Source organism: Amblyomma mixtum, chromosome 2, assembly GCF_055824585.1.
Source record: "Amblyomma mixtum isolate Tamu chromosome 2, ASM5582458v1, whole genome shotgun sequence".
Lineage (NCBI taxonomy): Eukaryota > Metazoa > Arthropoda > Arachnida > Ixodida > Ixodidae > Amblyomma > Amblyomma mixtum.
In genome coordinates, this window is record NC_143013.1 from 110,725,446 (window position 1) to 110,778,772 (window position 53,327).

At 45.5% G+C, this 53,327-nt stretch overlaps 1 protein-coding gene and 1 long non-coding RNA gene across 2 annotated transcripts; both read right to left on the bottom strand.

Moving 5' to 3' along the window:
• Positions 1 to 2,032: 2,032 nt before the first annotated feature.
• Positions 2,033 to 4,172, bottom strand: LOC149360566 (uncharacterized). The gene is made up of 2 exons (XR_016288332.1): positions 4,027 to 4,172; positions 2,033 to 2,270 (listed from the first exon to the last, which is right to left on the bottom strand). It is a non-coding gene; the product is annotated as an uncharacterized LOC149360566 (long non-coding RNA).
• Positions 4,173 to 10,539: 6,367 nt separating this feature from the next.
• LOC149360567 (uncharacterized) lies at positions 10,540 to 52,997 on the bottom strand. The gene is made up of 5 exons (XM_089569325.1): positions 52,859 to 52,997; positions 18,487 to 18,638; positions 15,011 to 15,084; positions 13,433 to 13,519; positions 10,540 to 10,699 (listed from the first exon to the last, which is right to left on the bottom strand). The coding sequence occupies exons 2-5, from the start codon at positions 18,606 to 18,608 to the stop codon at positions 10,578 to 10,580; spliced, it is 405 nt and encodes a 134-aa protein (XP_089425451.1). The 5' UTR covers positions 18,609 to 18,638; positions 52,859 to 52,997; the 3' UTR covers positions 10,540 to 10,577.
• Between the last annotated feature and the right edge of the window lie 330 nt (positions 52,998 to 53,327).

Consider the following 53,327-nt stretch of genomic DNA (forward strand, 5'->3'; position numbering starts at 1 on the left):
GAAATTTCAACGACGTGGGGTTCTTTAACGTGCAGTGACATCGCACAGCACACGGGCCTCTAGAATTTCGCCCCCATCGAAATTCGACGACCACGCGGCCGGGAGAGAACCCGCGTCTTTCGGGTCAGCAGCCAAGCACCATATTCCAGAGCCACCGCTCGATAAAAAATTCGGAGGACACACTTAAGCTCCGCCTTAAGATTATGACACGATAGCGTTGTTGGATTAATGCCCATATATGCGGAATTGGCCATTCACTGAACCAGATGCTGCTGATGATACGTACAGTGAAACGGACGCGCGGAGCGGCAAATCATGTAAAAGCGCTGCCAGGCGCCTTACCGAAACTCCCAGGACTCAGGTTGCAGTCGTAGTTCGTTGACACAGCCTTCTCGACAAACCCGATGGCACAAACGCCAGCATAGCTTCCGCGCCGAAGAAACGGTCATCAAGCCGCAAGCTTGGTGGTGAACGCGCCTTGGAAGTGCGGTGCGTTGTTCGCGGTTCACCGCGTGATTCCTGCGTCCCCGCACGGCCGCACTGCGCCCGAACAAGACGAGCGGGAGGCGCTGCCGTCACGCGCTATCTGCTGAGGTAGTGGTGTACATTGGGAGGCGGAGGTGGAGGAAGTGATTTCAGTGGGCGCCGCCTGATGGCGCTAGGGGCGCGCCAAGGAAAGGGAAAAGTAGCTGAAACGTACTTTGCTACTTGCTTAACATCGACCTCTGTAATTTCCATGCTCATAATTATTAATATACACCACAGTACATGCCTCTAAAGCACTCTTCTAAGAAAACACCGTATTCACTAGACGCGCCTTTGTTCATGCCGAACAATCGAGCTGGCGGGGCGTTGTGTTAAGTGTGCCCGTATCGTACTCCGGAGGCCCCGGTTCGATTCCCCAACTTGACCAACTTCCTACTCTGTTGTGTTTATTAATGCTTCTGTGGTTTTTCGTTCACAGCCAATGCCGCCGACGCCGAAGACGACTCCGACTTTTCTGCGACAAAGGGCAATTAGCGCTTCAGCGTTAATATCTGTACAGCAGGCATGAGCTCCTAAGTTCTCCATCTAACATAAAATTTCTTAGATACCATTCTTTAACATTGCCAAAGCTTGAATATGCGTGCGTGGCCTGGGATCAGTGCACTATATCGAAATAGAGAAGTTTGAAAAAGTGCACGGGAAAGCTGTCGCGATTGTGCACTCAAACTTTTTGAAACCGATTCTCCTTCAGAACAAGCTCACGCTATACCGCGCCTAAACTATCGGCACAAAAAACTCTCATTTAGACATTCTTTCCTTGTTACTAAAGAACAAGTTACTAAAGGACCGCTGAGCCACCGCCGCGGTGGCTCAGCGGTTATGGTGCTCGGCTGCTGACCCGAAAGACGCGGGTTCGATCCCGGTCGCGGTGGTTGAATTTCTTTGGAGGAGAAATTCTAGAGGCCCGTGTACTGTGCGATGTCAGTGCACGTTAAAGAACCCCAGGTGGTCGAAATATCCGGAGCCCTCCACTACGCGTCTCTCATAGCCTTAGTCGCTTTGGGACGTTAAACCCCACACTGCAAACCGAAAAACACCCGGATAGGAGTAAATGGCTCATCGCGTAGCGCACTCCCGAAAAGGGGTTTTTATACTCCTCATAATAGGAGTATATCGTCTACTCCTCTGCTTGAAGGGGTACTTTCGGAGTGCTAGAAGGAGTAAAGTGTTACCGCTCTGCAGACGGGAGTTTATTTAGGAGTAAAGTTGTGATCACAAAGGAGTTAGCATGGCAATTAATAGAAGTATTATATACTCCTTTGCAGCTACTTTTATAGTACATTTCAGGAGTACGTGCCTGCTCCTTTTAACTAGTTTTGACAGGAAATTTTTGGAGAAATTTTTCTTACTATAGGGTTACATTTATGATTCCCAGACGAGTATATTACTTCACTTGATGCGGAAGCCGATTTGAAATAAAGTATTCGTATGGAAGGCTCATTTTAGAGCTTGATATTCCAGGATAAATGCGTCGATGAACTTACAGTGATTTATTTCAAACAATATTTTATTGGGTACAAAACATTTGAGACATGTGTTCGGCAGCTTGCTTTCGACGGTTACAGAGAACCAACGTCTTGGCCCCTGTAGAAAAGAAGAGTGCCTTAACCCACGCTGTCTTTGGGTACATAATTTAAATACCCAAAGGAATGAAAATAGAGATGCCACACTTGAAAGCAAGGAGGGAACCTTGAAATGCTTCGCTGTCAACATACAGGCTCCTTCTGAAAGAAAGATTAGAAAAACAAATGCATCAGAGGAATTGCACCTCTAAGCTTGAAGTATGACGTGCTTCAAGTGTAGAAGTCAACGTCCCAAAGCCGTTCAGAGTGCACTTTTCAATAAAGTAGGTATTATTGAAGTTTAAACGTTTTTCATGACAAAAGATTAGCTAGCAGAACATAGTAGGTAATCAACTAGCTAATACATACCTGTACCCTGTCGGATGACAGCGGGTAAACGCGGTTTTCAGGGAATCACAAATTCCAGAGAGCCGCTTTCGTAAACGTTAAGGCAATACGGCGAATGGGAAGCAGCATCGATAGGGAACATTTTTTCCGCAAAGCATAAAACTGAAAAAAATAAAATGATCTTACTGAGGCACTTGCGCATTCGCGCTGCCTTTGGCTGCGTTCCTGCACCGAAAGAGGCCTCGAGATATAATTTTTTTTTACTTGTCAGAGGTTCCTCATACTTTTCAGGCACCATATCAGAACCAATTACTGAAATCAAAACATGCAAACAAAAGACAGCGCTTTGCATACACACAGCGGAAGCTTACATGCAATTTCCTTGATGGGAGAGCCCGCAGCTACGCATTTTCAGGACGTCCTCATTCTGTGTATAGGCCAAAGGCAGGGCATGGGTGACTGACATAGCAGGCATTGTTAGGAATAGAAAGCTACCACCAGACCCACCCTCCCGCCGCCAGCTGTGTTCTGTTAAGCTTTGCCCTCACATTCGTGGCCAGGGTTCAAAAGAAAACATTCTACACAGGTCTATGGCTGGGAAAGGAATATACTTTCGGGAAAGAACGCCAACAAAAAAAAAAACATGTTTGGGAATCTTCTTGGTTCTTTCAGCAGGTGTGACTGCGAGTGAGTCACAGCTTGCCTTTTTTAAGCCTTCGGTTAGTCATCCGCCGGGTCACTGATCGTAGACAGTTGATGCAAGGATAGTTCCCTCGAAGTCAGTCTTGTCAACCCGCGCTTCCTTCCTTGTTCATTTGTTTGGCATCCGCTTTGTGCTGCTTCAGTTTTTCTGGGAAATGCTTGCTTTCGCCAATGTACTACGTCCAGCACGAGCAGGGGATCTCGAACACTGGCGTATGCTTTATTCTTTTTCTTTCGCTGCCTTCCTGGGATCAGCAGTCTGAACCGGAACGCTTGCCTCCACGAGTTTCACATAATGGAATGTGTTCGGAAACTGCACGCGAAGTGGAAACTTCTTTTAACATTTTTCAAATGCGAAGAGCTTACAATATACCACATTTTGGAACTAGACACCTAACCATCAAGAAAAGGCAGCGTTCAGTATGGTTGAAACCTCATGTCCGCTGCCGAAAATCGCTGCAACGTTAAGATGCCACCAACTCGGAAAATGTAACAGTTTAGCTAATCTCCGTGAGCGCTAAGGCGTCGCCATGTCCCGTGCTACGACTGAAAAGAATAAAATCGCTTGCATTGTTTGCATAACAAGGCCCTCTTAAAACACAGGAAAGGAAGCAACCGACTAGGGCAGGGTTCTCAGCACTGTTCGTAATAACGTGACAAAAATTCACAGACCCCAAGGCTGTGCATTTTCACCTGTCATTGCCTGTACAGCTTTTCCATATTCATGGGGCGTGAACGCATGAAGAAAATTTGGTCCCTAGAAGAAATGACCGTACTTCCAGCTGTACATGTTAGCGTAACAGCCATGACTGCAGTGCCACACTCTTTTTTTCAGCCGCATGCAACAACAAATTTCTCAGATACTTACTTCATGCCTGCTGTGTGAGTTGGCTCCACCGGACCACAATGAAGCCTTTGCTGTTTTGCTGTTCTCGTTAAGCCTTTCATCTCGGCGCACCCGTGGTTCACAGCAAGTCAGCGCACACTGAAAAGGGAGCGGCGTTAAGTGCATGCGCGTCTATGGCATCAAAGGAGAGTTTAATACTGCTTACCAGAACACACGACGATGATAATCCGGTCTTTAGTATTCTTGCAATACAGCGAAAGAACGAGGGGCCGACGATGTCGAGAAAACTGGTGCGTCACACACACACCGCCATGTCGGCGCGGCGAAACGGCAGCAGCCAACACTTGTATGCTGCGTAGACAATGAATGACTAGCCGCTGCTTCTGCACATATTGCTGGCTTGAGTGAGACGTTCATTGCAGCACGTTGCTGCTAAGGTCGATGATGTCCAGTCTTACGTCACGACAAGAGCGCGCAAAGGAGCAGGTGGCAAACTGGCGGCTTCGGGGAGGTCGACGCGTCACACACCGCCATGTTGGCTCGGCGGAGCTCGGCTGGCTAAGCCTCTCGCAGACTGTCGTCGCAGGCGATGCAACACCAAACGTTCTCCGAATACACTGGGGGCTTCACAGGCACTGTCTGTGGCGCACATTGGTGCGCGAGGTTGCGGCGATCCGGTGTCTTGTAACATGACAAACGTGCGTGAAGCAGCAAAAGCACAGGCGAGCAGGCAGCGACGACAGAGCCGGCGTCGTCACCTGCAAATGCAGCGAACCGGCAGCTGCCACTAGGCGGCGGGCAGACACTAAGGAGTGCATAAAGGGCCTGAAGGAGTATTGAAGCCGACATACTCCTTCTTGGAAAAGTAGTAAAATCATGTAAATGCTTTATTTTACTCCTCGATTTCGCGACGGCAGTAAAAAAGGAGGATTTCCTCTTTTTTACTACTTAAAGTCGATTGCGCAATTTTCAATAAGGAGTTTAAAAGCGGACACTAGCCATTTATATTCCTATTTGGGCTTATTTTTGTTTACAGTGCATAAACCAACCAAACCAAAACAAGTTAGGACTTGATCCGTCTCAATGCTTAATTCCACAGTCTGCTAGAAGCACTCCACACTACCATACTGGTTTGATATCGCCATTTCTTTCACGAACAAATTTGTGTAAGTTTTCTTCCTAGAGCCATCGCTAATGGCAACTGTTGGCCCAAGCCCAATCATCCCTTATTTGTCTTCTCCTTGAATTTCTGCATCACCGCAGCGGTGGCCTAATAGTTTGAGCATCCGCCTCCCATGCGGATTCGGTCTGCAGTGCCTCCGGCTACCCACCGGCGATACAACGGGCACAATCTTTTCCTTGGCTTGGTGCTATGTCTTGGATCCCACCTTGAGGAGACAAAAACACCTTGTTCCATGGCGCTGTTTTGTCATAGATGCTTTTGCTGCATAAAGATTCGCAATAGTCGTCGTCGTCACAATATTCGAGTTCCTTAATTGTGGGGCACCTCGTAGCTCCTGATGCATCATAACTTTTTTAGAATTGCAGGCTGCTCCTCTGTTTAAAGTGTCTTTTATGTGGGCGGTTGCCCTGTGATATTTTGTTCATTTGTTTGTATTAATCTGAAAGCTCCTCGTAAGTTTCAAGATTTTTATTACGCTGCAAACTCTCTGCATGCTGTAAGTGCCGTATCCCGTATATGTTGTGTAATTGCTCTATATTTTGTGTATTTTATTTACTCTTTCACTACTGTCTAAAGTACCCCTCCTGCTTGGACCTAAGCATGGTCCGCAGTGTGTCCGTGAATAAATAAATATATAACGACAAGCAAGGCTCCAGTCAGGAGTAGATGAAATGATAAGCGAGTGTTCGGAAGCGCTGATGACTGGTATGGCGTTCTAAGTAGCGGCGGAAGAGCAACTCCGATGGGAGTTGGAATGTTCACTATCACTACTTTCAGTTCACCCACCTTGCTCGGAGAACCAGGAGGTTTAATCGATGAGGACGCAGTCTTATCACGCGCCGACAAATAGACTCTACGCTTGACGCCCACTCGCGACTCCTGCGCGGCACGTTTCGCGGATGCGGGTGGCTTATATGGTCCGGCTGCTGTAGTACCAGTGGACCCATTGCTGTCCATCTCTTTAAGGCGAAGCTGCTCGAAACGTTGTGTATAGATGCCCACTGCACCATATGCTGGCCTGCGGCATATACTGCTGGGATTTCGTTTAGAAAATAAGAAGCGTCTTGTTTGTACTGTCTAGTACCTGGATTAGCTCTCTGGTGGTGGTGGCCGCACTCTTCTAGATAGCTGCCGTTCGTCCGCTGCTGTTATTGAGCCGCTGTTACGTGGTCGTCATTGTCATTGCGCCTTACATCGACGCAACAGACGTTTCAGCGAGCGCGTAGTTGCCATTAAACTTCCCTCGAATCGCAGCTTCGAGACTGTGCGCAGTGAACGACAATATATTTTCGCTTTACCCACAGCAGCGTGGCGTGTAGCCACGCATTTTGAAGTAGTGATCGAAAAAAAAACAGCTAAAAAAATTGGTAGTTGTTCAGGTTAGTAAAACCGAGTAAACGTGGAAAGCTTGTGTGAAGCCTGGTGGTGTGGTGGTGGTGTGCACTTTATTAACAGCCTTTACGTTAGGCGTTCAATAGGTCCTGGGGCAAGGTGAAGAGGGCGTGTTGCAGTTTAAGATCCAGGGAGGCAAGCCAGATTGGCCACGGTGGGGGTTGCGCGAAAGGATAGGCGAGGGACTGCAAGGCTACGTGGCACTGTGTAAGACAGTGTTCTATGTCTGCATATGTAAGTGGACAGTTTGCGCACTGAGGTGTGGAACTGTACCGGTACAGATAAAGTTTGGCTGGTGTACGTAGAAGATTAAACTGTGTTCGGCGAAAAATGCGAGCTTCACTGATCGATAAGGATGGGTGTGGTGGTTGTAAATCAGCTCAATTTTTGCTGCGTGTAGTATTCGTCGACAATCTGTCTGTAAGCCCTGACCGCCTACACCGTCGGCGGGCTCGTCCATGGGATCCCCGGCCCCCGGTGTATAGTAACGCAGGCAAGCTGGTGAGCCAACTCATTGCCGGGGATGTCCATGTGACCAGGGATCCACCGAAGGGTCACCGGTCGTGGGCTTAATGCTATGAGGGCGGCATCTAAGGCAGATTGGGTACGGAAAGGGAGGGCTCTTTCATGGAAGGCACGCAGAGCTGCCTGCGAGTCTGTATAGACAACGTAAGCGGGGGCGGGGGGTAGGGAGGCAAACTCTGTGATGGCATCGGCAATGCCGTGTATTTATAGGGTGAGCGTGGAGGGTGGGGAGGTGTATGGACCTGTTGTGTGAGTGCTGGTTGTAAAGAGGCTAGGGTGGAGGAAGAAGGTTGCTGTGGAGCCCGCGGTTTCCGTGAGACAGGCCTCTGTGTAGGCCACCGGATCAGCGTCCAAGGGTGCCTTGTGGTTGTATGGGTATGCTTGGCGGCGGTCTGTGTGTGTGTGGGCGGACCTGTTGCGTGGAATGGGTGCGAGGTGGAGGTTAGTGGGGTGGTTCGGAGACTGCGGTTGGTCTGAGAAAGAGATCGGTGCGTAGGAATTCTGAGATAGTATCCGCCCAGCTGGTGTACTGGACAGGCGGATGATTTGTCTCTCCAGATGCAGGTTAAGGAGGGCTTGAAGAGAGTGGAATAAGCCTGTTCAGTACAGGGTGTCCGTAGAAGCCTCAGGGGGGAGTCCTAGTGTTGCTTTGTTTAGTGTATTGAGGGCCAGGATTAGTTTGCCTTGTTGTGTACTTGTAATGGGGAAGTAAGGGATATAGTGCAGGAATCTGTTCAGGGCCAGCACTTGAGCAAGGCGCTTGGCGTGTCTCGGAGAGGCCGGCATGTTTTAAGGCTACGCGGTGCAGTAAGTGATTTAGTGGCATGTGCGTATGGACTGATTGATGGCAGAGGTGAAAGTGTTGGAGGTCAGTGGCATATACCCAGGATGCGACAAGAGTGGACACGGGGGATGCGCTGTCTGGCTAGGGTGAGGGAGATGGAGGGGTTCATCGTACGTCGATATTTACTGCGTGGTATGAGTAGAAGTTCAGATTTCTCCGGAGCGGGAAATAGTGTTAAGTGCTTGTTGGAGTGTAGTTTGGTCCTCTCCTGGTGAGCCAGTGGTGACCCACAAGGTGAGATTGTCTGCACAGAAGAAGAAATGAAGGTCGGGAATATCGGCTAGGGCCCGGGCGAGCGGGACCATGCCCAGGTTAAAGAGAATGGGAGAGAGGACGGCAGCCTGTGGAGTGCCACAAGTGAGTGGAATGGGGTGAGACAGTTTGTCGAGATTGACTTGTTCGCCCACCCTGCTTGAACTCAGTGTCCGCAGTATTTTGTAAATAAATAAATAAAGAAATTACGTATTACTCCTCCGATGGCAGAGGGGCAAGCCGCCACGGGACTGGGTGAAAGGCACTCCACGCGTTGATCGACTCCGCCCACCATGCGGGGAGAATTAAAAAAAAAGGCGGGAGCCGGGCGTTAATTCGATTTAATTAGGGAAATCGACCACACAGGGCAATACATCGAAGTTTCTAAGAATGCTGGGAACTTGTAGATCGAAATTCAGTAAAACTTGGGTTGGGCCTAGTTGGTACATGATGTTGGTACGTGAGCGCTTGTGTGTGTCTCTGTCTCTTTTCTTCGTGGTTCGTCCCGTGGTTGCGCAACCTACACCTTCACAACATCTTGTAGATCGAGTTCCCGCGGCAAAAAGAGGAGTTCAGATTCCTCATCACTGGACCTCTAAGTAATGCGCGTGCACTAAAATAGAGAACAAAGAACATATTTTGAAACCTAGCTCTTTCACAAAAACATTCGTTCAGAACAGTAGAAATGCAGTGGGCACAGCTGTCACAAAATTCGGCGCATATTCGAAAAAACCAGCGCCGCGCAGAAGCGATCACGCCAGCGCGCGCCGCTGGAACAGTTGAGAAAGAACCCCGGAGAGCACCTAACTTTCTGTGTGTTGCTGCCCTCTCCACCACGCTCGTCGGCGCGGCACTAGAGGAACTGCATCAGCGCGCGTTGTCGATTGTTCCAAGATGTTGGAGTAATTTCTACTCAGCACTGACGGAGAGGGTGTAGCCTTGAGCGTGGTAGGTGACGTCATCTCTCCTTCATTCGTGCGCCGGCGGCGGCGCGCAACGCAAGAGAGATCTCGAAGTTTCTGGGAGCCAGTTCCCCGCGCTTACCAATGGGGACACGCACCCGGCGCGTGAAGGGGAAGGAAATTTCACAGCTAGTACTGTGTGCATGTGCGCACCTGCTTTTGCGCAAAGTACGAACAGAAGCGGAGTGCGCCTACAAATGAAGGATGTTGACCGCTGTCTGTCAGCCCGAACCGCCCTTCAAGCTTCAGAGAAGCGCGCCCGCTCGAATCCCGGGACAACACCATTCGCCCAGCCACGGACCAGCGAGGGAGCTTGCTCCAGTCTGCTGGACGGCTTCGTCATGAACATCTGGTCGTCGGACTATCACAGAGCCCGGTGAAAAAATTGTGTTGATTTGTTTGCCTCTCTCTTGTGTTAGTGCATGTTAGGTCCAATATTTCCTTTTATTGTAATCTCTCTCGAGTGTTACTTTGCACGAGTTGCTTTGTATTGTAAATCTCCTCGTATGTGCTCGTACACGTGAGTGTGAAATCCTCTGTACCGCCTGTTTTATTTGTGAACGCTTGTGAAGCCGACGCATGGTCTATCTTGCGACCGGCGAAAGCTGGGCACCAAACGACTACCCCCCTTGTCGCTTGGTAGCTGGTCTCTATATGAGCTTGCCACGCTGAGTCGAGGGCATCCTCTGTGACCGAGACTGAAGGGTGTCTCGGACCCAGACACCCAGACGCTTTAAGGGTGTCTGGGAACGCGCGGTAAAGTGCGCAAAGTGGTTATAACAGCTAGGTGGGCATATCAGGTGAAGTCGTCGGCGAATAATGGACGAACACGGGCCTATAAAGAGCTCACCTGCGCGCGCAAGCGTTATATACTGGGCATATTTTCTTCTATCGAGCTTTTCTTTACAGTACTTGCTTCTCTGCTCTGGTAACAGAGGGAATTAAGAATACCAGCGATTGTTAGTGTCTACGCCCTCCCCTTTTCGAAGTACCGAAGGGTGGCCTTGTAAGGATGAGACAGATGAAATGGCGAAACGACAAAAGCGTGGAGCTGCCTGCTGCAGTGAGGTTTCTTTGACGCATGTAAGTATTATTCGGTTACGCGGCGATTATCTTTGTCCTACCGGTAAGGAATTTTACGAGAAATAAATGAAAATGAAATAACACTGAAATTACATGTTAAATATGTCACAACTGGGAATTTTATTAGCAGAACAAGGTACATTGCATGCGGCTGAACGCCTCTGGTGCATTTATATAGCGTTAAGCGAGAACATTGCACCTGTCTATGAAGAACATTGTTTTTCAGTGCAGTTTTATTTGAGCGTTCTCATGCATGACTGTCAAAACAGTCACAGTACATTCTTCGTCACGAGCGCATTACACTTGTGCTGCCCAGTGATAATGTCTCATGCTAGAAGCCGCAGAGGTCTTTGCTGTAAAGAGGAAATCCAGCGCCGCAGACGTTCGTGAAAGCGTCGTTACACCGCTGAGGAACTTCGTCTAAGTATTCGACTTCAACCAGCAACATGCACTCTGGAAAGCAATAAGTAACAATGGGCTGTCTATAAGTCGTTATACAAATGCAGGGTGATTACAAGGATTTCCGTTAAAAGCTTGGTAACTGCGTCACTTTTTAGAGACTGGGACAGTTGTGCAAATCTCTTGTCCTGTCTGTATTCTTAGTAGCGTTGTGCCGCTTTACTTCCTGCGGCGAGGATATTTTCGTTGGGCTTTTGCTACCCCTTTCAAACGGCAGTCATGATTACTATGCGACAAATCCTTAGGCTTTTTCAAAGAAATGAAAGCTTCTGAAAGCTTAGCATTTAACAATCGTTTTATTAACTGCATGGATGTGATGTTGTTTTGAGATGTGCTGCAAAGGATGCTAAAGGAGGACGTTGCTTTAAATTCCTACAGTGTGGGTGACATTGTCGCTACTGAAAGTGATTACGAACCCTACGAAATGTTCCTCATTGGACTTCAACCTTGAACCTCTCGTTCATCCAGTGAGAAGGATTTCTCCACGTGGCTGACCGGCAACATTATGACTAGGAGCCTTTTCTGGTTCCTGCACGAAAATATCTTACATGCTTTTTTATGGTACGCATCGAACCGAAGTTATGCCTTTATGACAAGTACGCGAAAAAAAAACATTTTAGCCGATTGATGTTCCAACTCGGGGACCTTTACATTGAAACACACTTTCTATCGGACTAGTTTCCAATCTTGAAACTTTGTCTACTGTTGCCGCCTTTTTATTTGTGTGCGTTATCTCGCAAGCCTAGCACTGCAGCCACTACCAGAGTGCTTTGTAAATAACCTGGAAAAGAAAATTGTCTTTTGGGGAAAGGAAATGGCGCAGTATCTGTTTCACATACCTCGGTGTACACTGAATCACGCCGTAAGGAGAGGGAGGAAGGTGGGAGTGAAAGAAGAAAGCGAGAAAGACAACCGCGCCGTAGGGAAGGGATAAGGAGGGAATGAAAGAAGAAATGAGTCGTGGAGGGCTCCGGAATAATTTCGAGCACCTGGGGATCTTAATCGTGCACTGATATTGCGCAGCACTAGGGCGCCTTTCGCGTTTCGCTTGCTTCGAAATGCGGCCGCAGCGGTATGGTTCGAACTCGGGTACTCCGGCTCAGTAGACGAGCGCCTGCGCAGGTTTGCGTAATAAAGGGGCATAAGCAAGCTGCACCGCGGATCTTGGAACTGAACCACGACGGTGTGAAACGACAGACAGTAATTGAGTTCTAGTGGAGAGGACTCCCCGCTATAGATAAGTACCATAGTCGTACCAGAGCCAGTGTCAGATCAGGGCCTCCCTCTTACGAGATGCTCTACTAACTGTCTCATATGAAGTAAAACTATCTTGTAGATCAGGGGAGTGGACCTTCCTGTTTACCTTGCTCCATGACTGACACTGAGAGTTGCAAACCGCCATCGACATGTTACCACAGGTGGGACATCCCTGGTATAAGGATATCCATCCCTTCGTTAGGCGTTTGTCCAGCTTATTTTTGGCAGCATACTATTCCCGAGGTTTATTGGTGGGTTAATAGAAGGTTTTTGTTTTTTGCCGCAGAAGTTTTGACGGCCGGCTGAGATTAAGAAGTTTGCGGGGATACCGTGGACGCAGCTGGCAAAGGACAGGGTTAATTGAAGAGACATGAGTGAGGCTTTTGCCCTCCATTGATCTTAGTCTAACTAATTATGATGGATATTTCCGATAGTTGGAGACATTTTTCGTCATATCTATGTTGCCGTGACTGCGTACATCAGCTCAACCACCGAAAATTTAAAAAATACATATAAAAATTGTAAAATATCTCTGTCGGCGTGGTGGCTCAGTGGGCATGGTGCTTGGCTGCTGAACCGCAAGACATGGTTTAGATGGAGGCGAAATGGTAAAGTCCCGTGTATTGTGCAATGTAAGTTGATACGAAAGAACAACATGAGGTTGAAATTATCCGGAGCCTTCCACTACAGAGTTCCTCACACTCTGAGTCGCTTCGAGGCGTTAAGCCTCATAAAGCGATGCAACCAAACCAATATCATTTTCAGTGCCCTCATTTGTTTCGCATTGATGTGTGCGTTGGCTACATGAAAAACCCTGTGGGCCGTTGTGCATCCAAAAACCTCCGTTCTTCGGCTGCCAAAGGAGAGTTATCAATGCAGGACAGGTGGCGGTTAACTCCCGTGCCAGTCCTAATGGGAAAGCCACGCGTCATGCAAGGCATGTGGTGGAGGCACGGGGAGCAAAGTGGATATTCCATAATAACCTTGAGAGGAGCGCGAGCGGCTCCGGCCGGTAATTGGTCCCAATCTTAGCGCCTTGCGAGTGCTCAGCGATCATATGTTTTCAGACACTTTACGAACTCGATAATTATTTGTCTTGCGATTGCGCAAGGCTCCCCAATAGTTAATGTAGTGTACAGCATGCGATAAGAACAGTGTCATAGATCTTCTCCTATATATGTGGCTTCCGTTTGAGCGGTCTTGATAACCGAATAAAATGAACAATAAATGCATAAACAAAAGTTGGAAAATAGAAAACACAAGGGATTTCATTAGGGAATGGGACAGGCTTATGTAAATAACTCCATACTAGAAGCCCCACCTCAAGACCCAGACCCCATAAGAAATGGAACGACTCAAAAGAGATGTAGATTAATAAATTTACGCCAAGTCTTATTTCCCTCTGGCGTCATTCTCGAAAACCGTTGGAAAAGTTTCAGTGCTCTGTAATTATATCACAGTTGTCCTTACGATTTTTGTTGCCAAAGGGAAGTATGGCGACAAAACAGGTCTCATAGTCTGTGTAGCCTACTGTGAGGGTGACTGAGTGGTCGTAACCTGGAACGAAACAATAAACGGGGATTAAAGCATTTTCTTACACATTCCTTTAACAACTCTGTAGTAGCTGTCGGCCATTGTGAGACCTTGCAATGACAGTCGTAGTGCCTTGCTAAACACTGACCGGTTGTTGAAAAGAGGGATCTGATACGGATGGATACCGCTACAAGCATCTCCGTAGCTGCACATTAAACGTAGCTGCACGTTTTGAGATGCACACGCATCTCCGTAGCTGCACGTTTTGAGTAACTTACATAGGGCATACAGGTGTGGATGTTATCACTGCGGTTGCTCTCTATTTAACTGCAAAGGGGGGGGGGGGGTAATTGCCTGAGCAAAGTTATCTTAAGGCGACAAGCAGAAGAGGATATTAAAGGAAGGCCGACACAATAGAAGCGCTGACTTCGAACAACATTTTCATCAGGCGAAATGTGATTTGTATGGCCGCCAACCGGTCATCACAGCACTAAATATTCGTCAGAGGTGCTTAAGACTCCTCACGTGGAAGAATGCGAAATCACTGAGGCGCTGAGTGATTCTACGTTGCAGATTGAATACGAGTAATGACATTCACATGTTACGTTTGGTCATTAATCACTATACATGTTCGCTTACATGCGCTGCAACCTCTTACACCAGTGCTCTGACATTATCTAAATTTCGTGTCATGGATGGCGATGGACGCCGGCTTTTGTGCTAAAGAGTTCTATAATGTTTTGTTTAAAACTGGCAAAAGAATCCAAAATGCCGCCAGGGTCATAAGTTCATTGTCAGCCGGTTTGCGCGGATGTAGCTTCTAAAGGCGCCGCATTGCAGCGGTAGTTACAGCCATAGAAGGCCTCCTGACGCAGCCACTTTAAAAGCGAGACATTTAGGCCCCTTTAATCATTTTCTTTACCAGATGATCTGAATGCTTGCACAACACGCGGCTTCGATAAAAAAACAGGCGCACAATTAGGTGGCAATTTGCGTATCAGGCCACGAAGGATCATATTGCTTTTGTCGCTTTTTCATGCATTTAAGCGCTCGAAGTCGGATGAGGAAATCTGGAGGCCTTTGCAGTTATCGAAACGCCTGACTGAGGCATAATAGATAGCGAATTAGGGATTGCCCGTCCATGTTTTCATTCGTATTTGCGCAGATCAGGGTTTACGATGACCACTAAGATTTGTTTAGTTTTAAATGATAATAAAATATATTTACATTGCTTCTTTTTACTTTACAATTGTGTAAGAATTATTTGCTGCAGCCGCTCGGAATTTCTTTTCGTGCAGACGCCTTTTTCGCTTGCTATGTGGACGAATCAGAGACGCATATGTCTTCACAAAAAAATTATGGGTTGAATTTATGTTCCAGAAGGGTGCGAAATTAAATATATAGATATCGAAAGATGAACGAGTTAACGCCTCTCTATGCGTCTCTACGAAGGAAACATTGACGGGTGTCGTGCTTGCGAGCACCTAAAAAGGAGGTTTGCACGTTTTTGGTTACCTTTTCCTATCACGAGGGTAGTCTTGTTCGGAACATCAGGATGAGCCCTTGAGTAATCGTAGGTAACGAACTGCCTGTAAATAAGTAATCAAACAGAGATTAGCCTTTCGCTTCCAATTCAGGGCATCTAGCTAAAGCGCACCAATTCTGATTACTCTAATACCATGTGGCGCATATTTTAGGGTCACCAATGCAAAATGAGTAGGTGTGTGCCAATACCAAAATATTCTTATTCTAATGAAGAAGACGATCAGCACCCGCAGTGGGAGCGCCAACGCCCAGCGCGAGACTAGAGCGCTGACTGTCCGAGCCGGGATGTGCGATTTTGCTTCTCCTCCTGGTCGTCCCGGCCAAGCGCTTTTTGCCAGTAAAGCCCATTACAATATATGTATTGAATTGAAGAACGGAGGTTGTGTGCTTTTATTAAGAATAAAGTTTCTTTTGCATGATACAGTTCTGAGGTTTTTTTTTTATACAGAAGAGTGCGCCTTCGTGACGACAGCTTCGTTTGGACCAATATCAGCAAATGAGAAACCAATATTTTTCGGGAGAACGCCATAAGTGTGATGGTCGGAAAATTGACTTCCGCAATAGCAAAACATTCGAGGTTCAAGCTCCGTGTGTATATTTGAAAAACTAGGAAACTAGCTCGTATTAAGGAAAGAAGACACACAACATGTAGCGCAAGAAAAATCCTGTAGTGCAAAAATTTTTAGCAACGAAAATTCTTCCTGCAGCCACCGTACAGCTGTAGGGGGACGCTACCTTTATCGCGTCCGTGAAGAGCAAAAGGAATGCTTTTGAATGTAGTTTCGAATGATATGTTTGCCTCGAAAATTCTAGTATTTTCATATATCGAGAAGCACAGTACACTGAGGTTTTGAACCGCATATTCAATACGCAACATTCTCTATTCTTCATTACTGTTTGTTCAGACACGCCCCTCTTTGCCCGAAGGCATCTAAGAAGGGGAGAGGGGTTACAACCGGGAAAAAATCAAATCTTCATTAGTAGAGCACACCTGCTTATAAGGCAATAGATTCCTCTTTGTTACGGTTCTCGCAAGATATAAAGGGTCGTTCAAGTACGGTATTCTCGAATGTTTAACTCGTGATCAGTTACTTTACTTATATAGTGCGGTTGTTTAAATTTAATATCTTTGTGAATTCCGGTCTTTCTGTTGTTTATTTGAAATAGCAATTTGAAGCGCAATTTTCCTCGACAAGAGGACAGCGCTTCCCATTCCAGCTCAGTTTTCATTTTAGTGTGGCTCCCCCCTCACTTGCACCACTCCAGAACGAACTTTGCCCCTCTATTCTGTATTGTTTTTATTTTATCAATCGAGGTTTCTTAGTGGGGGGTTTCAAAGAGAACACGCCTAGTCCAGGATAGGTTAATAAAATGAAATACTGGCAGTGTTTTTTCACAGTAAAACGAGCTGTTATCAGGTTTCGCTGAACGAAATTTAGCGCTCTGATCCCCATTGCAACTCTATTATTCACATGGGCGTTCCAGGAACAGCCATTCGAAATAACACCGTTGAGATATTTATGCATAGATTTTTGGCTAATAACATAAGGGTTTAAAAATAACGCCTGTCTATTTTTTCTTCTTTTTCATGCAGGATAGATTAACACATTTCTTGCATTCATTTGCATCTTCCGCTTCTGACAACAAGAAACAACGGAAGTAAGATCAGTCTGCAAATTAATAGAATCCTGTTAAATTTCAACTTTTCACCGACGGCGCAATTGTGAGCGAACAAACGTAAGTGTGAAGATATCCCGGCAGCAATGTCATTAACATAAATTAGAAATTATGAAGTTTCCAAAACAGAGCCCGAGGAACATTTGATGGGTCCTCGAGGCCAAGCGAAGCAGTACCGTTCAGTATTACATATTGTAGACGCTGCGACAGGCAATACGCGATCCAGTTGCGCACTTCCAGATGAATATTTGCCATATGAAGTTTGTGAACCAAGAGTGGGTGACACACCATGTCGAAGGCCTTTCAAAAATCTAAAAAAACGATGTCTGCTCGCCTGTTTCCATTCACCTGGGATACTAAGTCTTGGTAGAACTGAATAAGTTATGTTGTGCAGAGCAGGCCCCTTGCGAAAACCCTGTTGATCGTCAATTAATATTATTCGTTCTGCTAAATGTTTCATTGTATCCTTGTATAAAATTGCTCCAATATTTTGCACGAAATGGATAGTAATGAATAGAGCTATAATTGTTTGCATATTTTTTTGGAACTCCATTGTGAAGTGGAACTATGCGTGCAATTTTCCAGTCATCCGGTAGCAGACAAGTAGAAAGAGATTAAGTGTATATCAGGCAATGGTACGATGCAATAGACCAGGTACAGCGCTTCAAGATTTAAATACTTTAGCAGCCCACTTGTTATCGAAGAATTTCTTCAAGCTTTCTCGATAGTATATTTTACAACGAGCAATGATGCTTCGAACGATGTTCAGACCTGATCAACCTCTCCTCTGCCTCACTTGTGGTCTTGCCGTGGGCACCTACTGGTATTACGGCAACAGCCTTGCCATTCATTTTCGCCGCGACTGAACTTCTGCTCCTCGGGACAAAATTGCATTCCCAAATTAAGCCCCAAGACATGTGGTGCTGTTCCACCTAACCCGGGTTCATACTCAATAGAACTTGACGGGGCACTCAACCCCGTCTTCAGGGTATCGGGATCGGGTTAATGCGTTAATGCCGACATATGTTAGTCATTACATATCTTATATCTATGGATGCCTGGGAGTTTGTGCATCAATCCCGGCTGTTTGTATCTATACAAAGATCTGCAATATGGAATATAAAAAAAATAATGGCAAAATATCTTCCGGAGAAGCGCTTTCTTATCTCTCATAAGTCATAATCCCAACTCCAAGCTGTAGTTACCGCTGACGACTTATCATTGCCCATCGTTCTCACGGGACTGATCACGGCCTAATTGACATTCTTTTCAGGGCGATGAGGTTTTTGACTAACGGACAGAGCTGTCCAAACACTCCAAGACCAACTTGCGACATCTGTCAGCCACCAAGTGTGAACACGGCTGTAATTGTTTGTGGATATCTTTATCTTTAATTCAGAGAAACCTAATGCCTCTCGTTAAGCGGTGCGCGATTGTGGTGACACTGATCGGTAATCCCAACGCACTGCTGCCTGTGACTTATAAAGTGCTTCCTCTGTTCGGGGCATGAAGTTTTGACGGCCATTAAAAATGAAGGGCTATACATAATATTCTTAACTGCTGAGGTAATTTTTGATGCCCAGTGCCCTGAACTACGTGCACCCAAACTCAAAGCGCTTGTACAGATTTTTCGGACTTGGAACGGGGCAGCGTAACAAGTACGCCACGAAGCCTGAAAAACATTCATGCTACGATTACCGCTCTAAATTTATTCGCCTAACATGCATGGTTCGGGGTAGCAATATAGAATATTTTGAAACCCATCTTACTCTTTAGTTCCATTCAGTCCTTTCATGTGGGCCAGGTATGTCGCCGTTTTTTCCGTCAAGTTGAGCTCTGTCCTCTTACCGCTCATACAAATCATAGATGGATCTTCTACAGAGACATTCATTCCGGCAGTGTAAGGCAGGGCTTCTACTACCTGGAAAGTGATCAGAACATTCACTATTGCTTTTGTGTTGCGGTAAAGTACACACCTTTCCAACTTAATTACAAGACTGACATCACAAAAAAAACTAAAGTTTTTGAAGTGGTGTCACGACGAGACAGGCGGCCTTTGAGTGAATGTACACAGACACATGCACGCATACGCTCATACATACACACACACACACACACACACACACACACACACACACACACACACACACACACACACACACACACACACACACACACACACACACACATACATACATACATACATACATACATACATACATGCATACATACATACATACATACATACATACATACATACATACATACATACATACATACATACATACATACATACATACATACATACATACATACATACATACATACATACATACATACATACATACATACATACATACATACATACATACATACATACATACATACATACATACATATACAAGAGGCGAGGTCGATCCCGGCAGTGGCAGTCGAATTGCCATGGAGGTGAAATTCTAACGGCCCGTCTACTGGCGATGTCAGTGCACGTTAAAAAAAATTGAGAAACGCTTCATTTAAGTAAACATTTAATGGGATTCGACGTTTCGGACAGAGCCTGTCCTTTTTCAAGACTGAAGTTACATGGTTCTTGCCTCTCTTCTTAATGGGTCTTCATCTGTTCAGGTGTTCGACACATGAGCCAAAACAAGCAGACGATGCAGGAGGAAGAACGGATCAAGGAAGAGAAAAAAAGGAAAAGTTAACAGAAAATACACAAACGGAACAGGGAGGGGGGAATTTAAATGTCGTCGCCCGCCACCCACGTGTGCGGTCGCGGGGAGAAAAGACGAAAAAAAAGAGAAGAAAAGAGAAAAAAAAGCGGGAGGGGAGAATGGACGGCGAACCTGAGTCCTAACACAGTGAGCAGCTAGTAAAGTGTATGGAGACAGACAGTGGCCGACGCACAGCATAGATCTAAGATGCACTCAAATGTTGTCCAAAATACCACGAAGCAAAGGGGGCAGGGGGAACTTCCGCCATGTGCAACTCCTTTGGCAGGATGAGTCAAGGTGGGCAGAGTGGAATTTAACTAGACACACGCGGAGTGTAGATGCGCTCACATGCAGACACCCACAGAAGCAACAACAAAAAAAGAAACGAAAAAAAATGAAAAGAAAAGGCCAGGAACGGAGGCGTCTTTGGGGAAGAATTGTCGCGTGGGGCCACTAGTGATTGCTGTTGCTGGTAGAGAAAGCAAAAATTGTGTTTGCCGTCGCAGCGTGGTCCGTAAGTCCTTGTAAGTCCCTTATGATGGTCCTTTCGCATCATCAAGTGCAGTGATAAGCTCTACTTTTTAATTTGCAGACATCGTTGAAGACCTACTGTCTCTTGAAGCTCCAAACCACGTCATCCTTCCCGTCTCTGTGACGGGCTCTTCGTCACGCTCTCCGACTCCACCCTCAGCTAGAACCAGCGAACATCCATCTTTATAATTCAGGCTCCTGTCTTTTGAAGCGGTGCTTACTAGCCTGGGGTCTGCAAAGGAGGAATATTGACGTCGGTGCAGTTCCCTTGATTAACGCTTGTTTTCTTTGCTGGCCACATAACAGTCAGTCGCTGCCTGACACCTGTGCTCGCGACGCACTGCTCACGTATTCGCATGACACGCTTATGAGCAATTTCGTAATTTCATGCTGTAGATCTGCATTTTACATGTGTTTCTTATTGCATCACGCAAAACTGGTACCAGCTACATCGACAACCTTGAAGAGGTAGCGAGGAGGAATATAAATGTCGCTTGAGGTTGCGGGCTGTGCCACACCGCTCGTCGTATGCAGTTTCCATTTTAAGTGGGTAGTCGATGTTTAACCGGCGTTCTGCATAACGGTGTTCTTGCGAAGCGTCCGGGCGTTGAAGCCAGCACTCCGTACGAATTTAAGCAGCTCAATATTTTATGTCTATAATTAAAAATTCCGTTTGTCGGAAAGGCGACGAAAAAGCAAGCACTGGATACTATTAACCCATTGTACTAGTTACAACGCCTTAGCCGTATTTTGATGCGCTACACCACTGACAATTTTGCGCCAGAAAAGTGCTGTTCTAACCCAAAAAATCCTATTCTTGAGAATTGCCGAACACCCTAGGTGAAGCATCTCGCGTACGATTTCTCGTACGTTTCAAGAAGACACAGACAAGTCTACCTTGCTGCGTGAATCAGGATATTATTACTTGGCGTCAGGAGAGAACCGCACACAGAAAACATTCCTGCTACGCTCACCCGCCAAAAAGAATACGTTTCGCTGCTTGCAACGCCTCCCGCCAAGAAGATGACCAGCAGCGAAGCCAAGGCTGCTCTACAGTCTGCCGCCAGTGCCATCGCAAGGAGCGGTTCACATTCACTGCTTTAGCCTGTTGTATTGCACTCAATACTGAGGCACCAAATACGCACTACAACGTCATACGCATGGGATGTGCCACGTGGATATCATTAAAAACGGTCCGAGTGGAGCAGGAGCTAACAGCTGTCGCAAAAAAGAATGTGTCCGTCCCGGTTTTGACACGAGAATGATGTGCACTGATGTCTTTCTGCCTGCAGTGCCCAATGGCGAAAAATTTATTTCGACGTTTTTGAACAAGTTGAACTCAAGGACCCTATCGTTCCGACAGCTAGAGGTTACAGACGGAGAACAGATGTGCTGACCCAGTCAGGATCACTTAATGTTGTATTTGTGCTATATATTTCCATTTCATATGCTTGCTGCCTGCCTTAACAGGAATTCAGGCATCTTCCAACCAGTGCCTATAAGCCTATTAAGTTGTGTTTTACTGCCGCTCGTTTATTCTCTTCCTTTCAGACGCAGAGCACAACGTCAGCGAGCTATCTTGTAATGTTTAAAGCCATGTCCCACGTGGTGGCAGCCGAGCAACCAAAAGCGTTTGTCCCGAATTCCGGACGATAGCGTCGAGAGTTTTATAAGGAGTCCCGCGTAGTTTTCTGCACTCTTACCCCCTAGCGCATCTCTGAAAATATAATGACACTCTGTTTGGCACTTTAAACTCGGAGAAAACACCTGATGTTCAAACTAAATGTAGTCTCCACCTGCGCACTGTGTCTTAGTCACACAGACGGCTAATATGCGGTTGGTGATTGCTAATGCACGCATAAAATCTTCTATTTATTGAGCGAGATGGAGTAGTATAAAGAACGGGGCAGGAGTATTATTCGTAGGTTCACAATTCTCTAATAGGGATGACAGACTACTTTCCTTTCCCTGTGTGTAGTCGCCTAAAAAGCTTTTCTTGAAACTGTTTACCACATGGCGCTGGCGACAAGAGATGCGGGACCAATTGCAGGCACTAGTCATACTTTTCCGTGAAACGCAGTGGTGATTCCAATCTAAATTGGTTGCCTAACACAGACAGGGGGAGAATAGTTTTCTTCAGCGGCTATCGTACCACATCGGACATTAGCTACATAGCCTAAAGGTTATTCCAACTATTACGCGCAGAAGACAAATAGTTGCTGAAATATCAAAAGCAGGCACTCACGCCTTCATGTAGATTAGAGTCGGCAAAAAAAATTGAAATGACACGAGCATGTCCCAAAATAGCTCGAAGTATGATTGCGGTACCTTGTGAATTAAAATTTAAATATATACCGCAACAACAAATGTTTGTGTGCGACTAAGCGACCACGAACACTCATTTCAAAACATAAGTCAGTGTAACTCCACCACGCAAAAAGATAAGAGGTACAAAGGAAGATAGATATGTTTGAAGCATAGAGTAAAAAAATACTGAAAAATAGGCACTGTGGAACATCATTGCGGAAACGTAACGCGCAATTCTTTCGACGATTCTTTGGATGAGTAAGTATTCATCTCTTTAAGTATTTTGTTGTGCAGTGTACGCAACATATTTTTTACGTTTGTTTACCGTAGTTTGTTTTGCACTTGGTTACATTCCGGGGTGCTAGATTCCGTAGGAAGACGGGAAAATTTTTTTCACACTAATTATACCGTCATTATTAATGCGAAAAAGTTTCTAGGCTATGTCGGCGGCGTCGTGTCACCAAAAACGTGTCTGCAAAGCGTGTCCGCAGCAGTTTTGACGTTCTCAGAAGAGGCAGTGTCAAACCAGTAGTTGTAATCGAAAGATGATGTGAGGATGCCGGGCAGAAAAAAAATTTTGTCAATATAATGATTGGTTAATTAATTAGAGCCAAAAATGTTTGAAGAAACATCGAAATAGCGTGGACGTCGATATAGTCAGTGGGAGAGAAAACAGCCTTAGACAGCAAAATATTGCAAAAACAGGCAAAGTATTGAAAAAATTTTGAAATGAAATGTATTTGTCGACTGATAATTAATCCAAGAAAAAGTTTATTGATCGCGAATAATTACTTAATTAATTATAAAAAAACATTCGACGTTTGAATAGACTCCACGGGGTACAGTAAGTAGACGGGAAAGCAAACATGACGGCAAGTTTGATAAACCAAAATGGTTGATTGAAATAAAAGAAGCTATAATCAATGTAAATATACCTATCTTTAATTAAACAATACCATAATTACGCTAATTCAGTAGCTGAATTAGCAAACAAAAACATAATGATAAACAGAGGCAAGGAGAGGCAACGAATGCAGAAAGAGGCGTCAATGCTTTCACTTTCTCCCAATGCGGGTCGCAGCAGTGATCTCTAATTTTTTTTAGTGCGTTAGCACTGATGATCTCCATTCCCCGCATTTGGGCGTTGTGTTTGTCCGTTTGTTTGAAGCCGGATTTGTGGCAGACTGCTCATCTGCCCACCATATCAGGCGGCAGCGCGTTCAATGCTGAAAGGCTCCTCCGGAAGAGCAACCTGGGTCGCAATCCAACGCAAGCAACCCAAGTGCCACCGATGGCAGCACCTGCCACAGCACACCTGCCTTGTGCCACTGCTCACCTGCCCACCGGGTGGATTAGTTGCCAAGGTGTAGCCGGTGGTAACCAGGCGAGAACCTGGGGCGCTAATTAGGCGGCACCACCCCTAAGCGCATCGAGCTAAGCGAAATGAGCAGCAGTGGTTAGGAGGAGAACGTGATTCAATTCATGCTTGCACAGTAGCTAAACGGAAGAAGTTAGAGGTGGTAATTAGGTGGTAATTAGGTGGTAGCCTGGTACAATTGACGTTATGCTAGCGCACGTATCCGCATTTGTCCTGATTGCCGAAATCAACTTTCATTTTTATCCAAATTTCGTAGGAGCCATAGTTTGTAATTATTCATTGATTTATTAAGAACAATGTTGCCTTGTTTTGAACACGTATTCAGTATGGGAATGATATGGCGCATAACAGGCCAGGAGGACTCTTTTTTTTTTCAGGAGGGCAAGTTTTTTTTAAGTTTTCCAGCTGTTGTTATGGACATTAGAGGAAAAACATAGTTTAATAAAGACAAAAAAAAAAGAATTGTGTAAGAGTAAGATAGGGGACGCGGGGAAATTATAGCTGTGGCGGCACATAATACTTGTTATACTATAAACAGCTTATTAATTATGTTGAAAACATTATCATTTCGTGTCAGGTTTCCTGAGAAGTACATGCCTGGTGTTTAAAATGCATTTACTATTTAAATTTCGGCGTTAAAATAGGGGCATTTCGACATATTCGCCAAGGAAGTAAGATATAACAGCTTTGCTGTTTCGGTGCGTAGTATAAGGTCGTTTATCTGAACCCATGCATTTATTTCGAATAATGTGCTATTCGCACGAGTAGCGAAATAAATACATCCATGAAGGAAGCCAACACTCACGGAAGCCAAGAAGCACCAGGGATCTTTCTTTTTTTTCAGTTTGTGGTGTTCATAAATGGGGTAGGGGGGAAATAGAGTAATTCGTTTACAGCTTAAATATAGTTGATTAGAAAGCAGAGGAAACAACAACATGCCGCCGGTGCGATCCGAACCCTTGACCTGCGAAGTTCGCGTCCGGTCCATGTGAGCTTCGGTGGCTGCTGTCCAATTTTCTGCTTTCGGGAGCATTTATGTGTAGCGTAACTGAAATTTGAGAGTGTTCACCAGCGCCACCCTCGTTCATAGCAGCGGACGTAGTGCGCCCTCTATTACCGCGTGTTTCACATGAAACGTGATCTAACGTAGAGGTCGGAAACTGTGCGCAAAGCCTCTTATGCGATCTACAGCATCAAGACTGCAGAAAAATAGAAATTATGCAGACAATATTTCCCAGCGCAGCCGTTGCGGCGGGCCCCGCGTTCGCTCTGCTGAAGCCAATCGTCGAGGCAGCCGAACGAGGAGTGACTGGCAGGTAAATTACGGCAGGAACGCGGAAAGTCTGTCTGCTCAGCTGTCCCGGTAGATCCCGGTAGCTTGGGGCCCAGTAGTTCTGGCACGGATATTGTGCACCTGTGCAGCTGTCACCCCTTTCGCGCACTTTAGCGTGCACTCCCAGGCACCCGTAGAGTGTGTGTGTGTGGGGGGGGGGGGGGTACCGGTTTGGGTCTCAGTGGAGATGCTCTCGACTCAGCGTGGCAAGCTCAGCCAGATAACCGCTAGTAAGTGACAAGGGGGTGGTCGTTTGTGGTTCCACAAAGTTCCTGTGACTACGCCCCGTACCACCCCTACCTCCCCGCTTGTGAAACCCACACCTGCAGGCCGTACCTACTCCCTCCGGACGCATTGTCCCTCCAGGTCCTCGCCATTGTGCATGCCCTCCAGTCATTTCCCCTCCTTCCCTCTTTCCCATAGTACACAGTCTATTGAGACTATCAAGCCGCTATCTACCCCACACAGAGCCGCTCCCGAAACCGTTCACTCCAACAGGAGGTTGAACGAGTGGTTTTAAATTATGTAAAGTTAATATTTAAATTGTGTAAATTATTGAAAATTATGGCCGTGTAAAGGTCAACTACTGCTAGTACGAGCCTCAAAGGGACATTTTATGGGTACAAATATCTCCTATGCGTATCTATCACACAATCAAGCGATAAACCACGCTATATTTGTCCATGCGAACATTGCTTACTAAGAGCCCACGGCACGGTTTTTCCATCTAAAACTGGCTTCTAACCTGGAATAAATAACCAATATTCTCTGTTTATCAACGCATAACCGTATATTTCTTAGCCAGTCTGCGTCAAAAGAGAAAAAAGAAAAATTGGAAAAGAAGAAACACGTGAAGACAGTTAAAACCATTCGTAGAAAATCAGTGCCAAAAATGGAAAAGCGATCCCATTAAAAGGTATTCAAGACATGAAAATTGCAGAAAAGATGGCTCGAATTGCCTTCTACAAAAAAGAAGCAGCCTACATGCGTACGTCCAGAAATCGCAGCTCTTTATCAATTAGTTGAACAAAGGGCATGCTGACAGACTTCTCTCACGCTTTAGAAATGAAAAATTAGTGTAAACACTATTGCACGTGGGGGGGGGGGGGGGGGGGGGTATTATAGACAAGTTTGCTCCTACATATTTTGTACTTCGTTACGTGCTTCTGAGACCATGATTCGAGCTTTCCATCACCAAGAACTGCACAGACATTGCTAAGCTTGTACGGGGCAGGATATCCACTTTGATGTGGTATCTCTTTGCCATTTTAATTTTGTGCGACAGCTTGTGAAAGTACGCGATAACCTGGCTCTAAGCTTTGAGCTTCACTTTTCTGTCTCTGTTTATATTTAGTATAGAGCACGCTTTCAAAAATGCCGGAAATAAATGCGCTTGTATAAGCGACGCTAATTAGGCGAGCAACTTTTTCAGCGAAGACTGGACTGAAATGGTGTGGGCAAGATTAATTGAGAGCTGCCTGAAGATTAGTGCTTACTGCAGCCTGTTTTACCAGCTTATAATGAATGATATCGAAAGGTAATGCTCCTTTCTTAGACCAGGGGTCGTACGTCCGGCACATGTGTGTCTCCGAGAACTTTACAAAGCTGCATCGTGTTGACAACAGGAAACTCACAGGTGAACTTGATTCCACCTGTCTATGTGCTGTAGATGGATAGGATTTCACTAGTCGTAGTCATCATGCTGTACGGTGTACCTATTGCAGAAAGGCAAGGTAGGTTATCGTCTGCGCAGCGGTACACCTTTCTCACATGTAGGCGAGTAAGGTTTTCTTGAATTCATTGATCAAACGCTGACAAATATATCTCGGACAGCCCTAGGGGAACTGAGAAATCTCTACATAATCCAAACTTCTGTGCACACAATTGATCACCGAAGCTGATCGCAGGTGGATTCTGGATAAAATTAAAGTTTACCAAGAATTGACCGGAACCAACCGCGGCGCTTGATCGAGGACAAGACACTAGCGTCGTAGGGTTGCGCAACAACGGGCTGGTACGCAAGGTGTTTTTACGGTATAACATCGCCTTACCCTTCAGCGCTTACAGCGAAAGTCTTCAGTGTAGCAGCCAATGTCTTCACTAGAAAACTTCGTAAAATCAGCGACGACAATTTTGAAAATAACTCCTGTTGAAATTTTAGAACGTGCAAAAAATGCAAAGCAAGCCACACTAGTTTATTGTAATTTGCGTGAGTTAGTGCTATGCCAATAAAGTTCAAAGAAATCTGACGCAATATAATAAATTAGTGTTCTGTTTTTTCAGCTATTTTTTGATGTGGTAATTGACAATTGTAATCAGTCGTATTTCAGACGGAGTACTTGTAATTGCTTACTTATTTTGTGTAACATGTAGGAGACTCATAGCTTGTAAACAACGGATAGTACGCTGATTGGTTTGTAAGTTTTTCAACCTTTGTCGTTTCTTCTCTCAAGGATTAAGATAATTTAATAGTTCTCAGAAGCTTACGGTGCGCCCTAGGTCCGAAGGCGCTGCGTATACAGGGAGGCTTGTTTCTCTAACAATCTCCCAGCTCTCCTTCCGCACTTTCTCTTAGGAGGTAAAGAAAAGCCTCTTCCTCCCTTTTATTGTTCCAGGTCTTTTTATCTTCGTTTTCCTTACTGGTACCATGTCCAACTTCTGTGCACTACTACCTCCCTCATTATCATCCTGATTACATTGTTTACTATGTAGATTTATGTAAAACTGCTCCGCGACTTTAATTATCTTATTGATATTGCTAAGGAAATTATCCTCCGGGACTCTTATCACACACATCTGAGTTTTGCCATGCCTATTTTCCTCTTGGCAACTTTCAGGCTACCTCCGCTCTGTAGAGTATGCTGGATGCTCTCCATATTATACTTACGGCAGCTGCTTTGCGCTTTAAATTTATTTTAATGTTGCTTTTAATTACTGAGACTCTTTATTCTGTGTATAGGGTTAGAGGGTTTCAGGCTTGGTGTTTCTTATTGACATCGTCCTGCTTCTGACAGCTTCATGTATCCTTCAGTACTTCACTGCGTTGCTTAAAAGCAAACCCTCTGCCCTGAAGTCTTGACATAAATTGCACATGATTTGGCCTACATTATGCACGAACAGCAAGCGACGTGCATTCACAATTAGCACTGCGCTATTACAACGGTTAGTGCTGGACAAACCTTTCGCCGTGTGCAGCCGCTATTTATTGACATACTGATAGCGTTTAAGCTATACTTTATCTGTGGGTTCACTGACTGTATTCTGGTTTGTTGAGAGAGCCTGAAAAAAAAATTCAGGGGGCACTTTGACTGTCTAAAGTGCGTAGAGGCGAAAGCGTTTTCCGCACCACTTTCGCTGCTTCTGTGGCACTGGTGGCGTCACATATAATTGAGTACTAATTACTAAGTGAAGACAAACCACTAATTAATGGTTAATTACTGATTAATTCCTGAATACTAATTAACTGCTAATTAATGACGCTTAAGCTTCGCCTTTAGGAGTGGAAAGCGACAGCGTGTTGTAGCGCTGCCAGGGAGTCCACGGAGCGCCACCACCCGTTCGGCGCGATGCGTTGCCCTTTGAACGCAACGTTTTTTGAGGCAAGGAAATGGCGCAGTAATTCTCTGTCGTCTCGGTGGGCACCTGAACGGCACCGTAGAGGAAAGGAGGAAGTGGGAGTGAAAGAAGACAAACAGGGCCCGTAATGAAGAAAAGGAAAATTGTTTTTGAGGAAAGGAAATTACATATCTAGGTGGACACTTCTCAAAACTCAGGGGGGGGGGGGGGGGGGACACTTATTGACGTAAAGTGTGGTCAATGATGTGTGGTTAAGAAGTTAAGCTTCGCCTCTAAGAGTGGAACGCGACAGCGTCTTGCAACGCTCCCAGGGAGTCCATAGAACGCCAACGCCCATTCGGTTCTACGCCTCGCTCGTCGGTAAATTGGTTTTTGAGGAAAGGAAATGTATCTGTCTCTCATATCTCGGTGGACACCTAAACTTCGCCAGAAGGGAAGGGAGGAGCATGAGAGTGAGCGAAGACACCGTATTCACTAGACGCGCCTTTGTTCATTCCAAACCATCGAGCTAGCATGGCGGAGAGAGAGAGAGAAAAACTTTATCATAACAAGTGTGTTTAGACCCCCCTTGGGTCCCTGGACCACCGCACGGTCCCACTCTACGTCGTAACGTTCATGCGGTGTTTGTCCATGACGTTGGCACCCCGAAGCACCGCAGCAAGCTGCGATGGCGGGTCCGGAGACGAGAGCACGACCTCCCAGTCCTCCCAACTTGGCCAGTGGATAGCATGCTCGTCTCGCACGCCGAAGACCGGGGTTCGATTCCCGAGCTCGACCGATTTCTTACTCGGTTTTATTTGTTTATATGGCCTGATTAGAAAACTTAGTTAGGCTAATTGGGTAATTAAGCAATTAACTAAGCTCAGTTCCACTTACTTGGAGCATCACTATACGATCGCTTCAATTGGTTCCATGGTCACTAGCCAAAGTACAATTGGCCCCGTTTGAAATTCGCGCACTCGACGTCACGACCGTTTCCACCAATTAAAAAGCGTGACATTTCTGTGGACAACTGCTGCTTAGAACGATGAGACATTAAAGGCTTCCGCCTTAATACTTTTTATCAGAACATTTTTACTACGCTGCTCTAGACTTTATCGAACCTAAACGACCAATGTCATGCATGGAAGAAGTCCATTTTACAACTTTCATTGTACAGACTCCGGAGGCCAGTGAAAAGAGGGTGCAGAGTTTTAACCAAAAAGAAGGCTGTTAAAAATATGCCTAGCGTATGACAATCTATCAGGAACAAAATCACCTATCTCAAGTACAGCAGTGGCACCTTGAGGCCTTGCTTGTCTGACAAGGCGTGAAACAGCTATAAACTTGCATGTGCAGATCGATCGTGTTTTGAGATTTTATTTGAAACATATACCAAACATGATAGAAAGTTATACAGCAGGTTGGCTAGTTTAGACGGCCAGGGCGCCCTTTAGATTTGTGCTGCGGAAAAAAAAAATCAGCATATTGAAAAACTTGGTGCCAGAAGCTGATGGACTCCCCCTTGCGATAAAAGCTGAGATGTATGCGCGCACGTTTCGGGAGGTAACGTGGTTGAGAGCGCGCACCTGGGTGATCGTAAGTTGTTAAGCATGAAATGCCTTTAGCTCCTGTTGTCGGCAGTGTGGTGACGTCTCGCCGTTAACGAGAGCCAACATCCGGGCACTGAATTCCACTCATCCGGGCACTGAATTCCACACATCCGGGAGCTGAAACTAGAGCATCCGAACGCCGTACTAGATTTAACGAGACTCTCTAAGCCCTCCTACAGGACCGGCATACAAGCGCCAGTAGCTCTCCAAACGAGTTACAAAAAAATAACTGCTTCCAATGTCTTCTCAATGTTCATCGAGATATCACTCGACCTGTGCATTTGATAATGCACCGAATTATAATTTTCGATTTTTAATAACGCGTGCAAAAAGCACATACATGCCACGATACACTTCGATATCATACGTGATCTGTTAGGGACTCTAAGAGAGGGCCGCTTAGAGCAAGAGGGGAGCTCCAGGGCGAGAAGAGCTTTGGGCGGAAAAAATGCTTCCGCGCCGTCCCCAAGATGGCGTTGCGGTCCCACACTCACGGATGTAAAATACAGGCCGCTGCTGGTCTTCAGCCTTCAGCTCAAGACGTTTCCCTCTTTGGCAGGCAGATGTATACATGCTCGCGGAGTATTCGAACGCGCTACTTTTACATTCTTGTCAGGCTTGCGTCCCGTTTTGACCACGTACGCTTCTGCATCGTCCTGCATTTCAATGCCGCCACCGTCACAGCTGCTTAAGCCGAGCAATGGAGCCTGATGAAAGGAGAGGTAGGAAGCGTCTTGCGGAAAGCGATCGCTATGCGAGTGATACGCCACAGCAGAAGACGGCTCGCCCCTGCCGACAACGTCATGATTATACAGCCGCTCCCGAAAGCGACAAGGCCGCCACGGTTCGCGGCTGCCATCCTAAGCCCGCACTATTGCAGGCGATCGCATCGACGCAACAAGAAGAAAAACCTGCGAGAGACGCTGAGCTCGCTGCCCTGTTGGAAGAAGAAACGCGGTTCAAGGCGGCGGCACGACAGGTTGAAAAAGACGCCTGAGAGACACGGCGCACTGCCCAGCTAGAGGAACAGCGCCTGAAGGAGGCGCTGTTCAAAGAGACTTGCCTTTACTGGTCTCCGGAGACTTTAATACACACATGGGACACCGCGAAGGCCATTGGTTCATTCGCTTCATGAGTGACGAGTTTGCTCTATCACTGATCTCAAGTGCCAGCAAGGCTGCCTCGCGCAACCAAACTACTATTGATACAGTCTATGGGCGATACTTTGATGACTTTGATTGCATAAACTATGAGTGTTACTTCAGCCACCGCAGGCCAGAGATCGTTCGCCGCCAGATTGATGATAAAGACGACGCGTAATTACTATTGCACAAATAACCGAGGAATGAAAACAACGATTACAAAGATGAAAGGTAAACAGAAAACGGATACAGCTGACGAGGCAGGGCGGAAGAGATTCCCCAGACACGCACAGGATCCGATTGCGTCCACATAGACCAGTGCACAGTATGTGTGGTGTGTTGAACACTAGACCCATTTCAAGATTTTGACTAGCACCATGTACAACCAATGCGTTATGCCCGTAAACACTTCATGCTTACTCAACAGGAAAATGGCGCAAAAGACGTGGACAAAAGAGACAAACACGACAGGACCAGCGCCAACTTACAACTGAATTTTATTTCGCACCAAACCCGCCTTTATGTAGGCCAACACGCCCTAGCATCCGTGTAATCACGCACAGGCAGTAGAAAAGATAACTGTAAGATATCTAGCACATGAAGAGCAATAGCAACCACGTAACATACTATCATGGCTAAAAAAAAAAAAAAAAAAAAAAAAAACCCAACAAAAGTATAGCAAACAACACTAAAACGGTCATGACCAAGCAACTCTTCAACACCAAAAACGATACACACTCATGAGTGATACCAGATGACCAACAAGAAACGTGGAAAAAAGGTTTTTGGTGTTGAAGAGTTGCTTGGTCATGACCGTTTTAGTGTTGTTTGCTATACTTTTGTTGGTTTTTTTTTTTTTTTTTTTTTTTTTTAGCCATGATAGTATGTTACGTGGTTGCTATTGCGCTTCATGTGCTAGATATCTTACAGTTATCTTTTCTACTGCCTGTGCGTGATTACACGGATGCTAGGGCGTGTTGGCCTACATAAAGGCGGGTTTGGTGCGAAATAAAATTCAGTTGTAAGTTGGCGCTGGTCCTGTCGTGTTTGTCTCTTTTGTCCACGTCTTTTGCGCCATTTTCCTGTTGAATCATGAACCAACTAGCCCAAACTAGAGTTCTTCTTCATGCTTACTCTACTCTCGGTTACGGGAGAGGCAGAGATTTTTTTTCGGCACGCACTTCGCGACACCTTTTTGAGTAAATCTGCACCGTTCTTATCATTCAAAACAAGCCTGCACCCTGTCATTAGCGTTAGCACACAAGCATGCGCAGACTTTTCTCCTCCCGCAATGTAATACCGAAACTGGCAAGACTCCATCGGTAGTGTAAACAAGATCGTTTTGTGGTCATTTAAACGTCAGTAGTATAGACGTTTAAATATAGACGTTTAAATATATATAGACGTCAGTAGTATATGGTATCGCAACCTGAGCATACAAATCGATACTCACTTCAGGTAAAAAAGACTGGGCATCGATATATGCGCCGATATATCATTAATCGCTGCACTGTTGGAACGAAGCATTGAAGACGCAGAGACGCAGAGCAAGCTGTCGCTGTATGACGTCATGATTTACAGCATAATACGAGTGGCCGGCCTTCCCTATGAATGCATGAAGTACGCCGCTTGGCGAAGATGTACCCCAAAACAGGCACGCAGTGACTAAGTTCTAGAACCTTGAGGGTGACGCTATTAAAAGAGCACGCTGCTCGGAGCAATTCTCTTCGGGTGTTCTGTCCGCCTTAAGATGCCAATAATTCCACGCATTTTAATGCGCTGCAGTAAAATTTACCAGCAATAAGGTGTCTCTATTTATACACTGTGCAGTGGCCTCCGGCTGGTAGCGTTCTGCTCACCGGTCGCAACATAAATTCATTCACGCTTGAATTGCATTTCGTTTGTTAGCGCACTAATCTTGTTCGAAAATAAGTAAGTCCTTTTCGTGCTGAGCTCTTTAGGGCACATTACACACAAACTAAAATTATTGCTTCTTGCGGTAATAACAGCGTCTTTATTTGCGAGGGCGTACGCACACGGAGTGGGCGCGCTCCAAGTGCTCCTCGTAGGTGCAATGCCGTCGGCCGCGACGTCAAGGCATTAGGCATACGCCATTGGCTGGAAGGGGCTCTTATCGCCGCTTCGTTCTTGGGTTTTATCCGACTGTAGGAGACAATACGCTTCACGCCGGTTCGCGGCCTCGAAGTGATCCGTTTCTCGGGTGCAGTTGGTTTCTCAGGTGCGACAGCGCCAAATCTGGTCGACAGGTAGTATCAATTTGCTTTGAGGCGACATGGCGGTTAGGAGCCACGTCGGGGTGCGGGCGAATGCTTCTTTTGCGCAAGGTGATGAGCAGGCGTCTTTAAACCCTGCATGCCACGTACCTTGGTAAGAAAACGTGCGGCCGCCACCACCACCGAGCTCGGTGGCTGCTGTTTCTTCGGTTCAGGAATAATTTAATGCGTAAATTTTACCCACTCCACTGTGCCGCGTGAGATCCCTTTTTGAAATAGCCATGAAAACATGGATATTACTTGAGCACGCTGAGAAAAACAAGTGAAGAAGATTATATATTGAAACCTACCACTAATAAGGGAAATTTCTTACGGAACAGTAGGAATGGACTGTGTCCGGGTAGCTAGGCGTATCAAGGGAGAAGACACAGTAGAGCGGAACCTGGAATGCGCAACGTACCGAACAAAGGACGATCACACTCGCAATAAGAGCACATCCCTGCACGCACGAGTTTTATGTGCTTATGTACATAATAAATAAATATAGGAATCATATTCTTAGCATAATCCTATATATAGGAATCATATATATAGGAACTTTATTGAGATATATGGGCTTCAGATTGCGTGTGCTTGCTGAAGCGCAAGCGCTTGTTTTAGGGCACAGCTGTCACAACAAAGCGCAGTTAATACAAAGCAACCGACAGTTGGCGATAATCCTAGAATAATGAAGGGAAAAAGCTGCAAATCTATTAGTTAGGGCCCATGAACGAAATACAATGTTACAAAGGGCATTACTATCACAGAAGAGCACTGGAAATTTCATCATCCCGATACCCTACCAAAGCTTTCAGTGCTGATTTCGGAGCTCTGATACTATCCCAGCCCAACATATCTGCGGGCAGGGAATAAGATATCGTAGACTGGAAAATTATGTTCTCCTTTTCTAATAGTGTAAGCCCTGCTAACCTGATAACGCGATATGCACCATACTGACTGGTTTTTCTTTCGGAGTTTGAACTGGTTAGAATAATAGTTTTTAATCGCTACCACCTGCAAATAGAAGCCGTGGAGAACACTAACTCCTGCTTTATTCAATCTCAACTTGTTGCCAGACTTGTATGTTTATTGGATTACAAGAAAACCAGACTACAGTGTTTCTGACATCATGCTCAAGAAGTTTCAGTGCCAATGAATTTGAGCTATGCCATATCGCTATGCTCCCTCAGGGGCGTACTGAACTAATTTTGCTTTTAATCTGTGGTCAACGATGCCGCTTTCATAAATATTAAAGAAGAAGGGTAATAGCACAGAAACGTGTGGAACACCATATTGAATGTAAGAATGAGAAGTGAGCGGATATTTTATTCGTACCACTTTTTTACAGTGCGAAATATAGCTTGACAAGCAATCTTGGTGTCAGAAATGAAATACAACACTCTCCAACTTATTTAACAAAACGAAGTGTTCTACTACACTGAATTATTTCGAAAAATTAAAAAATAACCCAAATACACGTTCACTATCAACCACAATTCCGTTAATAAAATCACGGCAATCACCGAAAAGCTCTGCTGTACTATGACGGCAGCAATAATACTTTGTAGTGCTCAAAGACGAATGCTTCTAAAAAATGCTACTAATTGGTGCACAATTTTCTCACCTAAGGTGCTAATAAGCGGCAGGAGGGAGGTGGCCTGTACTTTTCTTGGTACATTACTTTCGTACTGTAATTTGCTTAAGACGCAGTCGTATGTACCCTGTCATAAAAGAACCTTTAAGGATAGGTAATGGTACTTCCTTGAATTTGTAGAAATTGCTTCGCAATTCTAATTGTGCCGTACCTACGTTTTTTGGTGTGTGGTAGTGTCCTAGCAAGTTTTCATAATTTCCCGTCGTCAAGAGATGGCAATGTAGCAGAATTGTTTAATTTCTTGCGTTGGTATGGGAAGCTAAAGTGAGGAAGTTTCTTTTTCAGAATGTAAATAGCTGATACAAATGCGCGTTAAAAGAAATTATAAAAATAAAGAAACGTACTTGGTGCAAGTACACTCCAGCCTATCATCTAAATTGGTTTCTTATTGCCTACCTATGACACAGTTCACTAGACCCCAGCCTTTTCTTGTATTGCTGCGATTAGGAATACTCAACACAAAAATATTTACCTAGCCTCAGCATGGCGGTAAGTATGAGCCTGTTTGAAGCCGTCATTATCAGCGTCTCGTTTATGCTAATTTTGAAGTCTGTTGTTTTCATGACATAGTTAAAGTATACAACCAGTTATACACTTCCTGCCTGCATTCCTAAATTGATTTTAGCGTCCTTCATGGAACCCCCCTAAAAAACCTGCAGAACTTGGCTACTAACTCGTTATAATCTTAAATGCGTCTCTGCTAACAGATATTACGAAGGAAAGTTCTGGATGAGCTTGTTTAAACGCTTGTTAGCAATAATTTTTGATCTTATGTTTCATTAGCCGTTTCTCTTTTGTGTTTGAAAGCCCATAGCACCGTAAAATAAGTCACAACCACCAGTGCTTGTTATCACTGCAGTGCTCAGGTCAATATGTGCAGGTGTTACTGCTATGTGGTCGGAACAGAACTCAGTCCAGTGCCCGCTACCTCTTGCCTTGTATAAATACGAATCACAAACTATATTCCGCAGGTCTAAAAAGCCGTCAACACCGGGTTGGCTACTTTCAGAAATGTAAATGTTCTAAGAAAGACCGTTGGCGCTTGAGGCACCAGCGGCCAGCGGTGAAGGAAGAGGCACAGCACACCCAAGACGAAGCTGACAACGCTTTGGCTTGCGCACAATAACGCTGGTCTACTGAGCAGCACCGCTCTAACAAAGGCTGTGGATCTCCATAATAACTGTTTCGTTTGCAAGTATAGTATTGCCGCCGCGGTGGCTCAGCGGTTATGGTGCTCGGCTGCTGACCCAAAAGACGCGGGTTCGATCCCGGCCGCGGCGGCTAGAATTTCTTTGCAGGAGAAATTCTAGAGGCCCGTGTACTGTGCGATGTCAGTGCACGTTAAGGAACCCCAGGTGGCCGAAATTTCCGGAGCCCTCCACTACGGCGTCTCTCATAGCCTTAGTCGCTTTGGGACGTTAAACCCCATAAACCAAACCAAACCAAGTATAGTATTAAGGTGGTGGTCATTATTAAATTGATTTGATCTGCTTTATTTGAAAAATTTCCTAGGTCAGTGTAATTTTGTTTGTATATATTTAGGAGGGCGATTAATTACAGCTTGAAAAATATCACGTTTTAGTAGTCGGCAGAAAATACACGACCCCAACCACAGTAAAAGCGCTAGCTGCTCTCTCAGCGTGCCAACGTTCTTTAACCCCCCCCCCCCCCTCCCGTCAAATGGAATAAAGTTGAAGGCCCTCAAGGACACGTCTGACTCACAGTGGTTAATATTTGTCGCTGGCAGATGTGCAGTATCAAGATACCCAGGTAGATTACAAAACTATATCGTAATAAACTCCAGTGCTTTTTGATGTTCTTTATGTTGATAGGGTGAAGATAAAGGAGGGTTTGACTTGAGAGTAAAACAAAATATTTTTATGTGCATTCTTTTCGGCAGCGAGTACAAGTACAGACTTGTTGCTATTCGAGCGTAATAATACCACCTACACTTTAAATTGTGACGGTTTCATAGGCCTCAGTCTTCCTTACAATAATTTTTTGAGTATAGATACAAGCAAACGAGTTATACTTTGCTCCTCGTTTTGCTTACTTAACAACACGTTTTCTTGTGTCGTGCTATGGTCCACAGTCCTCGCTTCTTTTCTGAGCTAATCAGCAAAAAAAAAAAGGGATCAGCAATTCTCAGTGCGGGCACGCCCACCCCTTTTTGAGGAACCACAGATGGCAATAAAAGCCTTACGAGGAGCGTGGAACAAAGATGGCATATAGCGATATTTGCGGCAGAAAGTTCCTTCAGACGCAAGGAAACGCTCGCTGGTTATGCAACAAAAACTACCGTCAAGCCTTGTACAGAGGAGATTTTGATGAAGTAATTGCAAATCAACTGAGACACAATTCACGGATCAAATGAGCTGTCAACAAGAACTTTATTAGAAAAATCAAAATACTTAGCATGAGGGCTTAACGGGAAGGGGGCTTGTGCATTTGAAGAGCGTAAATGAGCAATTTGCATAAGTGGAGTTTATTGGTGTGTTCTGTGAACGTTCCCATGCAGCAGTGACAAAGACTATGCGCACTACAATCTGGCTCAGGAATACATTGCATTTGACTTGCGCAGTAAAAATGGCGTAAGTTAAAAATCGCAGAGATCCTTGTCGTAAAGAAGAAATCCATCGCCGCAGATGTTTGCGAAGCTGTCGTAGCAGCGCTGAGGAAGGTCGTCCACAAATTCAACTTCAACCATCAAGGTACAGACTGAAAAGGGATTACCAGCAAATTAGAATGTTCAAACTGACAAAAACAAAGCTGTCACCACGAAAAGAATCGCCGCATAAGTTATATACTGTTAGCACTCAGGGTCACTTGTACGGGATTCGGAGCGGGAGAGCGGTTTGTGCTGTGTGTTATTCTAATTTTTATCTTGCCGTACAGCAAGAGGCTAAGGCCTGTGTTTCAGCTTAGGCAACCACTCTCTAGTTTTGCGCCGGAGCGCCAGAACAAATCCTATGCTTATTACTCAGTTGGGTTATATTATTCGACGTTCAGTGGATATTTTTAAAAGTTATCAAAAGATTGGATGAAGGCCTATTTGACTGGCAAAACATTATCGGCACCAAGATTTTTGCGTACAATACGTACTACCGCACTGCACGTTTTACACTAATGTTACTTGTTCTGTGGCGAACTTAAAGGAAATTTAAATTAGGCGCACTAACCTGAAATAATTGCTAAACTTGGTCAATGAGGAACAGTTTTCTCAGTGCATTCAGTTTTGTTTCCAAGGAAACTTCTGGCGCGCTAGGTCATACATTCATCGACTTGACTACCATCTCTCCTATCATCTCCCAATGTAAGAATAATTAAAGCACAGAAGAAACGATAACATAAAACTCTCTTGCTAGGAGCAATGAAAGAACTAAAGCCCCCGACGACCGATACTACTGAGGACAAAAAGCACAGAAGGAATTCTTTCCAATGGCTAGCCTCACTTCGATTGTGTCTTGGACGCCACTAAAGAGGACTAACGAACTTTTCAAAAGACCTCGGATAAGGGAATGGCTGAACTGTTATGTTTTTCATTGATTTATTTGTCAATTGCTTCTATTGCGCGCTTTTTTGATGTATGCTTTTTCAATATTTGACTTTGCTGTTTTTACTTTCGCGAACTATGAATTTTCTATTGCTCCTCGCGCACCACTTTTCAATGCATGCTCGCGGTGACCTCCCGGCCCTGGGCTCACAGGGGTTTGCTGGGAGGGTGACCGGCGGAAGGTTCCTTTAAACGATACGTCCCGATGTAGGAAAGGTGGCCGCCGCGTGACGTGGAGTGCTCTCTCGGGCAGTGTAACGATGCTGGTGACTTGACGAGTATGGCCGTCGAGCTGGTGATTATGGGACAAGCCATGCTACTGCACCAAAGCCTACCACAAGGGGTTGGGCGCGGTGTTTTCATATTGTTATCATAAGGCGGCACATGTGTTATAATAAAGCGACACAGAACACATTAGATACAAAAGTTCCACCAACGCGTATGACTCATGCGCTCTGGTCTCTCTGCCGTTTATTTCTGTCGCCTTTTCGAAATAACACCAGAGCCCACTGATCCAGAGAGAATACTTTTGCGACACCTGGGCTGTAAAAATGACACCGACAGCTGTGCACCGACACAAGTACTGTCACTGTCAGTGTTCGCGACATCATCTTATCATAGATGGGGCATTGCCAGGCGAAGGTTATTTAATTTATGAAGTGTAACGTCCCATAGCAACTCAGGCTATGTAATACACTGTATAGAAGGGCTTCGGATCATTTGTACCATCTGAGGTTCTGCAACGTGCACTGACATCGCATAGTACGTGGGCTTCTAGAATTTCGCCTCTGTCCAAATGCGACCTCCGCGGCCGGGATCGAACCCGCGTCTTTCGGGTCAGCAACCGAGCACCATAATCTCTGAGCCACCGCTCGCGGCGGTGCCAGTAGAAGGAGATGCATTCTATAGAATTTTATTCCCAGTTATTTTTCAGCAATAATTATTTAAATAAAAATTAACCAGAATCCCTATTCTGCTGTCATCGCCTGCATTAGGTGAGCCTTTGAAAATGATGCAGTTATCCTATTGCATTGGTCTGAATGACACCCCACTCTCCTTATTCTTTCCCTATTTATGCCGACACCTGCTTTGTTTTTTTACAGGGCTTTCTGCCCGGTCGGTTCTTCGAAATTTTTCCACCTTCCTATGCTGGTAGACTAGAGTATTAACCGCTGCCGCCCTACATTTGACGCAATGCGTCCCGCAAGGCGAAGCACCGCCTACGCGTGGTGACGAGATGGCGTTCGCTAAGTTACAAGCCCATGAGTGGAGCGCAAGCGCGTCTGGCTTCCGCCGGTGATCAAACGCATGAGGGGCGTTGCACACGGTCCAGGCACTATTCGCACTTCGAGTGCGCGCTGCTGTTTTTTTGGGGCACTTGGCAGACGCTATGATAATTTACGGTACGCTTGTACAATTCACTACCAGTCAATGCCCTGCATCGTATGCAACAATAAAAGGGCGAAAGAGTTATTTTTACACATTTGCAGCGCACGTTTCATAAGTGAATGATTGGTTTATTGAGTGCAGAAATCAAGGTTAGAAGATAAAAGCATTACGTGTTTGGTTTTTGTTTTGTTAACATTAATAGCGGAGTGAAATGGGCGGAGATGTAGATTATGCCTACGAGCTCTACTTCATATCCTGTACCTTACAAATTCTTGAACGACCAAGAAAAGGCCCAGGTAAGTGTAGCTAAAGAGAACAAGTGCTTTAGATGTTTTGTTTTTGATCCTTAGTATCGAAGAACCTTATAAAGTTTTACAGGCATAGTAATCATTATAACCCCGGTCCTTACGGTCTTTGTCGCCGAAGGGCAAAATGCTCACATAGCAGGTCTCGTAGTCCGTGTACCCTACCGTGATGGTAATTGGGTGGCTGTAGTCTGAAATGAAAGGCCAAAAAAGTTTAAATATTTACTTGACACATTCCTTTATAATTTCGGGCAAGGGTGGCCGTAGGTTGCTGTTCTTGCAGTACTGTTTGTAGCTTCATGATAAACAGCGGACGGAGTGTCATCAGTATTTGAGGAAAAGGGATCGCACGGGGAACGACAACGCATGCAAAGAGTGGCTATTAACCTAAAAATTACAAGACTGAGATCTCTAGACTTGGATGCGGCACGATCGCAAGTACTACATCCATGCAGCTGATTGCTTAGTACTGATGTGGGCTAGTTGGCCTTGTACGGAAAATCACATGTATTCATGCGCATGATATGGCAGGGGAACTGACATAACAAGCAGCCGTGAATTTTAACTATATCTGCACCAAACGCATATAGTTCGTTTTATGGCTGGCCGTACCCCTTCCCGCCCACTATTGTCCAAGGCTACGAATGTGCATGAAAGCAGCCAGAAATGCTGCCAAAGAAATGATAGGCGGATCAAGTCTACAGGAGGCGCAGCGCCGCGCTACTCGCAGCCAGGAAAAGGCTACTGGCACAGTGTTCTTTAAGGCGTGCGAAACTCCATTTAGTTTCTGTTTGAACTATTTCAGCGCACCTGATGAATGAAGGTGACCTGATGTTAAAAAGAAATAATAAATAATCAATATACATGCAGTGCAGTGCGGACTCTGGCGCTGGCCGAATTTTTTCAGGCACTGGAAAAGAACGCTGCTCTGTTATTAGTGGCGTTGGCTCGAATCCTATTCAGGAGTGTAGTTTTTTTCAGCTAAATATCGTTACCATGGCAGTGTGAAATGGATGGTCCGTAAGGCGATCCCACTCCATAAATCAGGCGACAAGCATTCTCCATACAACTACCGTCCTATTTCGTTCACTTGCATTCCATGCAAAATTCTTGAACACGTACTTGCCTGAAATCTTGTCAGATTTCTCGAAACTACTTTAATTTTGTTCACCATCGCAACATGGGTCCCGCAAGACACCTTCATGTGAAACACAACTAGCGTATTTTAGGCATAAGCTAAACGGTATCTTTGACCGCTCTTCACTTGCTGACTGTATATTTTTCGTTTTGTCGAAAGCGATTGATAAAGTCTGCCATAATCATGTAATGCTTAAGTCAGATCGACCTAACATTGATCTTAAATTGCTTTGCTCGAGTTTTTTCTTCTAAAACGTTCACATATTGTTTCTGCAAACGACTCAGACTCTCAGCCAAGTAGAGCACAGTCCAGCGTGCCTCGACGGTCGCTAGTCGGCCGTCTCCTTTTCTTAGTCTAAATTAGTCATCGGACCTCTATTGTGTCCTCTAACATTCAGTTATTCCCAGATGAGTGAGTGATTTTCAGGAAAATAATATGTGGCACTAAAATATCTTCTGTTCAAACAGGCCTTAACGCTATCTGTATTTTGTGCCATTCATGGTCAGTGAAATTAAGCATGGAACATGTAAATTCCTGCGTGAGTCAAGAACTTCTAAGCATCTACCTTCTTACTACTGTCCCCCTAGATCCTATCCTCGTATCAACTATCTTGGTATCCATATTACCAGCAATTTCACTTCGTTTTTACGCACTTCTTACGTAATTATTAATGCTAATCGAATGTTGAGGTATCTAAACGCAATATCGCTAATACACCTTCTTGCCTAAGACTACTGTTATACAAATCACTGCTCCGCTCAAAGCTCGAGTATAGAGCATGAGTTTGGGATACCTTGCAGGAAAACTTAGTTCGCTCACTAGAAAAGGTACAAAACAAGTCTTCTTGCTTTATTTTTTGTAATTACAAACGATCTGCCGGCATTTTTGCAGCGATATTTTTCCTAAACCTGCCATCTTTAGCATGTTGCCGCAATGCCCACAGACCCACTTCTTCACAAAACATTTCATCATTCGTCTTTTGACGACGAACTGATCTCCCGTCACCAATGCATTTCATCAGGAATAGATTATAATAGCGAAGTAATAATTTCATTATGCAGAGCCAATGCCATGTTTAAGTCAATCCTTCCGCGCACAGCTGTTTAGGGAAGTTACCTTCGCGCATCATCTGCTGCAGTGGTGAGTAAGCAGCACAAGTCCACATTAGATAACACTGTACAAGTTGGAGAACCTATTTTTTGTCTAGCGATTTCTATACTGTATGGTTCTACAATATGCATTGTATTATAGTTTATTAACCAGCAGATCTAGAACCAATTAGATATTATAAAAATAATAGGTGTAACGTTGAGAGATCGAGAGCAGGCGGAGTGGGTGAGGGAAAAAACGTGGGTTAATGACGTCTTAGTCAAAATCACGAGGAAGAAATGGGCTTGGACAGGGAATGTAATGTGTACGCAAGATAACCGCGGGCCTTACTGGTAACGGAGTGGATTTCAAGAGAAGGCAAAAGTAGCAGGGAGTAGTAGAAAGTTAGGTGGGCGGATGATAGTAAGAAGTTTGCGTGGATATGGTGGCCTCAGCTGGCAAAGGACAGGGTTAATTGGAGAGACATGGAGAGGCCTTTGCCCTGCAGTGGGCGTAGTCAGGCTGATCATAATGATGGAGAACTAGGAGCCAAAATTTTTGTACTAGCAATTTCTTTGCTGCACTGTACATTGTTTTTGTAATTCTTTATGTAACCAATTCTCTTTATAATGCCACTGGAACTAAGAGTACAGGAAATAAATACATAAGTATGACTCTCCAGTTGGTTTCCACCGGCAACAACGGGAGAATTGGCGCCGACGTCTGGATTGGCTGGACGATAGTCTAATGGAAATTTTCTACCTCTGGCCAAGACATACAGGCTGCTTTAAAAACTTCTCTCACCATCTCATCAGGACGCGTGCCTAGAATGGAAGTGGCAGGCGTGCAGTAATACGAGAAATCACGTTAGCTACCAAGCAGTGCAGTATTGACTGCATCCGCTTTGGCACCATTAATGCGAAAAATTCTATAGCGCGTCTGAAACGAAACCCCATGTACAGAACAAATGCCGTCGCATAATCGAGGTGTCGAGGCAAAGAAAAAATAAAATTTCTTCCAAGGTGCGGGAAACTGAACCCAGGATTTCAAAATTGTGATGCTGGCTCGCAACACATCGGTCACAAAACCGCTTCATTTTCTAAAACATGATTTTGTTGTGACAGTGAAATTACGTTCTATATACATTAACTGTTTATAAAGCTTTTAAGAAACGGCATGACATCTACAAAACGGCACGACAGAGCACTAGGTGGGAGCAAAGGTTGAGAACTCCAAGAAGAGGGAGTGATACTTCAGTTTGAAATTAAGTCATACACTTCCCTCAGATGAACAATCATTTAGCAGAAATGAGATTTCATTGAAAAAACTGATTGAGCGTTTGGGTCCACCATTCTAGTTATTCATATTCTTGGGAGTCCAATAAAAATAAAACATAATAAGAGGTTCATTAACAAATTGCATTCCTCTAAGGTGTCATATAGTCGAGAATTAAATTAATCCCCTTTTTCGAGGACTATTTCAAGACATCCCAAAGCAGAACTTTTTCCTGACAATTGTTGAAGCGGTGTTAAATTATTTCGGAAACCTTACAGAAGAAGCAGTGCAGAGAGGACACAAAGATTCCCCTTTCTGAAGACAAGTCTTCACGGGCGATATTTCTGTATATAAGTCGTAGAAGAAAGTCTTACTGGACGGTGATAGTAACATTTTTCGCATCCAGGTAAGGCCATCATGTTCCAACAATACGAAGTATGTCAGTGGTAAATTAATGGAAGGAACATCATTGAAATCAAGCCTGTGTACAAAGTTTTCGGGACACTAAAAATGAGAGCCATGTTGAAGAACTAACTACCCGAAAGCACACAGCGAGACAGACCTCTGACACAAACCCCCATACACACAGACAGTCAGAGAAGTTAGAGGACACCATCAACATACACAAAGCGCAGCTCATCTGCGCTGACAGGTCGCAAAAGAAAATCTCGTCGCATTGATTTCATGAAAGAACACCGCACAGTTGTAAAAACTCTGTGGAAGCGGTGAATAGAAGTCCTGGCGCAGTGAATAATCCGCAAACCATAATTTCTGTTGTTATAAAGAACTTGGAGGTGGTACCTTGCGAATATTGACAGGTGATGTGGGAAAAATGTGAGCATAGCGCTGTACAGCCGATACGCTATTTAGCGCTCTAAAATCCATCCAACGCCAGCATATTGAACTGGTGTAGATGCCCACAATCTAAACAGCAGACCGCAACTCTTGGAGTGGTTCATATTGGTACCCGAGACTGCGCCAGACTGGTCAGTTAAGACAATAACTTCATCCAGAATAGGCTTGTCTGCGCAGAGAAACCGCAGGTCATCTGCACAAGCTCACTACTTATAAAGCGGTAAACTCGTATTGCGGTACTTTAAGAGTGTCATGCTTGGCGGCTCCAAATAAGGCGCAAAGAGCAGTGGCAATAGGTCACCCTTGTTTGACAGACGAATAGATGGGCACCGATTGCGGAAGTCAGCCATTCACAATCAGCGGGTGAAACAAATATTGAAAGAAATACGCACTTCTTCGTAGCCAAGTTGAACCAACAGTAACGTGCTATAAAAGTGAGAACACAAAATCGTGCCGGACAGGAATAAATGTCTTCACAAGGTCAATTTTAAGCATTCCCAGTCGTTCCTGAGAGTTGTTACAAAACTGTAGAACTCTTCGGGGAATATATAGGGACGTTTGAACCGACCTGCCGCTCAAACAACATGTCTGATACAGACCAATGACAGTGGAGATTGCAAACTGTAGCCTATTCGCCAAATCATTAGCAAAAATCTTGTAATATATAATAGACAGAATAATGTGCTTATATCCTCTACATATTTTTTTTTTTCCTTTATCAATGCTCTTTAGCATCAACAGGCCGTGGCTTTTGTAAACACCGGTGGCGGAACTCCGACCATGAGACTAATGGCGAAAATCATAAGGTGAATTGGGCTCGGCAGGAGCTTAAAGGCCTTACGAATTCCTCAGAAAGGCCATCAGTCTCAGTTGCCTTGTAAAGTGGCAACTTTTAAATCCTCTAGTTCAGGCAAAGCTAAAGCGCCACTTATAGGTCACGCAGGGAGCCAGATGGTGGTGCCTCGCTCGAGGGTGCACCCTTTCTCCTCGATCTTGAGCGACTCAACGGCTTATTTATCGACGCCTTGCGCGCTGCTTATGCCTCGTAGGAAGAACTCCCTCAGTCTCTTCCGAAGATGTAGATATTTGTGATGTGCACGTCGCTCCGCAGCCAAACAGTTTTCGCCAAGCTGTTGAACACATCGCTGGCTTTCAGACTTCCATGGTGCACTAGCACACGCCACTGGATTTGATTGCAAGGGCGGGTCTACGCGATGCCGCAGTAGGCCCTACTCCACTGCTCGATAAATCAGCGGCACATGACAGAAGTTTCCGCTGCAGGGGAACCTGCGGACAACTCGTCGTCAGGAGGCAGCTGCCTTTCGCAATAAGGCTGAACTGCTACAAGCACGTCTGTAGCAAATGCGGCAGTAGAGATCTCGTCATCATCTTTCGACAAGGCGCCATTAACTTATCTAATAGGTGTTGCTCTTGACATGTCGCCAGTCACATCCAGTATTTCAATAGCATCCATGAAGTGGTCCTGTAGGTTTTCATGCGCTGGATGGGGGCCTGTCCCTGGCTTGTCTACGTAGGAAACAACGCACTCTTCTGTACAGTGACCAACACGTCAGAGCCTGGAATACGGCAGTGATAACGAATATCACATACTTTGTGGCACCGTAGGCACGAGGGTGGCCGTACGGGGATTAAAACCAGGCCCTAAATTTCACATAGAGTCGTAAGTTGGGGAGCATCACTGACTGTGAAAACATCAGCAAGCGTCAGCACAATATTTCGGTTCAATGTCCGCATCTGCTCAGTTACCGTGACCTGTTACAGGCGTAATTGATGGCATTGTGCCGCGTTTTTTTTTATAGCCTTCCGATTGTATGCATCAATCAGATATTCTGGAAGCCCGATGAGTTTCATCTTGACTACCCTCGGCTCCGGGTCAAATATACGGCACCGACACTTTTTTACTTGTAGTTCTCCGGTGCTAACGAATTCTGTCTTCGGTAGCACTGACTGGCAGGTTCATTCATGAGACATACCAAACTCTTCGATTCAGCTGATATCACTGAAGCCGATGATAGAACGCAGAACGTATCGAAGGTCGTGAGCACAGTAGGGACGTCCAGCAAGATCCACATTCAGAAACGCAGAATTCAAGACCACTTACCCACAGGCAGAGAGGGAGAGACTGTACGGTGCGTATTACTTCTTGCTGATGCCGCAGCAGTATCTCCACCTAGGGCCTATTCATTCTGGTCGGAGAACATTGGAAAAGTGGCCGTTCGGAATCTTTTTCCGTTATAAAACCGCCAATAAATCGCGTTGCTTCTTGGCTAAGAAAGGTGAACTAGTATATGGGTTGCCTTACGCCTGCATTCCAATAGGTAGGTGTGTCATTGGAAAGGAAGATAGAAAACAGCGAAAATTAAAAATAACAAGGAAATAAAAGTATAATTCTTTCGCATTCGAAGCACATAAGTAGTCTCAATCGCCCTGCGTAATTTTTTTAGACCTCGACGTAGCATTGTTGCATCTGTGAAGACAGTAAAGACAACGTGGAAGCTTGACGGATGCGCAATAAAATTTGCACTTTATATTTTTGCTGGCGTTACACGATCCATATCACCAGGTTTGGAGCAAGCACTAAGGCCTAGGCCTCGTATCTTGGCAACATGTTAATATATCTTCGCACTGCTTCTCTTTCGCGTATATATGTGTGTAGATTATTTGTTGCAGAAACTACGAATTTCATTTTTGTAGCGATAGCTACACTACACCAGCCGCTTCGCCAGGTGAGCGTGGCTGCGCGCTGAGCCGTGGCACGACCGTACCGCCAGCTGTGCGCACGTGCGAAGTGACGTCTAGCCCGCAGCTGGTGTGCGCGCCGCGCGCCTCGCGGCTGCGCCGACGGCGGAGCAGACGCCGTCCGCCTCGTCAGTTGTGCGCATGCGTAGAATGACGTAAGAGCACGCAGCTGATGTGCGCGCCGCGCGCCTGCATAACGCTACCATTTCGAGACTTCAGCGTGGCGGCCAGTGGATCGTCACGTGGTTGGTCACGTGGTGCGGAGCAGCTGCCGGCGACGCGGCGCGCCAGTGAAACCGAGTGGATGAGGAGCGGAGAGAGGGAAAGTGTGAACCCATGTCCAGGGACGAAGATCACGAAAGAACGCCCAACGAGACGCAGCGGCGAAAGACTGACTGCAATTCGACTGAGCGAATTCCACTCGGCCAGCTGTGGCTATGGCGTCACTCCAGGTTTAACCGGAGCTAAACCACAGCCATTTTTTTCTCGATTTTTTTTTCTGGTGAATGCGACCTGCCTAGCAGTCTAAAGAAAATAATACTAGGGTGAATGTGTGCGCCAGAAGGACGCCAAAACTTATATGTCAAGATGCTGACCAGCTTGCGTTACTTAACACATTGCAAAGCAGGAAACTTCTGCGATTGATGTGGTTTGGAACATAACGACCAAGAAGTTGCCGCATTTCTGTTTACCTTTGTCTATAACGACGATAGCCTTGCCGGAAACATTGGGATTAGACCATGTGTAATCGTAGGTAACGAATGCTCTGTATAAAAAAGACGACAAAACAAATGTTACGGCGCTGTTGTACCTACTGAGAACATTTTTGCTTCCTCGCATTCGTTCTAAATAATTCAATCCAACAGATTTTCTGCGCTGTCATTTGCAACAACGGAAATGAGTATGGGTGTGTCAATATCAAACCTTTTCTGTACGAATGTGAATTGTTAGATTTGATCGTCAGTAACGGAGCTGGGATGATTCTTTTAAGATTGAAATTTTCATTTTTCGTCCTAAAATGCTGATACCTTTCGCATATATTATAGCAGGCATTCCCCCTGTAACAGCATGGTGTGCGTCAAAATCATCTGAGGTGGAAGCAATCTTGTTCGGTAAGCGTAATGAGTTTCATAATCACAAAGTGTGCTCAAGAAACAGAAAACAGTCCAAGTTGAAGCATTGTCTTTGTATCACCAACAGTAAAGAAATGACAACTTTTAGTAAGAGAAAAGGCTGCAGATAAATAAAAAAAAACGCGAAGCGAAAATGTTGTCTCGTAGGAAATAGAGAGTAATATAAAATTTGAAGCCTACTAGATGGTTCCCGCCGTTATTAAGTAGCTCTCTGGTGAAGTCGGAGTTACTTTGGTCATGAACAGCAGATTGAATGGCTGCAAATGCTGGCTCAGGAAGAGAGTAGAGTGATGGGGCGGGCGGGACTACAAGCACGGTTACCTCTGTTTGAAATATCAGAGAATCTATTTGTGTCTTTTTTCTAATCTTTTCAAATGTCACAATCTACTGGTGGCTGAGCTTTACAAATAAAAATTTAGTGCGCTAAATCCTGCGTACAAGAATTATTTTGTTGGGTGCGGGTTCGATCCCAGTAGTGGCGACCGAATTCCGATGAAGGCAAAATTCTAGAGGCCCGTGTACTGTGCGATGTCAGTGCATGTTAAAGAACCCCAGGTGGTGAAAATTTTTGGAGCCCTTCACTACGGCGCCCCTCATAGCCTTAGCCTCAAGAAAGGAGAAGTGGATAGTGCAGATACCATACTCCGCAAAGCTTATAAGACTGCCCTGCATCTACCAATGACCACCTCCAACAAAAAACTTGGAATTCACAACACCTTCGAAGAGATCAAAGAAGCCCAACTGGTCACGCAGTTAGATAGGCTCCAGCAGACTCCTACGGGGCGCTCGCTCCTTAGGCGACTGGGGCTAGGCCGAACTGCGGAATTCGAGAATTGTACTGCGAGCATACCGGACGCAATTCGCCAGACGCTAAAGGTTCGCTCCCTTCCCCGGAACATGGGCCCCAACTTGCATGCGGCCCGTAGGGCAGCCCGGGCGAGGTATGTACAACAAAATCTAGCTACAAAATCCACAACGGTATACACGGACGCGGCTCCGTATACAGGAAGCTCACATAACAGCACAGTGGCGGTAGTTATTGATTCGAACTTAAAGGAATTAGCTAGCGCCTCAGTGAGGGATTGCACGGTAACCGAAGGGGAGGAGCTGGCCGTAGCTCTAGCGGCGGTAGCCGGTTATCGAAGCAACATGTCCCTTACCATCCTTACAGATTCGAGAGAAGCGGGCCGTAACTACATGAACGGCCGCATAGGTCGCGCCGCGCTCCGGCGCCTCCAGAGCGCGACCCCACCAAAAGTCACACACAGCATTTACTGGGTGCCAGGACACACCGACATAGCCGGGAACGAACGCGCCGACGAGGTAGCTCGAGGGTATACGAGCCGAGCTTCCTCCCAATCGGACGATCTACCCGACCGAGTCAGCCCTACGTACTCAGGCATTCTCAACTACTATAAGGGGGTACGGATCCGCTATCCGCCGCCTCATCCTGATCTAAATCAACTAGAGGCAGTGTATTGGCGAAGATTGCAGACAGGAACATTCCCAAACCTGCATATCCTTAGCAAGATTTACCCGACGCAATATCGGGACACTTGCCCGTGGTGTGGTAGCAAACCATCGTTGTACCACATCACGTGGGAATGCAGTAAAAACGACAACTTTCGCAAAGACCCGAGTGCAGAACAGTGGGAGAGCCGGCTCTCCAGCGGCGATCTGGGTTGCCAACAAGGTCTTATCCAGCACGCCCAACGAGCAGCGAAGCTCAGCGGAGCCCTGGAATAGGGGCACCGACCCTGTGAGAAGAAGGAAGATGGACCTCTTCTTTCTCGTCTGCTACTAGCACCTTTCTAGAGCAATTAAAGTCTTTCCTACCTACCTACCTACCTAGTCGCTTTGGGACGTTAAACCCCAATAAACGAAAACAATAATTATTTTGTACTGAAGATAGTAATGGTTTTGTTTATTGGGGTTTAACGTACCGAAGCAACTCAGGCTATGAGGGACGCCGTAGTGAAGGGCTCCGGAAATTTCGACCCCCTGGGGTTCTTTAACGTGCACTGACATCGCACAGCAAACGGGCCTCTAGAATTTCGCCTTCAAGAAATTCAGCCGCCGCGGCCGGGATCGAACCCGCGTGTTACGGGTCAGCAGCTGAGCGCCATAACCACTGAGCCACCGCGGCGGGGCACAAGACTGTAATAATGATATACTCTGAAATATGGTATGCAAAACTTTGTGGGGCAAATATGCTCATGATCTTATTATCTGTAGAGAAGTGTACCCAGTAGGGTGGCACTATCAGCAGTCTGTAAATAATAAAGCCAGAGTTTATTGGAAGAAAAAAATTCGAATGATTGATTTATTTTATTTCTTTATAGATGAAACACTGCGGACATGTTATATACGTCCAAGCAGGAGAGGAACTGCATAAAAATATGCCAGTGATGGTAGCACCAGGCAATAGAAAAATTGGAAAGTGTCATCATCAGCGAGCTTAACGCGAACGCCCGATTGCGCATCTTTCACTGATATTAAAGCCCCTGAGCGCTGGGTGCTGAGTCCGAGACCATGTTGCACGGTGTGTTTGTGGACGTTGGAGACAGCTCGTGGCCTGCTTTCACGCTCAGACGCAGCGGCCGAAGCCCGACGGCGCTAATATCAGTGGAAGACACGCGCTCGAGCGTTCATTTTATGCTTGCTGACGCATGTATGTCCATTTGTACGATGTATACCATATAGGAACTCCTATAGTAAATACATAGTACAATACTAAACAATAAAATATTACTGCCGAAGAATGCAATGAGAGTACAGAAAACACCTGCCGAGCTAATAGCACGTCAGTCAACGAGGGTGAAAAAACTGGGAATTGTTTCGTAGAGCGCTCGATTCTGTAGTGTTCTTTTAAGTGCGCGCAAAAAGTGGTTGAAAACTAGGTCTATGTTCTGGCCTTCCGTACTGCTCTGGGCCGGCGAATTAACGCGATCATACACCGATGCACCTTCCGTTCCATTGATATCATGGACCTAAGGCAGGCATTGAGATATCCACATGCTGCTGAAGAAAACTGACTACTTGAAAACAGGTTCGACAATATTGCCATCATTGCTCGTACTAAAGGGCAGCTTCTAGAGGCCCGTGTACTGTGCGATGTCAGTGCACGTTAAGAAACCCCAGGAATTTCCGGAGCCCTTCATTACGGCGTCCCTCATAGCCTGAGTCGCTTTGGGACGTTAAACCCCATAAACTAAACCAAACATAAAGGACAGCGTCTTTTTTGGGTATCCAGGGATTTGCATATATCTCTGGTGCGCCATTTTCAGTGCTCTTATCTTGAGTCAGCATAATTTCCAGTCTGACAGCGTTTCGTTATGAAGGAAACAATTTTAAATGTTCTTATTTCGTGGCCTCTATAGAGGCTATTTTTCAGGCCAACCTGGTGTGACGTTCGCCCTGATTTTGCGAGAGGAAAGAAAAATTGTTATTTTTTAACCTATAACTGCCAAATAAGGATTAAAATTATTAATGCGCACAACAATCGAGCCCCTTCATCATGCAGACGACAGGTTTTGTGACAGCATCCATGACGTCAATTGTCGGTCCAGCTTGACGTCAGAGGTAGCACGAAGCGCAGTTTTTGTTCTGACTTCCCGGCTTTTAAGGTTTGTACTTCAGTTACTTTGATGGTTTGATTTGGTTTATGGGGTTTAACGTCCCAAAGCGACTCAGGCTATGAGAGAGACGCCGTAGTGGAGGGCTCCGGAAATTTCGACCACCTGGGGTTCTTTAACGTGCACTGACATCGCACGGTACACTTTGAACAAACACTCTATTTCCGTAAGAACAGGAGGGTCCCAAGAATATAATACGGTTGCTAATTGGAAATCTTCGAATATCTTCCAGAGCTGCACTCCCTATTTGTCCTGTATCAAAATCGCAACTCCAAGTTGCAGTTAACCCTGTCAACTAATCATTTCCAGTCATTCTAGGTGGAAAAACCACGCGCGTGTTGCCACTATTTACGGAGGAAATGAGGTTGCTGACATATTCGTTATGCTCTGACATGATAAGTACGCCACGAAGTCCGTAAAATGCTGAACATACAGTAACCGGGGTGAGTTTTGTCGTCACTGATATTTTAATCTGAGAGTAGGAATCCATATACTTTAATTGCCCTTACTCTTGAGTTCCATTGAGTCCTTTGAAGTGGGCCACGTATGACGCTGTTTTGTCCTCCAGATTCATGTCGGTCCTGGTACCGGTCATGCAAATCAAGGACGGGTCTTCCAAGGAGGAGTACATTGCAGTAGCCAGACGCACAGCCTCTACCAGCTGGGAAATGAACACAAGATTCAAAATTTTTCGATAAATCCACAGGCCTCTGCCACCTTTTAACTAGCATGCGGTCGCAAAAAAAAACAAACAAAAAACATGTGGTTGCAAAGCGACATCGCGGCACGAGGCCCTCTAATGGACGGATGGAAAACTTTATTGAGCAAGTGAGTTTGGACCGTACAAGGTCTCAGGGCCACCGCACAGCCCTCACATTACGCGCATGTGTCCAGGCCACGTAGGGCCACGGCACTGGCACCCCGGTTCACACAGCGAAGTTGCGCGTCCGGGTCCTGCGACGCAAGGAGGGCCTCCCA

Bases quoted from the DNA above. Each gene is read 5' to 3' on its own strand.
- LOC149360567 (XM_089569325.1), bottom strand. From the start codon at position 18,608: ATGAATGTCTCTGTAGAAGATCCATCTATGATTTGTATGAGCGGTAAG. The intron at 15,085-18,486 runs GTAAGATGGGTT...ACTTATTTACAG, and splicing joins GGACTGAATGGAACTAAAGA to GCAGTTCGTTACCTACGATT. The intron at 10,700-13,432 runs GTAAGGACAACT...ATTGCTTTCCAG, and splicing joins TCCCTTTGGCAACAAAAATC to AGTGCATGTTGCTGGTTGAA.